Source organism: Lycium barbarum, chromosome 2 (assembly GCF_019175385.1).
Source record: "Lycium barbarum isolate Lr01 chromosome 2, ASM1917538v2, whole genome shotgun sequence".
Classification (NCBI taxonomy): Eukaryota; Viridiplantae; Streptophyta; class Magnoliopsida; order Solanales; family Solanaceae; genus Lycium; species Lycium barbarum.
The window spans coordinates 137,454,245-137,524,283 of record NC_083338.1 but is presented as its reverse complement, the minus strand read 5'-3'; the positions used below and the strand labels follow the sequence as shown (position 1 = coordinate 137,524,283).

The window sequence follows — 70,039 nt, the reverse complement described above, 5'->3', positions numbered from 1 at the left end:
TACCTGTATATATCAATTTCCCAGCTCTATGCTTCGGTTATGGCAGATTATTGTGCTTCTCTTTCTCGATTATTGCTTTACTTTGCTAACCCATACTGTGGTTCTCGAATTATGCCTTTTTGCTGTTCCATAACAAAAGCCGCGTAATCATTAGTTAGCTGATCTATAAACACGTAAATAGACCTATAAAAGTGAAGAAAGAAGATGGACCTAGAATACCATACTCATTACTTTGCTGGAGATACCAATGTCGAGGTCAACGTGCTTCAGCACCTTGAAGATGTAGATCATGTAAGTCTCAATCGACTTCTTCCGTCTTCTTCTTCTTATCACCGCCGGTTGCGTCCTTCGGGACTCTTCTATGCCAGAGTTTTCTCAGCGGCGAGAGTTTTCTCGGCGGATTTCCACTATGCCTTTGGTGCCATTTATGGAGAGAGAAAGGGAGAATAGGTTAACAAAGGAGAATACCAAGGACGCGCTGGTGCTTCACGACCAGGAAACGTTACTTCATTCTTTTAAAAGTCGAAAATGCCCTCAAGATTAATGTGAATGAGATATAGCAACCATGTCGATCCTAGAGGCCTTATTCACGCTTCTATTATAGTTTACCCTAAAAAGAAAATTTTATCATTGCCCCCTAGACAGATACAAATTTCAAGCTCGGATCCTCAAATCCGGCTCCGTAGTTAAAAGTATATATGTCATCTTATATTTACTATAACGATTTGAAGACAAACAAATTAAAAATCTTTACAATCTTCGTTTTATTTATCAACAGTACATAAATTATTCGGATTGTTAAGTAATCTTACTTTATTGGGGAAGCATCACTACAGCACCTTCAAGCCATGTAAATATGCAATATACTCCTTTCTGCTAACAATATAATCTATCAATCTGTCACAATTCGCAAACCAATGTTATATTCTTACATTCCTTTGTATTGCTGCTTTTAAGATGATTAGATAGTGATCAAGATTAATAGCTTTTATTCTTATGTCTTCATTATAAATCACAGAGCTTTAAGTCATTTTTGACACAAAATTGAACATCAAATACCTAAAATAATATTTGAAAAGGTAAAATGCGAAGATAAGAAGCATGATATATATCCTTAAGTTTAAAATGTGGAATTCAAACTTAAGGCATGTGTTTCCTGAAATTTGAATTGTTGAGTTAAAATCTTCAATTCTGTGTGTCCTGAAGTTTGAACTCTGGAATTCGAACTTCAAGCTCGTGTGCCCAAGATTGCAAGACTAAAAGCTTACATGAATTCCCAATCAGTGATTTAAGAAGTAGATGCCAAAGATATGCCATCTTTCACTTCTTAGTATTGAGTTCATAATGTCGTTTACTTTTGCTCCTCTTCTATCGGGAGGAAGATGTTATAATCAAGTAACCACTTCAACACTAATTAATTAAATTTAGAACATATCTTCCTCTCATACTCTTGCCACAGTTACAGCAAACTATTCACAAGCAGATCTTAAGAGAACATTAACAGTGTTGGAAGCTTTCATTAAAATACAAAAAGGAACCAAAGATATGCAATTTTTACTTCCATCTGAAAAAACGCACATTATCAAGCCAGATAGAGTTCCGATATGAATACACACAGATTGATGACCACTCTCCAATCAAGTGTTCGTCAGACCGATATGAGGGCAAAAGTAGCAAGAACAGCCTGCAACAAACAATAGTATTATTACATGAGGCATTAACCTATCAGCTAATAGACAGAATTCTATGGTTTGGTTTTCAATTCATAAAGATTCTGATAAAATTTATAACCAACCGGAATCATAGTTTTCCCAAATAATACACTGAGAGTTAATTTCCGTTTCCTAAATACACAACAGAGAAGATACATCATACATGTGCATAAGAAAGTCTCAAATTTAATACTAACACATTAGCTTCAAACATGTAGCCAAAAGATAATTTAAGCAAGTTAATACAACTGCCTAATTAAAAAAAAAAAAAAAGATGACTTACAGCAATAGTGCACACGATGTATCCTGCTTTCTCTGTGCACAAAGCAGGAGAAAAGCACCTAGATACCAAGGGATGCCAGCAAGAAGGAAACCGATAATGAACCTTCAAAAATGAAACAGACAGCTAAGTCTTGTCGCATGTGAGACCCCTCGAAATAAGTAAGGTCAACTTGCAGGATTTTAGTACCTTAATCAACTGATGATACCAGGAAGACAAACTTTCTAACGTCAATCTTTACCAATATTCACTAAACATCAACAGATCTAACCCCAAAAATTCAGATTAGATACCCAACCAAAATAACCCCTCTAATAATCAGAAGAAAGAGCACCGTAGAAACATAAGTAAAGAATTAAAAAGAAGATTTGGCATAAAAATTGAAAGATGGGCAGACCTGAATTGAGGCTTTGACATCTTTACCATGAGAACTGAAAGAACTCTTTGAGGCTTTTTTTTTTTTTTTTTTTTTTTTTTTTGAAGAAAGAAAGATAACCGATCAAGAAAAAATTGAAGAAATAGATAAACGATGGTAAATTTCTAGATCTATGCTGTCTATTTGGAGTAAATAAAAGCCACCTGGAGTGGATTGAGCCTGCAATTACCACATAAAGAACATCTATAGTAGCCGTATGATGGAATGCCTAAAATGCCCTTGATTGACGACGATCCTGATTCCGACGCTTCTAAGTTCTGCTACGTGCCTTATGCCTGCGCACAGGCCCAACACTTTGGATTATAGTATATCTATATATATATATATATATATATTATGTTCAAAACACGATTAATATAATATTGTAGTTTGTGCTTCGTATCTAAAATTTTATTATATTTGTGTTTGCTATGAATATAAAGTCGGCAAAAATTTATTAATACTTTTTAAAAGAGAAGACTTGTTTAAAAGGAAACTATTTTCCTTTCTTTGAGATAAGATAATAGCAATATTTAAGCATCAGTTCATACTTTCAATTTTAATTCGATTAATTTAAAGTGTAAAATACTTATTATTTTTTATCAAATTTTGATTTGGATAATTCTAATTCAAATTGTTAAATTAATTTTACATGTTTAAAACAAAACAAAGTAGAAATTGATTTTCTATTTAAACGAAGAAATACTATTTAGTTTAGTTCATTTTACTTGTCATGTTGTCTTTTGCATGGTTTTTTAAGGAAACGTGAATTAGAATTATAATTTGACTAATTTACCTTATTCATTATTTGATCTCCATTTGATATTAATCTCTTTTAACATTTATTTGAGTAAGAATAAAAATGAAAAAGTAATTAAATTATATCTTATTTTAAAATATAAATATTTTAAGTATATTTATTTTAGTAAACATAACAAATAAATGACATGGTGGAATAGCAAATACAGCAATTAAATATCTAGATTAGATATCAGGCTAATATAAGAAAAGAAAGGAAATTGCATATATTTGCCTACTTATCCTTTTGAAGAAAAGCAATAATATGGAGTCCATGTTTTTTACTGTGCAATAATTTTATTTGCTCCCACTAATGGGTTGATACGCATGTGGCAATGAATCCACTATTATTGACTTGATGGGGGATACTTTGGGAATTACATGAATATTATTTTTTTTTTATGAATATTGTTTGATTTTTTAACATATGGGGTGCACTTTTTTTTTTGACATTACTTGTTTTTTTTAATATGGGGTCTACTTTTTTTTCATGAGTTTGGAGAGGGTGAGGTCCACTTTTTTTTTAATATTGCTTGGAGTTTTTAGTATGGGGTCCACCTTATTTTTTTATTTTTATTTTAAGAGTGACTGACGACGAAGTATGGGTAAACCGATGCTTCTATATAGTACAAAAATAGAAATATAATAAAGTATTTCTATCTTCTTTTTAGAAGAGTTGGTAATATAAAGTACAAAATGTCATTTTTTGGCCCTTAAATAAAAAAGTGGGTGGGACCACAAAGGATTTTTTTGCCCTTAAATAAAAAAGTGGAACCAAAGGATGGACGACGATCTTGCTTATAAACTGGCTCTTCTATATAGTTGTAAAGTAATATACACACACACACACACACACACACACACACACACATATATATATATATATATATATATATATTATGTTCAAAACACGATTAACATAATGTTGTAGTTTGTGCTCCGTATCCAAGACTTTATTATATTAGTGTGTGCTACGATTACGAATACAAAGTTGGCAAAAATTTATTAATACTTTTTAAAAGAGAAGACTTATTTAAAAGGAGAAATTACATGAATATTGTTTGATTTTTTAATATGAGATGTATTATTTTTTTTTGACATTGTTTGTTTTTTTAATATGGGATTCACTTTTTTTTTTTTTTGGATATTGCTTGATTTTATTAATATGGAATCCACTTTTTTTTTCCGTGAGTTTGGAGATGGTGAGTTCCCTTTTTTTTTTTTTTTTTATATTGGTTGGTGTTTACTATGGGGCCCACACTTTTTTTTTAATTGGACGGACCACGAAAAAGTGAGCCAAACCGGCTCTTCTATATAGTTAGAATATAGTAGACTAGATGGCCATGTTTTTTGCTGTGCAATAATTTCATTTGATCCTACTAATGGGTTGATATGGATGTAGCAATGAATTCACTATTATTAACTTGATGGGGATACTTTAGGAATTACATAAATATTGTTTGATTTTTTAATTTATGGGGTGCACTTTTTTTTTTTTGACATTGAGTTTTTTTTTTTAATATAGGGTCCACTTTTTTTTTCCATGAGTTTGGAGAGGGTGGTGTCTACTTTTTTTTTTCATGAGTTTGGAGAGGTGGGGTCCACTTTTTTTCCTTTTTTTTTAATATTGCTTGGCATTTTTAGTATGGGGTCCACTTTTTTTTTTTTAAGATTGACTGATGACGAAGCATGGGTAAACCGATGCTTCTATATAGTAGAAAATAGAAATATAATAAAGTATTTCTATCTACTTTTTAGAAGCGTTGGTAATATAAAGTATAAAATGTCATTTTTTTGCCCTTAAATAAAAAAGTGGGACCAAAGGACGGACGGCGATCTTGCTTATAAACCGGCTCTTCTATATAGTAGTAAAGTATATATATATATATATATATATATATATATATTATGTTCAAAACACTATTAATATAACATTATAGTTTGTGTTCCGTATCCAAAACTTTATTATATTAGTGTTTGCTACGAATATAAAGTTGGCAAAAATTTATTAATACTTTTTAAAAGAGAAGACTTATTTAAAGGAAACTATTTTCCTCTTTTTGAGATAAAACAATAGCAATATTTAAGCATCAGTTGATACTTTGAATTTTAATTTGATTAATTTAAAGGTGTAAAATATTCTATTGTTAATGTATGTAGATTGGGCCTAAACAATACCAATTATTTTTTATCAAATTTTGATTGGATAATTCTAATTCAAATTATTATATTAATTTTACATGTTTAAAATGAAACAAAGTAGAAATTTGATTTTCTATTTAAATGAAGAACTACTATTTTTTAATTTTTGGTAAATATTTTTGGTTTAGCTAAATTATAATTTCACTAATTTACCTTATTAATTATTTGATCTTCATTTAATATTATTTTTTCTTTTATAACATTAATCTCTAAAACACAATTAATATAACATTATAGTTTGTGTTCCGTATCCAAAACTTTATTATATTAGTGTTTGCTATGAATACAAAGTTGGCAAAAATTTATTAATACTTTTTAAAAGAGAAGACTTATTTAAAATAAAACTATTTTCTTCTTTTTGAGATAATACAATAGCAATATTTAAGCATCAGTTGATACTTTGAATTTTAATTCGATTAATTTAAAGGTGTAAAATATTCTATTGTTAATATATATATATATATATATATATATATTGGGCCTAAACAATACCTATTATTTTTTTATCAAGTTTTGATTTGGATAATTGCAATTCAAATTATTATATTAATTTTACATGTTTAAAATGAAACAAAGTAGAAATTTGATTTTCTATTTAAATGAAGAACTACTATTTTTTAATTTTTGGTAAATATTTTTGGTTTAGCTCATTTTACTTGTCATGTTGTCTTTTGCACGGTTTTTTAAGGAAACGTCAATTAGAATTATGATTTCACTAATTTACCTTATTAATTTTTTGATCTCCATTTAATATTATTTTTTATTTTATGACATTAATCTCTTTTCACATTTATTAGAGTAAGGAAAAAAATAAAAAAGTAATTAAATTCTATCTTATTTTAAAATATAAGTATTTTAAGTATATTTATTTTAGTAAACATAACAAATAAATAACAGGGCGGAATAGCAAATACAACAATTCAATATCTAGATTATATCTCAGGCTAATATAAAAAAAGAAAGACAATTGTATGATTTGGCTACTTAACCTTTTGAAGAAAAGTAATAATATGAGGTTCATGTTTTTTGCTGTACAATAATTTCACTTGCTCCCACTAATGGGTTGATACACAAGTCGCAATGAATCCATCATTATTGATTTAATGAGATATTTTGGAAATTACATGAATATTGTTTGATTTTTTAATGGGATGCACTTTTTTTTTATATTGTTTGTTTTTTTAATATGTGATTTACTTTTTTTTTATATTGCTTGATTTTGTTAATATGGGGTCTACCTTTTTTTTCCGTCAGTTTGAATATAGTGGATTCCACTTTTTTTTTTTTTTTTTTTTTTTAACTATTGGTTGGTGTAATAGTATGGGGCTCACACTTTTTTTTTTAATGAAGGACGGACGACAAAGCATGGGTCTAAAGTCATGCTTCTATATATCTACTAGACGGCTTATGCCCGTGCTGCGCACGGGCTCAACACTTTAGATTATAATACATCTCTGTATGTGTAGTTGTGTTTAGATAGTGATTATATATATATATTCTATGTTCAAAACACGATAGTGTTTGCTACGAATACAAAATCGATAAAAATTTATTAATATTTTTTAAAAGAGAAGATTTGTTTAAAAGGAAACTATTTTCCTCTCTTTGAGATAAAACAATAGCAATATTTAAGCATCAGCTGATACTTTAAATTTTAATTCAATTAATTTAAAGATGTAAAATACTTATTATTATTTTATCAAATTTTGATTTGGATAATTCTAATTCAAATTATTAAATTAATTTTACATGTTTAAAACGAAACAAAGTAGAAATTGATTTTCTATTTAAACGAAGAAATACTATTTTTTAATTTTTGATAAATATTCTCGGTTTAGCTCATTTTACTTGTCATGTTGTCTTTTGCATGATTTTTTAAGAAAACGTCGATTAGAATTATAATTTGACCAATTTACCTTATTCATTATTTGATCTCCATTTGATATTTTTTTTTACGACGTGAATCTCTTTTCACATTTATTAGAGTAAGAATAAAAATGAAAAATTAATCAAATTCTATCTTATTTTAAAATATAAATATTTTAAGTATATTTATTTTAGTAAACATAACAAATAAAAAACCATACATTTTTTTTTATATTAGCCTGAGATCTAATCTAAATATTGAACTGTTGTATTTGCTCCCACTAATGGATTGATACGCATGTGACAATGAATCCATCATTATTGACTTAATGGGATACTTTGGAAATTACATGAATATTGTTTGATTTTTTACTATGGAGTGCACTTTTCATTTTGGACATTATTAATTTGCACTATTTTTATGCATATATATATATACAAAACTCGATTAATATAACATTGTAGTTTGTACTCCGTATCTAAACTTTAGTATATTAGTGTTTACTGTGAATACAAAGTCTGTTTTTTTTTTTTTTACATTTTTTTTTAATATGGGGTTCACTTTTTTTTTTATATTGTTTGATTTTGTTAATATGGGGTCTACTTTGTTTTACAGTGAGTTTGGAGATGGTGGGTTCCACTTTTTTTTTATATTTTTTTATATTGCTTGATGTTGTTTAGTATGAGGTCCACCCTTTATGGGGTGCACTTTTTTTTTTGGGACATTATTAGTTTGTACTATTTTTATGCATATAATATATATATATATATATATATATACTATGTTCAAAACACGATTAATATAACATTGTAGTTTATGCTCCGTATCTAAAACTTTATTATATTAGTGTTTGCTACGAATACAAAGCCAACACTTTTTTTTAACATTATATTTTTTTTAATATGGGGTTCACTTTTTTTTTTTTTTTTGATATTGCTTGATTTTTATAATATATGGTCCACTTTTTTTTCCCATGAGTTTGGAGAAGGTGAGTTTCACTTTTTTTTTTTTATTGCTCGGTGTTATTTAGTATGGGGCCCACCTTTTTTTTCAAGGGACAACGGACGACGAAGCATGGGTCTAAACCCATGCTTTATATAGTTTCTTCTTTTTTATTTTTTTTATTTTTTATATTGCTTGGTGTTGTTTAGTATGAGGCCCACCTTTTTGGACATTTTTAGTTTGCACTATTTTTATGCATATAATATATATATATACTATGTTCAAAACACGATTGATATAACATTGTAATTTGTGTTCCGTATCTAAAACTTTATTATATTAGTGTTTGCTACGAATACAAAGTCTGCACTTTTTTTTTACATTGTTTATTTTTTTAATATGGGATTCACTTTTTTTTTTTTATATATATTGCTTGATTTTGTCAATATGGGATACTATGTTCAAAACACGATTAATATAATATTGTAATTTGTGCTCCGTATTTAAAACTTTATTATATTAGTGTTTGCTACGAATATGCACGTGGCAATGAATCCATCATTATTGACTTAATGAGATACTTTGGAAATTACATGAATATTGTTTGATTTTTTAATACGGGGTGCACTTTTGTTTTTGGACATTATTAATTTGCACTATTTTTATGCATATATATATATATATATATATATATATATATATATATATATATATATATATATATATATATTTGAATTATGGGGCCCACAATTTTTTTTTTGCACTTTTTTTTGACATTATTTGTTTTTTTAATATGGGATTCACTTTTTTTTTATATATATATATATTGCTTGATTTTGTCAATATGGGATACTATGTTCAAAACACGATTAATATAACATTGTAATTTGTGCTTCGTATTTAAAACTTTATTATATTAGTGTTTGCTACGAATACGCACGTGACAATGAATCCATCATTATTGACTTAATGAGATACTTTGAAAATTACATGAATATTGTTTGATTTTTTAATATGGGGTGCACTTTTTTTTTGACATTATTAATTTGCACTATTTTTTTAATATTAGTTGTTATTTAATATATATGGGGCCCATAATTTTTTTTTTAATTAAATTGGAACGGATATATATATATATATTAGAATTATGGGGCCCATAATTTTTTCACAATTTTTTTTTATTAAATTGGAACGGATATATATATATATATATATATATATAAAATAAATTGAAAACGAACGACGATAAAGTGAGGCCCAACCGGCCTTTCTATAAAGTAGAAATATAGTTAAAAAAAAATCTATAATAAAAGATAATAAAATAGTAGAAATTTCCTTGATCTTTGTAATCTTCCAAAAGTTCATCTCTCTACATAACAGCGCATTACGTGGTACAACGAGGACCATCCCTGTAGATGTAATTCATTAACTTTGCCTTTAAAAATAATATCTCAGCCGTACATTTTCGAGTCTTGACAAATCATATATCAGAAAAAATGTCTAGTCTAACCGTTCCAGCAGATGTTCCTTCAGTTAATGAAGACTGTGAACAACTTCGATCTGCCTTCAAAGGTATATTTTTTAATCTCAAATAACTTGTTATTAATCTTGTTCAATGTTTTGTACAAAGTTGAGTTCTCGAAGTCAACTTATAGCATTAGATCTCTGACCAGTTGGCCTGATGTTTCACCTTTTAGATCTTTTAGTATATTCTATATAAAGATAATGATAAAAAACACATCTCATTTTTTTTTTTTTTTTAGTTTTATATTTAAATTATCATAAGGTTGAGAAAACTAGAGGTGGGCGTTCGGTTCTTCGGTTCGGTTTTATCGAACTTCGGTTCGGCTATTTCGGTTTCGGTTTTTTGAAGATGGACACCGAACACCAAACCGAACTAGTGAACACCGAACCAAACTAGTTCGGTTCGGTTCTTTCGGTTTCGGTTTTTTGAAGTTTGGTTCGGTTCGGTTCGGTTTCGGTTTTTTCAATTCGGTTTTTTTGATATGATATTAGAAGCGATTCCATTTACACTAATTCATATTCTCAAAAGCAACAAAACATAAAACTAACAAATTAAAATCAAAATCAAACAAACAGGATACACAAGAATAGAAAACCATAACAATAATATATGATTACTAGGTGTTATATACATACAGTAAGAATAATTAAGAAAACACATAAAGGACATACATTAATCCTAAAGACATATCCTAGTCACATTTCTTTGTTAAAGATATTTGATTTTCTCAATTGAAGTGAAAAATTAGGGATACAAAAGCAAAAGAGGACTTGTTACAATTGAGTTTTTTTTTTGCTTAAACTTAATGGGCGTGGACTATTTTAATTTTTTTGGGTAATGTATTAAATTTCGGTTCTTCGGTTCGGTTTCGTCAAAGTTCGGTTCGGCTATTTCGGTTTCGGTTTTTTGAAGGTGGACACCGAACACCGAACCAAACTAGTTCGGTTCGGTTTCGGTTTCTTGAAATTCGGTTCAATTCGGTTCGGTTTTTCGGTTTTCGGTATTTATGCCCAGCCCTAGAGAAAACTACCTAAACTATCACTATCTAATTTGCAAAACACACCTCAAATTATTCTTGAATGGCATGTGGTCTGCACTCTCCATTTTATATAAAAATGTTGTCAAGTGTTGTCCACGTGGATAAATAATGTACAATGGCACTTACATGGAATTTTTTTTAAAAAAATATTTGTTTTAAAAACAAACTGAAAAATAATAATTTTTGTAAAAAAATCAAAAATTATAGAAAATAAAAAAATAATTTAAAAAATGGAAAAGTTATTTTTTTTTAAAATAAGAAAAATAATTATTTAGTTTTCACAAAAATCAACTTTTCCATTTTTTAAATCATTTTTTTTCCTGATTTTCTAAATTTTTTGATAGTTTTTTACAAAAAAAATTTTTTAATCCAGATTTTTTTAAAAAAAAATAATGCAGTTTTTTTTTTAAAAAAATATACAGTTTTTTTATAAAAAAATATTATTTTTTAATTTTCATGTAGGTGGACAATATATGCCATGTGGACAATTTTTTTGAGAAAATTTCAACTTCACTAGCCTTTTGGAGAGTGAGTTCACACATTTAGTTCAATTGTGTTTTACAAATTGGATAGTAATAGTTTAGGTAGTTTTCTAAACCTTATGATAGTTTAAGTATGAGACTAAAAAAAAAGTGATAGTTAAGGTGTGTTTTTAACCCTTATCTCTTCTATATACTTTTGTTTTGATACTGTTTACTATCTTTTGATTATAAAGGATCTTGTTTTATTTTAATATTAAGGTTGATTGGTGATCTTATAAGGTGAGACTTCCAGAAGTAATTTTAATATAACAAATACTTTGACCAATGGTTTAAAATATATTTTTTCTGTTGCAACTTGTAATACTTTTAGTATAACTAGTTTTAACTTACGTGCGTTGCACGTGTCTTTCACGTCAATCAATAATAGATTGCATATCAGAAGATCGAATTATGTAAAATAATAGTTGACGTTAAAATAGATATAACATTCATTTAAATGAACAAAAATTAATGTTAGTACATAAATGTGACAGTTAAATAAAAAAATTAGTTGTCTTCATAGACGATTTTCTTGGTGTATGTTCCTTTTTGTCACTTCGATTACTTTATCATGGCGAAAGCTCTAGTTGAGGACATCAATATTCATCTCGAGGTTACAACATATAGTTAGCTATGCGAGAAAATATGTTGTAACAATTGTACAGTCCAACACTAAAAATTGTTTGAAGATGCATTTTACTTCAAAATCAACCTGAATACAAAACAAATTTATTTCTAAGTTGGTCAATTGATGAATTAGCATGAAGACACAAGATTAATATCTGACAACCACGCTTAAAACTAATTTTAATACCGCAAGGGCATTAGTACCTTTACTGTAGCCCCACAGTTCAAAAACCTTTTTTTGGGGGGGGAGGGGGGGGGGGGGGGGTTGCATCAACCACACCTTCCAACTAATACTCTTAAAGAGTTTATGATGAAAATGTGGAATGGTGGCTTCTTCTATAAAAGTGCTCAACTCCTCCTAGATGTATTTATTTTTTAAAATTTTAATCTCAAGAAATCCATCAACAAAAAGAATTAGATTACCATTTAAGTCTAAATGTCTTTTAATTCTAATATTTTTTCATGTTGACCTAGGTCTGATTTCATTAAATTCTAATCCCATTCAATCGGCATTAGTTGCCTTCTTAATGTATTTTCTTTTCTTTTCTAGTATATACCAACATAATAAAATTATTAAAAGTTTCAATTTGATGTGGAAAGAAAGTCTCTAAATCTTACACCTCCGTTAAGAATTGCAAATATTTTGGAGCTATAGTCCATAAGAGCTCAAATTAACTCACTAAGAATAATAAGAGTATACATAGAGCTAATATAATGACAAAAATAACGACCATCGAGTAATAAGAATATACAATCTTATCATAGTACCACCAAGCAAGCAGCTTGTAAAGTGAAACATAAAGCTTACATCTTCTACTTTGCGAACACAACATTCAATATCTACAATCTACATTCTTCCTTCTGCTCCGCTATAGAACTTGAAATCTAAAGCATTGCATCAACCAACTAACTATGTCCATATATAAGGAATAAGACTCCTAGTCCTAGAGCTGTAAAGTATGAAATCAAAAAAAAAAAAAAAATCTTGCTGATTCATAAAAAGATCTAAAAGGACTCCTTGTCCTACTCGGAATCCAATCGGTTTGTTTACTAAATATGCCCAGAAAATTCAGAAAAATTGCATTGTTAAAATAACAGGAGGAGAAGCAGCGGTAGACATTGAGAATTGAAATGCATAAATGGAATTAATCTTTGGATTTAAGAGAGAATTTATGTGATTAAGAAAAAGAATTACATATTCCGTGCATGTAACACTGTTGATTAAAAAACCTAAATACAATGTAATATGACAATTACTCAAAAGATATTACAGATAAATCAAGCATGCAACATGAAGACCAAAATCTCAATAAATTAGCCATTATTACACAAAAGCAGAAAAATCAATATGTTTTACAAAATACAATTTAAAAAATGTAATTTAAAATTTCCTTTTAGAACTCTGAAGCAAACATCAGTCTTTCACGATGCAAAAGATTAAGAGAAAATTTTCAAAGGCTGGCTGCAATTAGGATTAAATACTTTACATGACTTTATTAAAATAAAAAAGGAAGCAGAAATTGAGAATTGAGATGCATACATGGAATTAATCTTTGAATTTAAGAAAGAATTTATGTGATTAAGAAAAAAATTACCTTAAGCGGGATTGATATTACGTGCATGTAACAATAGTTGATTAGAAAAAACCTATGAACAAGCAATACGACAATTAATCGAAAGATATTACAATCGAATCAATCGTGCAACCTGACGATCGTTATTCCAGTGAATTAGCCTTGAGTAATCGATTTAGCATTAGCAGTATCTATATCCATTGTACGACAAAGCTATGCCAGATTTTCTCTGCAACATACCATTAAAAAAAAAAAAGAACAAATCAGAATAAGAACAAAAATTTAAAGATTTTAAAGTGAAAACAGTAAATCGTAAGTTAGACAATATGCAAGCATGGATTAACAAATATTTCTCATCAAACATGATTAAGAGACAAAAACCCAAAGAAATTAGGAGGCTGAGAGCATATTTATGAGGCATGATAGACAATTATTAGGGTTAAAGAAATAAACTCAATTTCAGAATACCGTGCAAAATTAATGTAAAAGGCATAGGATTTTATAGAAAATAAATCAATCTTGATTTAAAATCCTAAATCTTAGGACTTCTTATATAGTTCAAATAGCAAAGATTTAATATAATATTTTAGATTATTTAAAATTTTAAAGATTAGGAAAAATAGTAAATGATAATTTTGTCTATTGCAGAGTCTTTTAATGAAGGGCAAAAAGTTCAATCAACATTTCTAAGGACTTTCGTGCGCTTTTAATATAGTATAGATTCTTGAATATCTAAATCTTAATTATAAAATACTATCAAATAGATCTAATCCAATTTAGCTGATTCGTGAAACATAACAACTAATCTAGGAAAGAGGGAGTGTCACGCCCCTTTTTTGCGCCCCCGCGCTATAAACGCGCAGGTTTTATTATTAAAGGGTTTTTCCATTTGAAGTGACGGTTTTGAAAAGGGATTTATTTTATTTACAGAGTCGCCACTTGGAATTGAGTGTTGGTATTCCAAGCCACCTTATGAATCCCTAATCAAAAGGAAATGACTCTTTTATTATGGTCCGCGAAAACAGAAGACCGGGTAAGGAATTCTGTTGACCGGGGAGAAGGTGTTAGGCGTTCCCCGAGTCCCGTGGTTCTAGCGCGGTCGCTTTATTCGACTTATACTTAGCTTAGATTAATCTTTGAATATATTATGTATTTTTGAGCCTTGATTTGCTCGTACTTTTATTGTTGAACATTTATTGGTCTTAAACCGGATGCGCAACTGCATTCCGAATCTTTGAAGCGTCTCAAAGTAAGATGCATAACTGCATTCTTATTCGAAACAAAATTAATTATTAAAACGAGTTCGGCCAAGGTGCGTAACCGCATCCTTGAGTTTTACAAAAAAAAACGTCTCGAAATAAGATGCGTAACCGCATTCTTAATCGAAACAAACGTCTTGAAACGTGCCTAAAGCTCATCTAGCGTTAAAGACAATTATTTGTCTCTAAAATTCGAGACTTATTATTATTAATTCATATTTTTTAGTCATTTTTCACTCTTTAACAACGGGTTTGAATAAATTCGCAACCCATCTCGCTCCCTTACAATTTGGTTTTTCCGCTCTTTTCTTTTCCTTTGACAACGAGATTTGAAATAATTCATATCTCGTCTCGCTCATCTCACAATTAATTAATAAGTCCTTAAACGCTTGAATTGGCCCCCTCCCTCGGATTTTATTCTTAACCAAACGACCGCCACGTCTGAGCCAATACAATTCTCTCTTCCGGACATCGGCAGAATAGTTACGTTACTTGAATACTCAGAGTTTGTGAGCGATCATCAAAATTACAACGCAACAGTGAAAGGATTAAACATTATGCTATGAAAATGCACATATAGAGAAGAAACCACACTCACAATAAGATATTTTTTTATATATTTTTTCAAACTTAGTCAATTTTACTATAGAGAAACATGCTTAAAAGAACAAAACCTGATTAAATCACCAAAAGCTGCATTCTTACGTTTCAAAATCAGAAAATAGAATTAAGTGTAAGTTAATCAACATCAAACCAAACAAAGGCCACTTCTCATATTTGAGAACAAAGAAGAAATAAACAACCAAAAAAATATAATTGATATCCACGCAGGCTACTTAACTGATGCTATACATATGATTTTATATATTTAGTCTGCATGCAAATCACTGAAACAAGGCATTTAAAATGCATAAACATCTTCATCTCTCTAATCACATTAGTATTAAAATAGGATGATCAAGGGTCAACACATTAGCCATTTTAGTATGATCTTTTCATTTCTGTGGTATAACGAACCACAAAAAATCATTTTTAATATAAATCACAGAATCATTACACCACAAATACAAGACAAAGTTAAAAGGAAATATGATGGAAAGAGAGCCAAGGGACCAAAACTTAAACGAATTAAACCTTCGCAATATTGATAAGAAACATCCAACTTTGTGTACAAAAGCTGAAATGGACAGCAACTACATTCGAATAGAGAAAAAGCAAGAACCTTTGCCCGGAAAATTCGCCGACGACCGACCTCAATCGAACCAGAAGAAACCAACGAGAATGGCGGTGTTTAAGCGATGTTATGGTGGATACTTTTAGGCAGAGGAGAGGGTCGGTTTTGAAGGGTGGTCTACATGGTAAAGATGAGGTTCCAATGGTAGCTCTTAGGTGATGAGTGACGAGGAAGATGAGTATTTTCGTGGATGTTGCGGCTAATGGGTTTCTTTTCTCACGTGAAGGGGCTCAGGTGTGGCTGATTTTTTATTGTGTGTTTTCGTGGTCCCCACCTCTAACAATAATATTTCCCTAAAAACGTGAACCCCTTCCCTTTTCGTGATAAGGTTTGTTATAACTTTTGTTATTTTGTGTTGAGGTGGTATATTTTTATGGAAGAGTGGAGTGGTGAGCAAGAATTATTCTAGGCGAGGTGTCAAAATGGGAGTGGTATCATGTGTGAGTTGGTTAGGGAAAAAGACAAAAGTAATGAGATATTTCTTGAATTATCTAAAAGAAAACTTAAACTAAAATAAAATATACTAACTAATTTAATGAAATAAAATATCACCCAAAATATTGAAATGAAATCAAAATGACAAGAAAAATAATTCTCCCAACTAAACAACACTATTACAGTAGCTTAAAACTATTTTATAAAACTCAAAAGTTGTGAGAACTTTAGAAACTAAGAAAACATATTTTTTGGGAAATTTTCTTTCTTTTGTTGCAAATTAAAACATAACTTATATTCTAAAAATAGCAAATATTTTTTGTTCTTTTTGATTTTTGCAAATAAGCCTACTAAATAAAAATAGAATAAAACTAACACATTAAAATTAAAATTAAAATTTAAAAAAATATTTAAAAACTATAAGGTGAAACACACGGGGAGAGTCAAAATTACGTGTCTACTGGGAGTACTACAAGTGATGGATGTCTGTGATACTTTTACTGACATGGTTTTTTTCTTTTAACTTGTGGAAACTTCTGGAACTTTTGGAGTTGACTGTTGATGATTACTTGTTGCAGGATTGGGAACAAACGAGAAGTTGATTATACCAGTTTTGGGTCATAGAAGTGCTGCTCAACGTAAATTGATTAGAGAGACTTGTGCTGAGACTTTTGGAGAAGATCTCCTTAAAGAATTGGACAGAGAACTTACCAATGATTTTGAGGTCATGTTCCTACTCCTTGTGATAGTAACATCAATAAATTTAATAAAATCTTGAACTTGTTTGAATTCATTCTTAGTTGATCAATTGAGTTACTGTGATCAAAAGGCATCTAGATCCGTGAAGGGTGTTATGAGTTGGACAAAAACCATGCTTTCAGCTTGAATTATGTATACATATAAAATCGTACTTATCTGAACCCATTGACTCTAGATCCCGGATTCACCTTCGATTGTGATCATAGGCGGATCTATGACAGGTTTTGTGAGTTGGAGTGAGACCATGGTTTTGGCTTGAATTATGTATAAATATGTCAAAATATGAAAATATATACATATAGTAAAGTAATACTTGTTCTGAACACACTGACTCTAGATCCCTGATTTACCATTGACTGTGATCATAGGAGGACTTTGACAAGAAAGCTAACACTTGTGTTTACTTTTCCTTGACTATTTCTCTCAGAAATTGCTGGTAGTGTGGACACTAGATCCTGCAGAGCGCGATGCTCATTTGGCTAAGGAAGCTACTAAGAGATGGACAAAAAGCAACTTTGTTCTTGTGGAGATAGCTTGTACCAGATCTCCTAAAGAACTGGTTTTGGCAAGGGAAGCTTATCATGCTCGTTACAAGAAATCTCTTGAAGAGGATGTTGCTCATCACAGTACTGGGGATCACCGCAAGGTACTTCATTCAAATCATTGTACAATTGCAAGTGGTCTCATTTGTGGTTCCATATCCACTTAGCGTCCTTAACAATAATTCTTAATTTGTTGGTGTTGATGAAACAATTGCTCAGTCTTTTGGAGACTGAAAACAACATATCATCACCAATTTATAAACTTTTTAATCTATTCTTTTAGTAAAGTTAACTTTGTAACACATTATCAAGGCAAGAATGTCTTTGTCTATGGATTATGGAACTCCACTTTGCAATGTAGAGTGTCTAAGGTTCGCTAAATTTGGCGCTTGCTTGGAGGATCGGAATAGTTACAGTGAATGAACTTTGTGGAGTAACTCATTCATTTTTCCAATTTCTTTCAGCTTTTGGTACCTCTTGTGAGCTCCTACCGATATGGAGGAGACGAGGTGGACTTGCGCCTTGCTAAAGCAGAAGCTAAAGTTCTCCACGAGAAGATCTCCGATAAGGCTTAAAGTGATGATGAGGTCATTAGAATTTTGCCCACAATCTTAAATCTTTCACACAATGGCCTTTCTGGCCGCATTCCTGAAGAATTTGAAAGTTCGATGGGTTTGTGGGATGTCGTCTTGTCATACAATGAGTTGGACGGTGCAATACCAACTAATAAAGCTTTCATGAATGCCTCATTAGAAGGTAATAAAGGTCTTTGTGGCAATGTAACAGGATTCCAACCTTGCGAAAGGCTATTCTCTATGGTGAAGAAGCACTCAATGACGAAGGAACATAAACTCATCCTCATCACTGTACTTCCTATTCTGGGAGCACTAGCGCTTCTCTGTGGTTTTGTTGGTGCTCTCCTTATGCGTGACAAAAGAAGCAGAGTTAGAGACGTTGAAAGACGAGATTCCATTGACAAAGATGATGGTTTGCTTTCGATATCCATGGTACATGGAAGCTCGTTATACTGGGATATCTCAAAAGCCACAGAGGAGTTTGATGCAACATTTTGCATTGGGCAAGGAGGGTTCGGAAGTGTTTACAAGGTAAACCTTCCATCATTGGGGAATGTAGCTGTGAAGCGACTTCATTCCTCATTTGAGAGTAAGCATCGCAAAAGCTTCATGAATGGAGTAAGAGCGTTGACAGGGATTAAGCATCGGAGCATTGTGAGACTCTTTGGCTTTAGTTCGAATGCTCAACACTCGTTCTTGGTTTATGAGTACGTGGAGAGGGGGAGTTTGTCTAGTATTTTGAGCAACGAAGTAGAGTCCAAGAAATTGGATTGGCTTAAAAGGCTGAATATCATCAAAGGCGTTGCTTTTGCTTTATCCTCAAATTTAAACGCGTCTCTTCATAATTAACCTCATTAAATAATATATAGTGACTAAAATGTACTAGTTGTTAATTCCATATTATTAACTATATTATCTTTCTTTGGATTTAAAATATCAAATTTCAGACTGTTCGAAAGATGACCTATTAGTAAGTTGCTGATGGGGTCTAAATTCAAGATAGTCTAAACTAAGCCGCCTTACTATGTTTCAAAATAAGTTGATTCGCTATCAGAAAAACAATCATTATACCTAAATCTCAAGTTAGTTGAGGTCGGCTATATGAATCCTCAGTGTCCATATCCATCCATTTAGATCTGCAATCCAGCTTTCTAATAATTTGCATCCATCATATTGATATACATCTTCTTGAAGTTGATCAAACTAGAGTAGTGAAAGACCTATTTGTTGCAGAGAAGAAACTGTCACAGTTAGTTGATGAAGAATAACATGGAAAAGAGAATAAATCCTAACTTTGTTCGAAAAGCTTTCATCGATGAGACACCTCAAAATCTTGACCAAGAATCACTTCTAATTTACTTCTGCCAGTGTTATATAAGTGCTGGAACTTTTAAGAAAATTAGTGCTGGAACAAACTATACTGTATAGCTATTTGTTGGATGTTACTGATCCAAATAGTTCCTCCTGACTTTGACAGCATACTGGGAGTATTATCATAGTTGAAAAGTCATTATGCACTTTACTAATAGATAAAAGAATGTAAAAGAGGACCTTGTTTTTTGTACAGCTAGTTGTAGTATTTTTTGGGTAAAGGGTGGATAGTAACATCCTCTTTTGTTTCAGGGAAAACAAAGAAAGGAAGTTAGTACTGAAAATGGATATCAGACAAAAGAACATTTTAAAAGCATCTTGATATAAGTTGAATTTCGTGATCCAAAAAGAACTTGACACAAGCTGAGCATGAAATCATAAGAAAAATCAATTATCTTCAACCTATTGAACATCAATGAATACAAATAACACAACTAGGAGAGTGCTTTCTCATGTAGGTCACTGACATATCCTTTTCTTGCCTTCATTTGATCTCAGAGAAGAGAAGCCGAAGAAGTATCTAATTCAAATTTAGTACTGGTAGGATTCACCGGCTGTCAACCATATCTATATGCGAGATGGGGGATTGCATTTGGAGCTACTCATTAGGTTGCTTTCTCCTTGCGTTGCCGATATAGTGGATCTTAAATAGCGGCTTTCATTAAGTAAAGACTAGTGATAATGCTCTTGTGGAACTAGGCTCTCTTAAATCCTACGAAAGAGCTTTTTACCAAGAAGATTGGTATGATAGAAGAATTGTGTGAAATAAGTGAATTTATCTGGATGATGAATTCTTTAGCAATTGAAGTCAAAATGATTCCACAATGCAGCTTAACTCTATACACACTCTGGGAGTGGCCTTCTGAAGAAATTTTGACTAAGATAAGCCAGAGATTTTGCCATCCTTTACAATCTTATACATTAAAGGTTTGAGCAAAAAGACACCAGCATCATACAAAAGCGGATCAACCAAATTTTTGAACAATGTACAATAATATAAGATGCTGCTAATCACCTTAAGAGGCATAAAAAAAATCATATATAAGATAAGTCCACATCTAGTTCCCTAAATAGAGAAAGTAATAGTAAGTGCACAACTTTTTATTTAGAACAGTAATTTTTCAATAGTCGCCAATAAAAGAACTTATTGCAGTGTGGATTGGTATGTAGTAGAAGCATGTGAGGCCTCACAGTTTCAACCAACAAAGCACAAACCTGGTGGAATGGAAGTCTGTTATGGATAGGCCGCATGGGCGGAGCCACCTTAGGCGAAGGGTGGTCAGGTGTGTTAGGTTTTTGGGTTTTCCCTTCCTACGTGGAATTGGATTAATAAAACCCAATCCAATCTTGCCCAAAATTTCCTCTATATATAGGATCAATTTAGGTTTTATTTTGAGAACACAAGAGTGAATTCATAGCAGCCATATAGAGAAAAACGTGAGAGAGAAAGCAGATTTTCGTCCAGAAATTTTCTGCTACAGAAGTCCGCTTTAAACTGCGTTTCCTGATTCGTTAACCGTTGGATAGTGCTGAAATTTTAACTGAGGGTTCTCAACATCTGTTTATTCGATTACAACGGTGGAGATCGGATTTTGTGGTCTGTAGCTCCAGTTTTCGAGTACGAACAGTAGCTCATTTTTAGGGGTGATTTCTCTCTTTTCTTCGCTACTTTTGGTGCTATCTTTTATGTATTGTTGATCCGTGCTTGGCTTTGTTGTTGTAGCCATTTGGAGAACATTGTTGTAACTCTTGTTGTTTATAGTGGAGCTTTTGTGGGCCGGAGGTTCCGTGGATGTTTTCTCTTCACCTTGAAGGGGTTTTACCACGTAAATTTGGTGTCTCTTCCATTCGATTTATTTTTGCTTGCTTTGCTATTTTATTGTTGGTATAGCTGCTGCCCAGATTTCCATTTGTGCTATGTTTATTGTCTTCTCTTGGTTCAAATAGTGTGGGAAGTTTTGACTTGGGTATTTCTTCCGCTGTTACCTCGTCGTGCAATTTGGTTATTACTTGTTTCTTCCCAACAAGGTGCACACCCTTCGCCGGAAAATTACGCGGTGTACATAGGTTAAATGTTAACGATTATGAGTATAATTTTAATTTTGCACACCCTTAACTTAAGTGAGAAGAAAATTTGCACATCCTTCCCCAAATTTCTGGCTCCGCCACAAGTTTACAAGCACTAGAGGTAAAATCTTTATTAAGTGGCAAGAAACAGCTTTTCTTTTCACTTTTCTTTCAACTGGAAGGGAGAGTAAGGCTCAAAGAGATAGCTATTTTGACATTATCCAGAAAATACGACTCACTAGCTCATCAGAAATCTATCTTACCTCATGTTTTATCACGAGATATTTATGTACATGCTTTAAAAAATTACTCAAATGACAATTGACCAGCAGTCTAGCACATAATGTTGGAACAGAACCTAAGAAATGATCACATTTAGCCAGGTCCAAGATTTGTTTAGCGAATGCAGAAAGGAAACAGGAATATTTAACAAGGAATCCTGTTGTTGGGGCAGCGTGTAGAGAAAGAAAATATTTCTCATTAAAGAAAACATATCGGTCGTGAAAACTTAGGAAATTTGTCATACCATTATATGAAAAGTCATAGTCTGAATCGGACAACATAATTCATATAGCATGAGTTAAGAAACAAAGTTTCAGCACGTAAAGAAGCAGAACCTAAATGCTGCTGTAAGGAAAAGATATACAAAGACAGAACAAATCATTTTCTTGAAGTAATTAGGGATTTTAATAAGCAAATAGATATTAAGTGTAGGCATAATTACGACCATCAAAGACGATAAAGAGGGAAAAGTTGCACTTGATGATTGATTCAGAGAAGTGAAACAATCAACAACTCACATTCCTTAAGCAAATAATATCTAGTAATCGAATACCTGGCAACATGAGAAGCAATGTGTGTATAAGATCAAATGAATTTAGCTGGTTCATATGTTCTGTTTAAAAGTTGTTCTCAATTAAGATGGAAGTACTAATCTTCTTTGGACTTCTGCAACAGAGGACATTTAACATTGTCAATCAATACATGTTCCTAAAAGTTGAAAGCACAAAGTGTATTAAAAATTGCCCGAAAAGTTTAACAAGCAGACACAAGAAGAACAGCAGAAGCAGACAACTATCTACAATCAGAAAGAAACAATTACTACTACTACTACTGTCTACTACAATATAAGGTTCCTTTTCATTAACTTCAAAAGAAAAAGAAATTCCGCTGAGTTAGTTAAATGAATTTGATTTTTAGGTCTGTGAAAGTTGAATACAACTGTTAACATTTATGAATTAATTCCATTGTTGAAATTTATTTTAGAAAATTTAATTTATGAAATTAGAATAAAAATTCTACGGTCAAGTATGCAGATCTGCAGTGCAAGTGAGCGTGTGACTTTTATTCTTGAGAAAAACTTGCAATAATTCCACCCCATATGGTCCACGAAGAAAATGAAACTTTTGACAGACATGTCCATTAGTTTTTCAAGGCTAACGACTTTTGAATAGTTCTGGAGAAAATCTTCCAATATTTCCACAACTTTAAAGGCTGGCCAATTGAAATGTATTCACAATAGACATTTTCGTTGGACTTTATTCCATGCATAATGAGATATTGACTCGAAGTCCTTCTTACCCGTATTTAACAAGCTGAGACTCAGAAAGACTTGTAATGATTCATTACAATATAAATTAAAGCTCTACCTTGCACAAGTTCATCACAAACCAAAACAATCAATTGAAATCCTTTTAGCCGGCAACGATGATGGTTCCCAGAATATTTTATTTTCTTGCATTTTTTACTCTCTTGTATCTCTTCACAGTTTCTTTTGCTTCCACTGAAGAAGCAACTGCTCTCCTAAAATGGAAAACAACTTTCCGAAACCAGAATAATTCCTTACAGGCTTCATGGACACTAAGTCCTGCTGATGCCAAGAATTCTTCCAGCCTCAGAGCGGAAACTTCTGATGCATGCAGAGATTGGTATGGAGTTATATGCGTTAATGGTCGGGTAAACAAGTTGAATATTACAAATTCTAGTGTTAATGGTACACTCTATGATTTTCCATTTTCATCTCTCCCTTTTCTTGAATATGTTGATCTTAGCATGAATCAGCTCTCTAGTACCATCCCACCTGAAATAGGTAAGCTAACTAATCTTGTCTATCTTGACTTGTCCAAAAATAAGATTTCGGGCACAATCCCACCCCAAATCGGCTCACTAACAAAGCTTGAGACCCTCCACATCTTTGACAACCAATTAAATGATTCCATTCCTGAAGAAATAGGTCATCTAAGGTCCTTATCTGAGATAGCTCTGAATACTAACTTTCTTGATGGCTCTATTCCTGCTTCATTGGGGAATTTGAACAACTTGTCTTATTTGTATCTTTATCATAATAATCTTTCTGGCTCCATTCCTGCAGAAATAGGGAAACTTGTCAATCTTGTTGAAGCTTATCTTGACACTAACCACTTAACATGTCATATTCCTCTAGAAATAGGTAACTTAGTCAATGCAAAATTGTTCTATGCTTTCTCCAATGAATTGTCTATGAAAAATTATTCTATGCTTTCTCCAATGAATTGTCTGGTCCCATTCCTACTGAAATAGGGAAGATGAAGTCACTTCAGGATTTGAGCTTCCAGAAAAACAATCTCTCTGGTCCAATTCCCAAAACAATAGGTGACTTAACTGAGCTCAAACTCTTGCACCTTTATACCAACCAACTTTCTGGTCCCATTCTTAGTGAGTTAGGGAATTTGAAAAACCTGAGTGATCTGCAATTATCCACTAATCAACTTACTGGTCCAGTTCCTCCTTCCTTTGGCAATTTGAGAAACTTGCAAATTCTGCATCTCCGCCACAACAAACTTTCTGGTTCTATTCCAAAAGAACTTGCCTATTTGGATAACTTAGTTATGATGGAAATGGATGAAAATCAGTTTTCAGGCCATTTACCGGAGCATCTTTGCCAAGGTGGGAAACTTGAGAGCTTCAAGGTGAATAGTAACAACCTGATAGGGCCAATACCAAGAAGCTTTAGCAAGTGCTCGAGTTTAAAAAGGGTTCGTTTTGATAACAACAGCTTCACTGGGAATTTATCTGAAGCTCTTGGTATCTATCCAGAGCTTCAGTTCATTAATTTGAGCGACAATGATTTCCATGGTGAACTTAGTAGCAACTGGGGAAAATGTAAGAATTTGACTAATCTGCAGGTGGCTAGAAATAACATTAGTGGTAGCATACCACGAGATATTTGAAAAGTTAACAGGCTTGAACGACTTGATCTTTCGTCAAATAATTTGATTGGACAGATTCCCAAGGAATTCAGAAAATTGACCTCTTTAGGTAAACTTTCTGTACAAAACAACCACATTTATGGCGATATTCCTGTAGAACTTGGGTCACTGACAAAGTTAGAGTCCCTTGATCTGTCAAATAATAGAGTGAATGGATCGCTCCCAACATTTATAGGAGATTACATGAACATGTTTCTCTTGAACCTGAGCAACAACAAGTTTAGTCAGAAAATTCCAAAGGAGATAGGGAGGATAACTCATCTTAGTGTACTTGATTTGAGCCATAATCTTCTTGACGGAGAAATACCTGCTCAGCTAGCCAATTTTCTAGACTTGTCAAACTTGAATCTTTCCCACAACAGCCTCTCTGGCTGCATTCCTGAAGAATTTGAAAGTTTGACTGGTTTGCAAGATGTTTTCTTGTCATACAATGAGTTGGAAGGTCCAATACCAAATAATAAAGCTTTCACGAGTGCCTCATTAGAAGGTAATAAAGGTATGTGCGGCAATTTAACAGGATTCTTGCCATGTGAAATGCCATCTCCAATGGTGAAGAAGCACTCAATGACGAAGGGCCGTAAACTCATCCTCATCATAGTACTTCCTATTCTGGGAGCACTAGTACTTCTATGTGCTTTCATTGGTGTTCTCTTTATCCGTGATAAAGTAAATAGAGTTGGAGATACTGATAGACAGGATTCCAGTAATGGTGTTGATGTTGATGAAGATGATGGTTTGCTTTCCATATCCACGTTAACTGGAAGTACATTATACCTGGATATCCTAAAAGCACTAAGGAGTTTGATGCATTGTATTGCATCGGGAAAGGAGGGTCTAGAAGCGTTTACAAGGAAAAGCTTCCATCTCGCTTGTGAATGTAGCTGTGAAGAGACTTCATTCTTCCTTTGAGGTTATAAATAAAAAAAGTTTCATGAATGAGGTAAGGGCATTGACAAGGATTAAGCATCGAAACATTGTGAAACTCTATGGCTTTTGTTCGAATGCACAACACTCGTTCTTAGTTTATGAGTACATGGAGAAAAGGAGTTTGTCTAATATCTTGAGCAATGAACTAGAGTCCAAGAAATTGGATTGGCTTAAAAGGGTGAATATTATCAAAGGTGTTGCTTTTGCTTTATCTTACATGCACCAGGATTGCTCACCACCGATTGTTCATCGAGACATATCAAGCAGTAATGTTTTGCTTGATTCCGAGTTTGAAGCTTGTATTTCAGATTTTGGAATAGCTAAGCTTCTCAAGCCAGACTCATCCAACTGTACTGCACTTGCAGGCACATACGGCTATGTTGCACCAGGTAAGATTTTCCTCATTTATCTTTTTTTCTTTTTTCAATTCATAAACTCAAGGGCAAGTTGGTGCTCATTCTACTCTCATTTACATGTTTAGATAGTTATACCTATTCGAAATTATATTATTGCAGAGCTTGCATACACAATGAAGGTTACACAAATGTGTGATGTCTATAGTTTTGTAGTATTGGCATTGGAGGTAATCAAAGGAAAGCATCTTGGGGAACATATTACTTTGCTAGCGAATTCACCAACTAGAGATGTGCAGCTTAGCGATTTGCTAGATGAACGCCTTCCATATCCTGAAGATGAAGTAAAAGAGGTTTTGTTTTTTATCATCAAGTTAGCAATCTCTTGTTTACTTGAAACTCCAAAATCAAGGCCAACAATGCACTTCATCTCCCATATGTTGTCAATGGATCCACCTGTTTCTCAACTAACCTCCATGAAGTCTAAAAGCTTCCCCCAGATGTAAGGTGTCTGTGTATGGAAAAAGAGCAAGTTTTTACACCACTGGTTGTGAAGTAAGAATAAGAGTCTCATGACAAAAATATTACTTGGACTAGTATTGTGTATTATATTGTTAGTTGTACTTATCTAGTTTAGTGTTTCAACCAGGATTCTGAGCCCTTGTACTAGAGTGGATACAATATCAAGTAGAAGGTAATATTTTTATACCAATAAGTGCTAATAAAAGTCTGTTTCGTGTTTATTAAAGATGAACATGTTAAAGATATATTACATTTGTTATACACTACAATGCATGTCAAAGAATGATATGGTAAAGATGAAAGTAGAAATGATTGTGTATCAAACTAAGATCTAAATAAACATGCATTGCATAAATGCCTCTTTTAAGACAGACTCTGTAGTTATAAAATACTGGAAAAATTTCACTTGAGTTACTAGAGAAACAAATTTCTTTGTTATTCTAAGCATAGCTTCCACATAAACTACCTCACATGGAAATCTCAGGGGCCTTAGTCATCTTGATTTTAGTTTTAACCAAATCAATGGAAATATTGCTCCAGACTTTGTCATATATCTGAACTTGCTCTTCATGGATCCTATAGTAAATTCTATGGACAACCCTTTATGAATTGGGAAACAACTGCAACTTTTTGCTTGTAGAAAACAACTTTTCAGCTAGTACATCACCAGAATTTGGAATTATTGATATTTCTTTCTAATTTGTTGGCTAGGGTAATTCAAAATAGAATAGGGAATTTCACTTTGATGTAAAATTTATATTTGAAAGATAACAATCTTCTAGCAGGACACTTGAGGAGCTGGGATAAGAGAATTACTATTTCTTGATTTATCTGACAACAGATTGACTGATTCAATTAATCTCAAAGATGTAGGAGATTGGAAGCATTTAATTTCCTGAAGTCTGTAAACAACAATAATTTGAGCTTACACATTCCAATTGAGATGGGTAATTTATTTCAGATGTTCATGCTGAATTTAATTCGCAATTAACTCAATGGAAGCATTCGAATTTTCAACTACAATGGTCCCTTAAGTTTGGTTCATTCATACCTTTGTGTTAGCAAATCTTCTTGTATTTGTTCTTGCCATTAATATGGTGCCCCTTGTTACACTTTTGGTACATTCATAACTTTATCGTAAGCAAATCATCTTGTATTTGCTCTTGCCATTAATATGGTTCCCCTTGTTACACTTTTGGTCCATTCATGCTTTTGTCGTTAGCAAATCGTCTTGTATTTGCTCTTGCCCTTACTATGGTGTCTTTTGTTACACTTTTGGTCCATTCATGCCTTTGTCGTTGGCAATCATCTTGTATTTGCTCTTGCCACCAATGAAGCTCTAGCATAAAATAGGTGGATTATACATTTCCAAATTTATCGAGAAAAAAGATCCAAATGTACTCATCAACTTTTGATTATGGTTTAAAATATTAGGGAGAAAGTCACACAGATACAACTTTTTGAAATGGTAATTAAAAAGATTACAACTACTTTCTAAAAATTACATAAATACAACTTATTCAAATTTTAACCTTTTAATTACAAAAATACAACTTTTTACATTTCTAAAATATCAATAATTCTTAATTTTAGGAGTTACTATCATTGATGCATATCCACTTTTTACTTTCACTTCCCCACCACCCTCCCTCCCCGCCACATAATCTATGACAAGGGCATGAGACAGAATATAATTTTCCAAATAAACCAAAAAAATCAACTTCAAATCTCATACTCCATATACCATTTTTTTTTAAAAAAAAAAAATCTTTCGTTTCCTCCTCTTTATTCTTCTTTTTTTATTTGCACTTGATGACTAATGCAATTATTTTTCTGTGACTAAAAGAAATTATTTGAATATATTAATATTAAGAAAAGTACATGAAAAGATATGGTATAAGAAAAGTACATGAAAATATACCTAAAAAAGGTATATGGTCTATTCAAATTGGCTAATTTAACTGAAAAGATGATAACAAAATATCTGTGGATATAATAGTAGAAATTAGTATATTATATATAGTATATAATATAATGATACCTTTTGTGTATATAGTATATAATATTACAATGTACCTAATATATGAATATATTGCTATACATGCCAACCAATTCTACTCTACAATAATCTATATATAATATAAAGCTAGGCATAAACAATGTGATGTGCCACCTCTCTATGACCTCCATTGACATTTATCTTTTTTCTCCTTTTTTGATTTTTTCCTCCTCCATTCTATTAGTTTAGCTAATATATATACTAAAAGGCCTAAAAATCTCTGTTAATGCTCTAAACGTTAAGATTCTCCTGTCTTCCCTTTAATTAATTTGCATTAATGTATTGACAGGACATTAAAAGATAGGAATGTAACTAAGCCATATGTTAGCAGCTATATCATCAATCCATTTTAGCTTCAACAGTTGTAACCCAAGAAAATAATTCTTCAACATTCCATTCGGGAAATTCTTCATCAAAAGTTAAATTGTATTTTTAGATTCTTTTTTTTTTTTTTAACTACTTTGCATAGTCACGATTTATATTATGAGATTTATGTGTTAATGCATATTTTGTATCTTGATTGAACTTATTTGTGTGTGTCGTTTCCCCTGCATATTCAGATGGATCAAATTCTTTACACGTAGAGCCATAAAGGTATATGGTAAGTTTTGGTTGAAAAGTCAATTCTTTTGAATCCAATTATTACTTCTTACTCATATTTGCTGAATTTTGATAATTTGGGTCATGCCATAATCTACATAATAAATGCAGGACACTCGCAATCAAATCTTATTGGGTAAAGGTATATACTAATGTTTTGGTTGAAAATTTTACTCTTTTGACTCTATTAATTATTTCCTACTCAGTATTTGCTGAAAAGCCTGGACACTCTGTGATATCTATCTCGATATTGAATGTATTTCTTCCAAGGTAATTATATTCACTCTCTAAATTCATGAATGTTTAAATTTGGTTAGGTTGCTTCTGTTCTTTTTTTTTTTTTTTTTTTGCTTAAATGATTTTTAGAAGTTAAAACTAATTGCAATCTTAGAAATTTAGGAATATGCATAATAATTAAAAGAACCAAAAACATCTGGTAAAACAAAAATTGAAAAAGAAAGAAATGGCTACCAGTACGAACCATGCTCCATATATTAGGATTTTAAGCAATAATTTAAATATTTAATGATCAAAAATAAAAATATTAAATAAATGTATTACTATAGCTATTGGTTCTTTCCGTACTCATAATAAATTTGTTCTCCAATTGAATTGTTTGTTCTTTCATGTTCCTAACTATATTGGTACTTTTCGTATTCTCAAATTAAATTATAATTAATGTGTAATAATATCTATGCTTCTTCATATCTTATAGTAATATGTTTTTATGTATTATTTTCTTAATATATTTTTTTAATATATTTTAAGTTGAGGTATCAATTTTTTTTATTACTTATCTTTGTTATTAGGAAGTTAAAGTAAAAAGAAAAAAAGGTTTGACATTTAAAAAAAAAATGATTGCATAGGCAAGTAAGAAAGGAAAAAAAAACGTTAAAGATAAGAGGGGGAAAAGAGAAGGAAATAATGTAAAAATAATAGAAGAGATTCGTTCAATTAGATACTTATATACATATATTAAATGTATAAAGATACAACCATACTGCAATTATACAGGGTTTACAACTGGTTTAGGAGAATAATTTGAGGCCTATTGAGACCAACATCGATTCAACAGAGGTAATATATATGCTAAAAGATGAACACATTCCCTATAACTCTATTATTTCTGAATGCATGTTTTTGGTGAGCGAGCTGGGACATCCAGTGGTAACGCAAGTCTATCGTGAGCAGAATAAGGTGGCAGATTTGCTCGCAAAAGAAGGAGCAGGAAGAAGCTTTTTGACAACGCGAAGATCATTGTATTTCCTTTGGTGTTTGTAAACAACGCTTTTTGGGCAAGCATTTTAGAAACTACTTATGAACGTGAAATTAGTTTTTGTAATGATCAATCTTTTAGAATGTCCCCTGATTATTTAATAGGCATAAGAGACCTAGATCCTATGTAATTTTATGCATATAATATATATGGCAGTAGTGTATTCTACCCCCTCAAAAAAAAAAAGAATAATATAATTGGCGAAACTTAAAATATTTGAATTTTAAAATTAAAAAGAAAATTTTAACAAAATTAATGTTCCGATGTCTAATCCACGCGAAATGCGGATAGATTCACTAGTATATAGTATACAATCATATCAATCAATCAATATTATATTATTATATTATATTAAAAGTATGAACTCCAAAACTTAAGAGTTAAATTGCTAAATATCCTTTTAACTAAGTTACATTCCCTGCTCATTAAAAACAAAAATAAAATACTGATGCCGTTTTATTCTCAACAAGAATGGACATGACAGTTCTAATTAAATTTTGTCATTGTATTGACGCATCCATTGGGCAGCACATACGCTAAGAGAGATATCTGCACAAGGAAAGAGATGAACACCCAGCAGTTTGAGATTTTCTTTCACACTATGCCCACTTATTGGTATGGTACAGTAACGTTGTTATATTATGTGATATTAATCACTTGATTAGTAATCGACAAGACTTTGATACTTTAATTTCTAACTAACAGTTCATTTTTTTCAAATAAGAAAATTATATAAAATTACCAGTTTGTTTGAAGAGATATTAGAACTGCACACTATGGTACTACAATTATCCATGATCAATCATCAATGCTGAAGGCCGAAGATTGTTTCAGTGATTAACTGAGGTTAGTTTAATACTCCATCCGAATAAAAAAAGAGTCCGCTTATCCATTTGTACACCCCTTAAGAAAATACAAACTCATAGACAAAAATAGGTAATTTGACTAAACTACCCCTAATTAAATAGACATTAAAATTTGATTATATAACACTTAATAGGGGCAAATATGAAAAAATAAGATTAATTCTTTCTTGATTTGGTAAGTCTTTTTTTTATCCAAAAAAAAAGGCTAAATGTAATCTTTTTTATCGGGAGGGAGTACTACTTATCACATAGTACAAAAATACTTTCGAACCTATTAAAGCCGTTGTTATTATCACTTTGTTTGCTTTAGAATATAATCCAAGTAAAGAAGAGGATTTATTTCCATATTTCATGTTATTGGGCCAATTTTCAATATTTTGACACTATGTAATAGAGAATATTTGAGACGTATTTGTGTTGAAAATGTAGTATTAATAATTGCACTACAAAAGGACAATATATGAATATTACTCCTTCCGGATAAAAAAAAAGTGTTCACTTAGACTTTTTTTCTTGGGTAAAAAAAAGTTGTCCCCTTATTAAATCAAGAAACAATTAACCTTATCTTTCCCGATTTGTCCATATTAAGTGTTATGTGATCAAATCCCAATACTATTTAATTAGGGGCAGTTTAATCAATTTATATTTTTTTTCTTGGAGTGAGTAGTTTCTTAAGGGGTGTGCAAATAGCTAAGTGAACTCTTTCTTTTATCCGGAGAGAGTATAAAATTTTGTCATTTAAATGATGTATTGTTACAAGAAAATCAAAATAATGAAGTATAATATCTCAAACCATAAGGGAGGTTAGTTTTTATAAAAGCAAATTTGAAAGGATTTCTCTGAAATTATCTCTAAAACTTATCGTGCACACATACAAGAAACAAGGAACAAAAGGAATGGCGTGATTAATATAGAAGCGACTAACTATATCATTGATTACTATTAATATATGGAGTATTACTCCCTGCGTTCACTTTTACTTGTCCACTATTTAAAAAATAGATTTTCACCTTTACTTGTCCACTTTCACATATCAAGAGAAAAATTATTTGTTTTTCCTGTTTTGCCCTTTCCATTAACTACTCATTCCAAATTCATATAATTAGGGGTGTTCATGGTCCGGTTTGACTTGGTTTTGGTTAAAACCAAACCAAACCAATTAAGTCGGTTTTTTCTAATATTCAAACCAAACCAAACCATCATAGTATAAATTTTATCGGTTTCGGTTTTATCAGTTTGGTTCAGTTTTTGCGGTTTTTTTTCGGATTTTAAGAATGTATTAATACAAAGAACCTTTAAATCAAATGGTAACTAAATACGGCTTTGACCGTGATCCATTCAAATCTAAGAATCTTCTTAATTAATTTATTAACTTTATTTATGTATAGGCCTATGGCTTGGGTATAAGAATTACAGAAACATAACATCTACGTTTCATGATTCTAGTTACCTCCCTACATATAGCCTTTTGATATTATGCAGCCCTTCAGGAATTTTTGTTATCTAGACTCATCGTGTTTATGAAGTATTGAGAAGAAAGCACAAAAGTTAAAACGGAAAATGATAAACAGAAAGACAAAGTCATCTACTAAATCTTTTTAAATTCCAATTGCCGTTTTCTTCCCCTTAATTTGTTACAGATAAAATGCTAGCTTATCAGTAGTAATTCAAATGGCATGTAAATGAAGGAACCGTAAAACTGAATAAGGCGAAAATTCTATTTTACCTTTAGCAAATTTCTTTTTATTTTACCTTAAACTTAAATGGGCTACACTTTTCTTTCTAATTATTTGAATTTGTATTGGACTTGGAATGAGGCAAATTATATATATATATATATATATATATAGAAATATAATATTTTAAATATGTATGTATCTATCGGTTTGGTTCGGTTTTTTTTGGTTTAACATCAAACCAAACCAAATGTTATCGGTTTTTTAAAATTTAAAACCAAATCAAGTCAAACCAAGCTGGTTTCCAGTTTATTAAGTTGGTTTGACTCGGTTTACCAGTTCGGATCGGTTTTTCGGTCTCATTTGAACACCCCTACATATAATTATACACCAATTAATATAGGTAATATGATAAAATATGCACTTTATTTATTATTTCGTAAGAAGTGAAAAATTCATAGTAGACAAATAAAAGTGAATAGAGGGACTAGATATGAGCAGTAGAAGCTTTCAGCTAATTAGCTGCAGTGTTCAATACTCAAGGTTTGATTTAATTATAGGATTTTTATTTCACTTTTATAATATGTGGATCTAAAAGAAGATTTTGTATATTATCAACACTTATGTGTGAAAAATATAACAAGCTTCCACTGTGGAAAGTAAAAATACAATTAAAATATCAAAATTAGACATATTATGCTTACCTGCATAAATATGCGCTTATTTCATGTTTACTTAAGAATATATTCATAATATATGATGGTGGTTCGTGTATACTGTTAATCGTCATTAATAGCGTTTATGAAACTTGAAATATTAAAAGTTACGACATAGACATACCAAAAACAAAAATAAAAGGAATAGCGAGAGATGAAACAAGCTAACCATAGAGTTGCTTACTATTAATATGGAGTGTTAGTACCTCCCAAGGTAAGGGTTAGGTCTGCGCACAGCCTATCCTCTTCAGACTTCACTTGTGAAAATACACTGGGTATATCCAATATCATATGAAATTGTGTTTAAATAATATAAATTGGAGAGTGAATTAATGCCTTTAATGTCAAAAGTCAAAACTAAAAAACTTCAACTTGCCTGGAATTGAAATATAGTTATCATTGTTATTATAACGTCAAAAGAAAAAAGAAGACACTGTCAAAATAATTTCAGGAAGACTTTTTAATCTTGTGTTCTAAAACAAACCAAAGAATTTTTTGTGGCTAGAAATTATTTTATTAGGGGTAAATGAGAATTTTGGATTAAGTTGTTGCTAAATATAGAAAGGTATCATTTTTTTTTTGGGAGTGACTAAAAATGAAAGAATGTTATATTAGATGCTGGAAATTCTTTAAGAAAGTGACTGAAGAAGTAAGGAAACTGCTACTGGTAATAGATTGTGCAGGGATTTTAAACACAATTTACAATCATGAAATCTATCCATGTGGAGTGGAGAAAACACCCAGAATATTTAGACATATATTCGAGAATCTTAATAACGAGCTTGACAAGGATTATTTACCCGTCCACCACAACTTTTTGGTAAATGTATACGAATAATCCAAAGACCTATATATGGAGTATGGACGGTGGGCCGAGTTTGAGAAGCAAATGTCTATATATAGTAGTAATATGATATTTGTTACTGGAATTGTTTTAGCATGAAGGAAACCCAAATGGGAAATTGTAATGGAGCATTTCGGGTTCTAATGCTATGTAACCTTTCGTTTCTGTAGTTTAATTATTTATACTATTATTTTACAAAATATACTACATAACGCGACATACACGTGGCGAGAAATTAGGCATCATATATTATTAAAAGTGGAAAGCTCTTTAGTGAAAAGTTAAATTACTAAAATACCCATCAAATGTTAAATGACCATTTACCCTTTACTTAAACACTACTCTTATAATCTTTTTGTACTAAAAGAGTAATTTTACTTACCTTTCAGTAAATAAAAAGTAGATGGTAAATAACAAAACGGTATAATTAATTTGGTCCATTAGTAAGTAGTCATTAGGAATTGGAATATAGACGTTACTTCAATTATTGGTATTGAAGACCTCATTGGTGATGCACACTCATAGTAATGTATTCTGCCAAAAACGTCCAAAACTCACATTAATTACCCCTCAAACAATAACTAAAACTTCACGTACACATAAACAAAAACCCCCCAAATTCTTGGCAGCATTAGTATGTTAAATGACTAACTTATTTCATGTTATCAAATTTAATGGTAATTTTACACGCTCTCCAAAATCGTGCTAAACTATACACATTTCCGGATGATTATATTTATAGGTAATTTAAAGATTAATAGTGGCTATGTGATTTAATGAAATCTATTAAGTGCTAAATAACTTCTATAGAAAATAATTAGTATGAAATAACTTACAGCAAGTTATGGCTTTGTATACGTTGCCAAACTTTTTGTTTTCCTTCATTTATCAATTAGCACTAATGATGAGTTTATTTTAAAAAATTTGATCAATAAGTATCTTATATAAATGGACATCAAGAATGTGCCTAACCCTCACCATTGGCTCATCTTTACCTTCGGCTTCTACTTTCATTTTGGTGCTCATTATTTTCACAAACCAGTAAGTAGAACGGTGAAGCTTTTACATACTCTCTGTAAATTTTATGACATCACATATTCCTGTTTGTTATGCAAAAGGAAAATCTGCTTTGCGTCTTCAAGTTGTAGCGATGATACCAAACAGATACAAGATTGTGCTTCAAGTTCGTAGTTGAATCAATCAAATCCTTTCTGTTTTGTGTAGGAAAATTTCAGGAGATATGCATGAGGACTTACATGTGCCTTCCTGGCATAAATACTAAATTCTGCTTTGGTTTTTATCATTGAAGATGAGAAAAAAAATAAACTTTCATCAGAATGTAGAAATGTGAACAATACTTGAGCCACGAACCTCTCTCCATTTAGTCTATGCCAGTGGTGCATTTTGAGTTTGTATTTGTCTTTTAAGTTAAAGTATTACGCCGGTAAAGTCGAATCAATGTAACGTTTATAAGATTTTCTAACTTCAAATAAATAGCTAATTACTTTTTGTATGTTCTGATGTCTATTTTAATAACTCAAAAAAGTTCTTAAATATGCGTACGGTTAAAATTTTATCTTTTAATAATACAAAATTTGTGCTAAATCTTTTGAGATAAACGTGCAACACACGTTCTCAGAGGCTAGTTATATTAAAAGTGTGAAACCCTACGTGAAAAGTTGAAATACTAAAATGCCCTTATATAATAGTTGAATGACAGTTTTCTCCTTCAGTCAAAAACAAATGTAAATAATCCTAATAAAAAAATTAGAAAAAAATAAATTTGGAACATTAAATGATCAGCTTGAGGGAGGCTTTTGGTTTTCCCGATAACAGTCTAGCTTTAAAGCAAATTATTTCTTGAGTAATAGATAATGACGGTCAGGCTTTATTACATTCAGAATTATAACCTTACATATTGTTTAATTAGAGCATTTATTATTCAAACTAAACGATAATCATGTACAATTTTTTGATTTTTTCTTCTCATTTTAATACAATAGCACTCTATTATTAATTAAATTCAAAACTTGAGATTTAATTACAAAACTTTAATAAATAATGAAAGAAGAAAAGCATCGTTTCAAATTTCTCGGCTGTTTTGATCCAACAGCTTCGCGTTTACCATTGTGTGTGCTTTGTGTCTTATGAATTGAATGAAATATATTGATTCAACAATTTAAGTATGATTTTAAAAGCTTGTTTTGTAATCTGAATGTTATTAGAGGGCTTGTATGTGTTTTGTATCATTATTTGAATGAAATTTTGTTCATTCGGGAATTTAAAACGATATGGTTTTAATAGTTGATTATGAAATTCAATATTTCTTTAGAAATAGAGGCGAAACCTAACCCTTTAAAAATATATTACGCCTTTGCATAACATTTTGTTTTAACATAGAATTCGTTTGGACAGTGGTAATCTTCACTCCTATATTTCTTCAGAGTTTTAATGAAAGTTCTTTTGCCTTTGTGCTACTCTATGATTGGTCATGTATGGTGACAAGTAATTGGTGAGTATTATATAAATGTTTGTATTCCACTTCCCTAGATCCACGTTAATTTCATACAGAGATCTTATTTTAGTTACTTTTTAGTCTCTTTTATAAATTGTCTCCAATGCTTTACCGGTTTCCTGTTGAATCAAGAGGTCGTCAGAAGAAGCTTCATTAAGTATCGACCTGATGTAACTGCTAACTTCCTCTTCTTTTCCACATTCTCTTGCTATGTACAATGCTTTCGGTTTAGACACCAGATTACATTCATTTTGATCATATATCTAATTATAGTCTGTATACTAAAATGTTTATTAATTTGTATACAGTTTGACTTTCAATTCATTTTTGTTGGGCCTTTTTTGTGTATATGATTATGAGTGTTACAATGGTGACTGGTGTCACTATACAAGCACAAGGTTGATTTTTTTTTTTTTTCCTATTTGTCAGATTTCATATTGGCATATTGTGAGCACAACTTTCAAATCGCTAACAAAGTATCACATTTAAGAAACTTTTACTTTATTAATCATTACTCAAAACTATCTTTTAATAATTTAATGTAATTATGCAAACTTTTATTCTAAAAAGTTAGAGAGATTTCACGTGTTCAGAAACTAGTATACTAAATAGAGATGGGATAATATATATATACACCCGTGCTCAAGATATAAAAATAGTGCCAGTATTTTGTTTTTAGTAATTATTAAGTTTTAACTTCATTGATAAATTTCATGTAACAAAAGTTTATATTAGTTAAATGTGGTGACTTAAGCTTAGTTTTAAACAAAATTAAGGGAAAAAACTAAATTCATTAATTGAACCTCAAGAATCAATTTAATTCTTTATATATGTTTATGCTTAAAAATACTAATTCAAAGTTAAATTTTCTTTACAGTACTTTTTGTATTTTTAATATCTAAACTTCAATTTTAAAAAAAATTCTAATTCAATTTAGCTTTAAAATTTAGTCAAATTGACTCTGGAAAAACGAAAAGTGTCACATAAATTAAAATGGGAGCAAGAGTAATTAGTAAGATTCTAATAAATGCTTCAGTTGGAAAAGATAATGTGGCTCCATAGTTGCCTAAATTTTGCTAGTATATAATTAAAAATGATGTAAATGGTAATCTAATAGTCCTTTCGGTTCATATTATCTTGTGTTTTTAGCTTGAACACACTCTTTAAAAAATCACTTATCCCTAGAAAGTAAGAAACGGTTCATTAAATTACCTTAATTAAATAGTACCAACTTAATATAATTTTTTGGTTATGTAAATAATAGTTTATCTAAATAATCATAAATTTGGTAGAAAAAAACTATTAACACCTCCTTGATTATATAAAGAAATATTTATTTGAACTAAATATAAGAGCAAAAAATACAAAAATAATATGAATAAAGGGAAATAAGGGCAAGAAAAGATTAACAGGCAAGAAAAGATTAACAAAATATTACTACAATTCAACAGATACACCAATTACATAGGTCCACATAGAAATGGACTTAAGGAAAAAAATGAACCCAAATAATGAAAATAGGCAAGAAAAAGGCAGACAAAGCAAAGCCAAGTGTAACAACACCATAGGATCAAAATTCTTGTGAGAACTACAAAAAGTTTTCATTCTCCCTTATATATAGTAGTAATACAACAGCTACAGTAATATATTGTTCATGAATTAATTTATTATTTTTTTTGGTTAAAATTCATGAATTAGCTTGCTAGTATATTGTGCTGGAGCTGTTTCAGGTAAGCAATCATTGTGTTTTAATATGCGTTTAATTATGTTATCACTAATGATAGAACCTATGAGTTTACCCTTTTAGAGTTTATCGCCTTAAAGTTCACCAAAACAGTCTAAGGGACCAGATCCTTAACCTTTTTTCACAGATAGAAATAGAAAGCAAATAAGACAAGATATTTACGTGAAAAACTCCTTGCTCAAGAGATTAAAAAGCATGACCTACCCCAGTAGGATTTTCAACTTCACTAAACTGAGCAACTTCAGATTACAACCTAGGAATTAAACTCTTGATCCCCAACCCTTACAATACACCTATTGTACGCACCTTTAGAATAACTCTATTGCAAAGCTCCAAGTCTTGACTACCTCTAGTCAATGACCCAACTAATACTCAGCTAACTCTAGCAAAAAAAAACAAAGTTACAAAGATTGAAATCTGTCCTACTATGGTGCTTCTTGACAAACAGTGTAGGAATACAAATTGAGAGCATAAAACAAGGCTTAACTATCCTAGGACTTCAGATGTCTTCAGTGGTAGGAACTGGTCCCTTGGATTGTTGAGATCTTGTTCTTGTGGGCACCTTGTGGAAGGTAGCCTCCACACTTGAGAGAAATAAATCTTTTTAGATTTGCAAGTCTTAGGTCAAACTAATCCGAACATGTTGTATATATATGAGACCAAAGTAGAGAGCATGTGAGAAACATGTGACCATGAATAGTGACTTCTCAAGGGCTTTTAGTTTCCATCATACATACAGCTGTGCTGCTACAGTTCTGCTGCAACCGCGCAGTACTCTCATGGGACCTGATGTAGGACCTGGTCTTTGGATCTTTTGCCAATCATCAAAGCTTATGAACTATTGTAACTCATCAATTTCCCTTTTTTGACGATGACAAACTTGTAATTGATGTTCCCCCCTGAGGACGTGACTAATAACATCAGGTACAGTATAAAAAGATGGATTATCAATATCAATACTGTATAGTATTAACATTGATGATTGTCCCATTACCCCTAAAGACCAGGCTTCTTTTTCATCGCAAGCTTAGTATCATTCTTCCAGACCCATAATAATAGAAAACTCTTTTCATAGCAAGTTGCATAAGATGGATTTCTTAATTGTAGAAATACAACACTTATTATGAGCATTAGCTTGAACCAATTCTCGCCACAACACTATACACACACAACACCCTCCCTCCCCCCCCCCCCCCCCCCACACAAAAACCCACAATCCAATATCAATTTGATTGTCTCCCATTCCCCCTTTTGGCATTATCGAAAAGAGGGATTAGCACAGACACAAAGAAGTTCAGTGATATTGACTCATAGTCACTCGGGCAACACAATAGGAGTAATAATGGTAATAGCATAGCCAAAGAAAAATAAGCATTGCACAGTCAGAATAAATCCCCACAAAAAGAGTCACATTAAAGAGTAAGAGTCACATTAAAGAGTAGCAGTCTGAAAGCACAAGATATGATAGTTTTAAAGAGTCAAAATAAGCAATGTCAAAAACCAAGACAGTTATCAACAAAAATAGAAAAATAAGATAGGGGCAGGACTGGAGTTGGAGAGGATTTAACGAGAGAAGGATTTGAGGGCTATTATTTGGTCCTGGATCATCTGGTCGCGAAACTCATCCAGCTTGTTCCTCAGTTCTTCATTCTCAGTTCTCAGCTTAGAATTTGCAGCAGTCAGTTCTATGATGGGACCAGGTTCCTGAGGTCTAGCAGCCAGTTGTGTCTTCAGAACGACAATCTCAGCTTAAAGCCTTTCAATCTCTGGAACGGCCTGCTTCTGTGCTTCTATCAAACTGGTGATGGTTGAGTTGTTCCCAAAACCCTTTTTTATTTCCAAGGACTCACAATCTTCCAAGGTCCCTAAGGTGACCATTTGTTTTCTAGTCCCCATAGTTGCCTTCCCAGTCTTAAAATTTGAAATGCTCGAACACTTTAGTTAAGAAAAACCCATATGGAAGACCATGCTTTCCCTCTCTAGCATTAACCACTTTTATCATATGTTCAATCATTATAGCAGGCAGACTTACACACTGAAAATTTGCTAGTGCTTCAACAAGGACTAGGTACACTACTGAGGCAATACATCGCCTTTCCGCCATTGGAAGTAGTGCTTTGTAGTTGTTTCTTATAAAGCCTCTTTCCAATTGCAGACACTCCCCTTTTTACAATCAGATCCTTGAAAGTTTGTAATATCTCCCCTCGTACCGATTTTAATCCATCAGTTGGTACATCAATAATTTTTCCCAACTCTGCTTCATCCATTTTGAAATCCGTCCCATTCACTGTCATAACTAAGGTAGAATTATCAGTATATACCAACGAAGTACACAACTTACTTACTTCATCTTCAAAGACACTTAGAGCAGGAGAGGCAAACAGATGCTCCCACTTCTGAAAATCCAAAATCTCCAGTAGCTCTCTCATTCCATTTTTCTCTGCGATATCAGGATCAACAACCCTTCCAAGTAACACCTTTTGATTTTTCAAAATTTCCTTCCTAAGTACTTCCAACTCTTTGATTTTTTGCCTCTTCTTTGCCGAACCGAAATTCTCATGTGAATCACTTTTTTTTATCTTAGAGGAGACAGACAAAGTCTTCTCCTCTTCCACATCCTCAGGATCATGAATGTCGGACTCATCCACCACAACATTCTTTCCTTTATCTTTTGTGTTTTTCTTGGAATTTCTCCTTGCCAATGGGGAGGATTCCTCTTCACATTCATTATTAGACGCAGTTACTATAGTTTCGACATCTTTCAACCAATGCTTTACTAGTCTCTTCCCTTTCTTACCTGTACTATTTTCTTTACTTTCTTTAAGAGCAGCCTCACGTTGAGCCTTGCTCCTTTGTCTAGTGGTAGGTGGCTTAGCAGAGATATGCTTTCTTGCATTTTCACTAAGTTGCTTCACACGACTCGATGACCTTTTGAAGATGGTCCTCAAGCTTACATTGTCATCTGAATGGAATTCCAGAGAAGGATTTAGAGGACCAGGTTCCTTCTCGGGAGAAGGATCGCCTAAAGGTACAACTATAGTAGACAAGGTGTTTTCAATTTCTCCAGAATCCAATTTTTCTGTCAAGAGAACATGTCCCTTATTTGCATCCCCTGTTTCTTGAACATAATCATTCTCCCCCTCCCCCCCCCCCCCCCCCCTCCCCAGAATCTTTGTACTAACCTCCTTAGAATGAGACATATCAATAGAACCAGTTACAAAATCCACTAGATTTTCTAGACTATTAGAACCTGATCGTATTTCAGACACATTCCCATCAAGAGCTATAGCTGAATATGAACTTACTTTATCACTAGCAGGAGGAACGATATTACCTGGGTTTGAAGGATTTTCTTCAGAATCTCCTTTATGAAAGCCACTTTCTTTTTTCTTGTCATCATCAATACTGATAAACTCATGCACGACCATGGAATTGGACTTTTCTATATCCTTAATTAGGTCCTTGATCTCCATATATTCGGTGGCCTCAATTTGGCTTGACACTTCGACTTCGTCATCTTTCTCCTTAAGCTCCTCAGTACTTAGAAGGACATTCAAGATACTTGGAGTTTTACCACTTTCTTCTGAGTTGTCCCTTTCATTTGGAGTAGGAACCGTTGAGGGAAAGACGAACTTCTTTGGGGTTTGACTCTTGTGCGTCTTAGAGGGACTTTGAAACCATAGGCTTTGGTGGAGAAGCAGATGATCCTTGGTCAGTGGAGATTGGTGCTTCTAAGGGCGATTCTAGCATTTTTGGGTCTGATGAAGTTGAGTTATCTGAGAATGGGAGAGAAGAGTGCATATTTGGTGTGGAGGAAGAGATGGAATCATCTGGAGACATGGTCAAGGTTTTAACACAGGACGAAACAGAAAAAGAGTGCTACACAGAGATAGAAGATGAAAAGTTTCAAGAGGTGAAGAGACATAGACTTTTGACTGAAGAGAAATATGAAAAGACGATTCTGGTAGGTGAATTTACTTAAAAAATGGATCAGCTCAAAGAAGATGTATCGATTGGGCTCCAAGAAGGAATTTTCGAAAAGTGAATTTTAACGACATTGCATTTTTTGACAATTTTAAAAAAACATATAAGTACTAAAAAGACTACTAACCTGAGTCACAGGGATCAGGTTCCTGGACATCTCTTTTAAAAAGTAGGCAAAGATTCTGATAGATGCTATGTCACCAACGCTTATGTTGTACCAAAGAATCCCTGGGTGTATACCTGTAACGGTATAGAAGTGAGTTAGACATCACCAGAAAAACACTTTAAGTAGTGTGACTGTCCTTTTATCATAGCCAATCAATGAGGAAATTTTGAGGAAGAGCAGCCAGTTGAGCTTGATCAATCCCAACTCTAAAGGATTTCTTTCAAAAAGCTCTCTGCTTGGTGAAGATATCTGCCTACTTGGTCCTCCGTCATTGATATGCTTGATCCTTTTGTGATGCATTAAATTTTGTCATGTTAAGTACAATTGCATTTGACACACAACAAGGTCACACACCCAGTAAGCACACCAAGAACCTCAAGCCATTGTTTGATCCATAGCAATTGAGAACCATGAGAAATAGCAACCATATTCTCAGTTTCAACAATGAAAAGAGCCACTGAATTTGTACCCTAAAGGACCAAACATAATTCCAGAATATATGTCATTCCAGATGCGCTCTTTCTATCTACCAAGTATCCAGCATAATCAACATCAGTATATCCAACCAAGTCAAAATTATCCTCAGAAGGATAGGAGAGTACCAGGTCTTGCGACACCTTAAGATACCCTAATATCCTTTCAGCAGCTTTCAGATGCAACTCCTTATGACTTGATTAGAACCCTTGTTTCTTGTGGAGTTTTCAATATCATCAAGCTTGTCGTGAGGCGCTCACTTAGTCTCAATCACTGATCCAGGGACCCGGTGCTTCCACATTTGATCAATCATTTGCATTTACAGACCTATAATCTCTTCTTCTTTACTTTGCCCCATGAGTGCTTGACACATCGTCAGCTACTCCGTCTTCAGATCCACCACTTTTAGCATCTGACTTTCCCAACTCCTCCTTAACATGGTTGAGAATAAAACATTTGTGTCCGAATGCCTTTAGGAAGGTTAGCTAGGGTTTCTTTCCATTCAGCAATTTCTCGGAAATCTTCTCAAGCAGGAAAATAATCATGCACCTGCTCCTCTCTTATGCAAGCATCACATACCTTGTGATCTTTGAATTTTATATTTGGTAGCACACGGACTAGGTTCTCGCAACAAGCTTGTTCAAACAGAGAGAAGCTTGCATTGTCCCAGTCACCTTTTTACTTACAGGTTCTTTGAGATAGGTGACAATGCAAGAACAGGAGAAGAACTTCACTCCAATACCTTTATCACAGATTGGGAATGGAGTAGGTAACTTATTTCAAGCCATTCACATAGTACACATTGACAATTGTACGAGAGAGTGTTTTGCCAATTCCAAGAATAACATCTTGTCTATTACGCCCCATTTTGAACAGGTCCAAGATAGTTTGCAACTTCCCGGTTCTTCAAAATGGTTTAAAAAGAGTTAGAGTCATCACCTTATTTTAAGGAAAAACAGGAAACCTATATGTATTTGTGTGTCTACTCCATTTTTAGTCCACGAAACCTATGAGATTCTAGATAAGGATTTTATTTACCCCGAGGGGAAGGTATTAAGTATCCCTCAGAGCCCGTTCGAAGACAGTCCTTAAACTTAGTTTAATTGAACACTAGAAGGGGATTATCTATCTATTTATCATTATTATTACATGTTTTCAATATGTTGTGATTTCATGAAAAGCTACACCGAATGATGATATTCTAAGTATATATAGTGTATAAAAATGTACGCATATCAAGTATAAAGTATTTATAAGGAATGTATATCGTAGGAATTTACAAAGGGAGTGTAAAGAAAACATGTCTCTTTCGTAGAGTAATGTTTTTGTTAGTAAAATGAGTGTATATCTATTGGCACAAAAGGTATAGTGTAAAGAATGTATACAACCATATGAAAAATGTATAAAATATATAAGAGTATGTAAAATAGGTATATCAAGTATATAAAGAATGTGTGTCTATGTATATTAAAAGCGTGTATGTATATTAAACATATAAAGAACATATTTCAAGTATAAAAGAGTATATATCAAACATAAAATGTCTAAAGAATTGTATAACTAGGTATATTAGTGCATAAAGAATGTAAAAAATTTCTACGAATATTCATTGGCGTAAAGAGTTTATATAACAAAATTATTACGAAAAGTGAAGTTGATTTAACTTGTTTGTACTGTTTAGTTAAAAAGAGTGTTCATTTAATGAATATCCTATCAAAAGAATAAGGAAAAAAAGGATAGTAAAACATTTTGGTAAAAATAAGTATAAGGAATTATGTATTAAAAAAAAATGAGTGAAAAAGATATAATACCTTTAAAGAATGAAAGATTTGTAAATGGACGGCCTAGTATTTACCTAGCGTCAAATGTGGATTTAACTTAACTAAAATATGCATTAGTGCATACGAAACAATATAAAATGTGTGTTGAATTAAAAGTGTATAAAGAATATAAAATAAAGGATGGACAGGTATTTTTGCCTAAATGCCAAAAGTGTGAATTTAATTAGCAAACTACTTATATCGAGTCAATCTAATCAATTTATGAAATTGTAGACTGCCTAAATCTTACATAAAGCGAATAACAAACTTTAAATTAAACATATAAACGACAAGTAATTAAATATCCCCGCCCAACATTAAAGTGAAGTTTTCACTACTCTGAGTTTATGTTTTGTACAATTTTAAATAACGCGCGAAAGTAAATATAAACAAGGATTCGATGAAGTCTTCGGGTTCCTTCCGAGTGTCGTCTTCAGAATGTGTCTCCGGGTACCTGTATAAACACTTAGTAAAAGTGTTAGTAACAGAATAAATAACTATCGAATGAATTAAATAAATAATGAATAAACTTAAAATAAAAACCCATCTTTTGTACATGGGAGGCCTTGGAAATCGACGGAAATTTCTTCATCGGCCATTTGGATTTAGTATTCGCCCAAATTAGTTTAACAAAAGAGACTAAAAATGGTAACAATGTCAACAACAAACACTGATAGCGAGATCGTAGCGAGTCAGTCGAGAAAGTTTAAACACAATACCATTGGCCGTCGGAATATTAATTTTTTAGGCACAAAACCAATATTTATTTAGCAAGCGCATGTAAGATAGCCCGAAACGAGCAACACAGTAGCAATAGTAACAGGTGAATCTGTTGATAGCAAATCATCGCAACAAACAACCCAACAATAACGAATATTAATAGAAGCATAAGTATTAGCCACAAATGGAGCAAAAATGCAGCAAATAGTAGTAACACCTGGAGAGCGGCTAACAAGATGTACCGGAGACGAGCTCAGGCGGTGTCAAAAATTAGCATAAGGATCGCGAAAAGAACAATATTGAACTAGAGGGTCACCTGAAAACACAAAAATCAGTCGAAAAGTAGCACAACAAACAAACCCAATTATACATATATGATAATGTACAAAACACAGATCAAATGGAGGTAGTCGGCTGCTGCTCTGTCATCGGAGCTACTGTTATGCGTCGGAGAATTTTGGAAAATAAAAATACAAGAAGAAAGTGAGGAGAAGAAGAGGATTAAACAGAGGGGCAGGGTGTCGTTGGTGGTGGCTGTTTCGTGACTGTTCCGGTTTACCGAAGCTGGGGCTCCTCGCCGGAGTAGTGGAGGGAGGAGAATGAAGGGAGAGAAGGGCAAATTGTTTTGGCAGGTTGCTCAAGTCGTTTGTAAGGGCGCTGGGTCTGTAACGAGGTAGAGAGAAGCAAGGCTTCTATGTGGAGAAAAACAAAGGGAGAGGAGCGTTGTGGGTTGGTTGTTCGTTGTTGTCGACGCTGGCAGTGGAGGGGGTGTAACGGAGGGAGTAGAGAGCTGGTGGTTTGCGTCGTAGTTCACCAAAGCTCGAAGCTCCAGCGTGGAGGGGCGGCGGCTGTTTTTGTGAAGAGGAAGAAGGAAAGAGAAATAATATATTATTAGGTTTAGAAGAGGAAAATCTGAAAATGTTTGTGTTGTGTGTGTAGAAAAAGATGATGAAAATAAAATTGAACCCTTCAACTTCTTTTATAAAACAAAATGACCCATCTTATGGTCCAAGGAATAATGGTCTTCCCCCTCTTGTCCCCTTTACCCCTTTTAACCCATGTGTAAAATATATATTAACTAATGGATTAAGAACTCAACCCATCACCTCAAATGTCAACTTTTTAAAAGGTGACGAGACCTTGACTTGATCGAATTTTTGTTCTGCGTTTAAAAATTAATTGCTCCGATTTTCTCTGCACTGACAGACTGTACTAAAATATAGTTAATTAAGACATGTATAAATAATAATGTAAGTATAAAATATAAATATTAATGTATAAGATATAAAAATGTACTGCTATAATATAAAGAAACAATTATTAATTGCACAAAATGGTAGTATTACGTTGTACATGTGCAAAAATAATGATTCTTGAAAAATGACAATAAATTGATAAAACTCCTAAAATGAGGACAATTATCAATAAATCATCAAAAATGTAAAAAAAAAAAGTGTAAAAAGCTATTCCCTGCTCTTTAACGAATCAGGACTACTTGAAACGTTAATTTTAAGCACGTCGAGCCAAAATTAGGTATCAATATTGTCATCAGAAGATATACTCCCAACTGAGAGGACCTTGAGTGAGAGGAAATCATCCATTCTTCCAGTCATAGACTTAGAACAACCACTATTTGTATACTTATTTTAGCCGCCTCCTCTTACTCCAGCCTACCATCTAAGTCATTCATTAGATTTAGGAATCCAAATCAGCTTGGGTCCTTAAAAAGATAGAACAAGTGAATTAGGCTTCTTTCATTCCATGTAAATAGAACAGATTTTCTCTTTTGAGGATCAGGTTCTTTTGTTCTAAATTCCTTACTTTTCTGAACAACTTGAATTTTGGCTTTGCATCCATCTTTATAAAGACAAGTTTGATCCTAGTAAGTGCATCGCCAAATTTTAGAGTTGGTACATGCTTGCTATGTGAGTTGTAGGGGATTTCTGCCTTATGAAAGCTAATCACCTCCGTGTCACCGACATCCTTGTATATAGAAGCAATATCATTAGTGGACTAGGTACAACAAGGTGACTTATTAGGATCTACTTTAACCTTCATACTATCCTCCAGTAGTTGTCTACCTTATCTAGCTCAGAGGTGAGTGACGAGGCCAAAGTGTATAGGAAAATTTGCTCGTACTGTTGACACCTAATTTTGGCTCGACGTGCTTAAAATTAACGTTTTAGGGGGCCCTGATTCGTTAAAGAGCACGAAATACATTTTTTTACACATTTTTCAACAATTTATTGATGATTATCATTATTTTAGGAATTTTCTCAAATTTATTGTCATTTTTCAAGAATCATTATTTTGCACATGTACAACGTAATACTACCATTTTTATATAGTGAAACATGTGCAATTAATAATTGTTTGTTTAAACTGGGACAGAATTTTTGAGGGGGCCCTCAAAAATTCCACCAATGGCACATTTTGAGAGAAAAGGCACGGGCTCATCCGGCCCCACAGTAGGACACTGTATTGGCTCGTCCAGCCCCACAACAGGACATCGAGGGCGTCATAGTCTAAAGACATCATTCTCATCGCCTAAAGGCACCATTTCATGGCCCAAGGACCTTACCTTCTGCACTTCATTCGCGCCGAAGCAAAGGCGTTACCCTCCACACCAGTATTGCTTTATTATTTTCAAATGCCTCTGCGTATGCTCGCAGCCGCATTGCATTGCACCTGCATTGCTCACCGCCTTTTATTACTGCCTGGGCCATGCACCGCCCTTTTAAATTTCTGCATAAGGTTGTGCACCGCCTTTCATGTTGCATGGGCTGCGCACCGCCCATTTAAATTTCTGCATAAGGTTGCTCACCGCCTTTCATATGTTACATGGGCCATGCACCGCCCTTTGTAATTTCTGCATAAGGCTGAGCACCGCCTTTCATGTTGCATGAGCTGCGCACCGCCCATTTAAATTTCTGCATAAGGCTGAGCACCGCCTTTCATATGTTACATGGGCCATGCACCGCCCTTTGTAATTTCTGCATAAGGCTGAGCACCGCCTTTCATGTTGCATGGGCTGCGCACCGCCCATTTAAATTTCTGCATAAGGCTGAGCACCGCCTTTCATATGTTACATGGGCCATGCACCGCCCTTTGTAATTTCTGCATAAGGCTGAGCACCGCCTTTCATATGTTACATGGGCCATGCACCGCCCTTTGTAATTTCTGCATAAGGCTGAGCACCGCCTTTCATGTTGCATGGGCTGCGCACCGCCCATTTAAATTTCTGTATAAGGCTGAGCACCGCCTTTCATATGTTACATGGGCCATGCACCTCCCTTTGTAATTTCTGCATAAGGCTGAGCACCGCCTTTCATGTTGCATGGGCTGCGCACCGCCCATTTAAATTTCTGCATAAGGCTGAGCACCGCCTTTCATATGTTACATGGGCCATGCACCGCCCTTTTGTAATTTTTGCATGGGCTGCGCACCGCCCTTTCAATTTTCTGCATAAGGCTGCGCACCGCCCTTTTGTAATTTCTGCATAAGGCTGAGCACCGCCTTTTATATGTTGCACGGGCCGCGCACCGCCCTTTGAAAATTTCTGCATAAGACATTGCACCGCATCTGCCTTGTTTTATTATTATTTTCTTAATGCCCTGCGTATGCTCGCAGCCACATTGCACTGCACCTGCATTGTTTTATTGTTTTCAAATGCCCCTGCGTATGCTCGCAGACGCATTGCACCGTACCTGCATTTGTTTGTTTTAAATGCCCTGCGTATGCTCGCAGATGCACTGCACATACATTGCATCATTACTTTGCGAATGCTCGCAAATGCACTGCACATACATTGCATCATTACTTTGCGAATGTTCGCAAATGCACTGCACATACATTGGATCATTACTTTGTGAATGCTCGCAAATGCACTGCACATACATTGCATCATTACTTTGCGAATGCTCGCAAACACACTACACATGCATTGCATTATCACTTTCAGATACCCTTCAAACGCATTGCATCAACGTCCATTAGTTATCACCTTTCGAACTACATAGACCTGATTCTCGTGATTGACGAGATATATAGGAAGCTCTATGCAGAGTTCGGTCACATCGGGACGAGAATCATTCTTTCCACAGCAAGTATACAATCTTGCACCCCCTAGCATCTCGTAGCTCGATACTAGGGCAATTTTGGAAGCGACGACGTGGGTATGCGAACGTTTTTTCGGCCCTGAACAATCCTTCTTTTTTTATCATTTTTTCTTTTTATCACAATCCGGCCGACGGACTGAGAGTATTGTCAAAGCTCTACCAACGTCTGGCCTCTTTCTCCGTACATATCCTTTTAGCAATTCATTGTCGAGCCAAAATAGGTTACATGTCAACGTCTTCGTCCGAAAACTCTTTCATCGTATCCGGTCGAAGAGGGACAAGTTGTTGACAACTAATTTTGGCTCGACGTGCTTAAAATTAACGTTTTGGGGGGCCTTGATTCGTTAAAGAGCACGAAATACATTTTTTACACATTTTTCAACAATTTATTGATGATTATCATTATTTTAGGAATTTTCTCAAATTTATTGTCATTTTTCAAGAATCATTATTTTGCACATGTACAGCGTAATACTACCATTTTTTGTGCAATTAATAATTGTTTCTTAATTTTATAGCAATACATTTTCATATCATAGACATTAATGTTTATATTTTATACTTGCGTTATTATTTATACATGTATTAATTAATTATATTTTAGTACAGCACAACAGTGCAATTATATCTTAGTAAATCATTTTTTATTTCTTTACAGCACATTACAAAAATCAATCACATTTTTTATTCACATTTTTTTTAATTTTATATTAATACTCTCATTTTTATATGTATATTAGTTATATTTTAATACTGTCGATCAATACATAAAAATCGGAAGAGTTTATCACAAATAAAGCTAATTCAGCTATGTTTAATTTATCTTGTGCAAATTATCATGATTATACCACATTACTCCCCAAAATGGGGAGACATGTTCCTAAATTTTGGCCCCCTTTTAAATTACTTTTAACTAAATTTTTTTGTTTTTCGTAAAATTCTTTGTTTTTCTCTCTGTACACACACGTGAAGTCCAAATAGTTTGGCATCATTTTTTCTTTTCTGCGGGGTCCACATGTTTTTAACTTTTCCCCAAATCTCACATGATTTTCTTTAAAATTTGAGCAGATTAAAAAATGCTCACTTCTCTCCTTCTTTTTCCACCTTTTCCCTTCCGTGTCTCTTTCTTATTTTTTTATAAAAGGGCCGATCCCCCCTCTTTTTTTTTCCAGATTTTTATTCCTTGCCCGCGGGCCCCACATATTTTCTTCTTTTTGATTTTCACCACTTTTTGTCCACGGTTTCAGCATATTTTCTACTTTTGACCTTTTCTTATTTTCCCTCAATTCATGAGATTTTATTTCTTATTTTATACACTTTTGAATCTCTACTTGACATTTTTTTATTCACTTTATTGTTCTTATTAATTTACTCTTAGACATATTTTTGAATTGTGAAAACACCTGCATGTATGCATATAATGGAGGTAAGGGACCTCACACCTTTTTCTCTCCTTCCTCCCTCACACACGCTATCACACACAGACACACTTATTTTTCAGATTTTTGGCTTCTCCCTCTCCTCCCACAAACAGCCCCCCATCTCCACCTCCTTATTTCTCGAACCGGACAGCCCCCACAACCCCCCATTTCATCTCCCTCTCTCCCAAACATTGCTCCATCTCCACAACACCATTAACCAAACGACCCCCCCCCCCCCAAACAACCCCTTTTTTTATTTTTCTTGTTCACTGCTCCGGCGAGGAGCTTTATGCTCCGGTGAACCAGAGCAGCCAGCCGCGAACAACCACCACGAAACACTCAACTCCGCCTGCTTCTTGCTTCGGATCTGATCGGAAAATGCCATTAAAACCAATATATTGGGCTTTGTTTTTCTATCATTTTAATTCTTGTTTTACTCTAAATATTTTGATTATTTCTCCCGCATATTATTTTCGAGACAGATTTGTTATGCTTTTTTTTTATTAATTTTTTTTGGCTTTGTTGTGTTGCTTTTAAAATTACTCTTGAATTGTTAGGTTGATTCTACTTCTACTGTTGTTTTATTGTTGTCTCTATTTTGGTGATACTCCATTGCTGGTTTCGTTAATCTTGTCGTTGTTATTACCTTAGTTCATTTTTTTTTTTGGCCAGCTATGCTTGTTGTGTCCTTTTTTTGTTTTGCTGTTGTTTGACTTTTGTTTTACTCCTTGGATTGATTTTCCTTCCTTTGGCTACTGCACGTTGTTACTATCAGTATTCGGACTGATTTTACATATATTTTTTTTAAAATAGATATTGGCTTTATGCCCGAAAAAAAAGAAAAAAAGACTTTTAGCGGCCAATGCTACTGTTATCTTTTTATCGCATTTAGTTAAATTCATTTGGGCGAATACTAAACCCAAATGGCCGATGAAGAAATTTCCGTCGATTTCCAAGGCCTTCCATGTACAAAGACGGGTTTTTATTTTAAGTTTATTCATTATTTCTTTAATTCATCCGATAGTTATTTATTTTCTTACTAACATTTTTATTAAGTCTCATGCAGGTATCCGGAGTTACTTTTTGAAGATGACACTCAAAAGAAGTTCAAATAGCTTTCTTAAATTCTCTGTTTATATTTTTTTTTTACATTCTTAAATTATACAAGCATAAAATATAGTGAAACTTTACTTTTTAGGGTGCAGGTTGGTGGTATTTATTTATGATCTGCTTAGGTGATTTAAATTTTATGTGTTTTAGACAAATCAATATTAGGCAGTTCTTATTTTCGTAGCTAATATTCTTATAGTTATCATGTTTCGCTAGAGTTTTAATTCAATAGATTAGCACACTTAAGTAAATAAATAGAGTGATTTGCCTCAATATTTAGGCTTTAGAATGCACTCTCATAATTGATTGATTAGGCGTACATACTTAGCTAGTTAAATTAGTTAACTCACCTTGAGTAATTTCATGTCCATTCTTTATACCCTTTTCACATACCCAAGCTTCTAAGTTGCACATAACTTTTTTTTTTAAATAATTATTATATCACATATGTATAAAATATGTATTGCATGATTATTTATGTGAATAGTCATATTAGTTATTCTTTAGTCTAAATTCTATTTTTTTTTTGTAAATAATAATCAAGTCTTTTTACACATCCCTCGTATAGTTAAATTGGTCCAGTCGGGAACCACATTTGTGGATTCTGAAGGATGCCTAACACCTTCCCTTCGGAATAATTTGAACCCTTACCTAGAATCTCACTTATTTTCGTAGACCATGTTAAGCTGCATATATTAATAATTTATAGGTACCCTAGTATACCTTAAATGCTAGGTGGCGACTCTGTACATAATTAATTATTTCAGAGCTCCATAAGTTGTGCTTTGTTTAGCCTTTGGTAAAAATGAGGTGCAACAACATGGCGACTCTGCTGGGGACACTTAGGTTCTAACCATATGGACTCAATTTGTTATTCGAGGTATGTTGTCTTTATTTTACTTGCCTGTATTTATTCGTCATGTATATCCTTTCCCTTGTTCCCTTATTTGTTTACGTACATATCTGCTTTTAATTTCATACACTGTATTATTGCCTTTTTTACTAGCAAGTTTTATTTACCATACTCATTTTTTACTTTATTGTAAATTATGCATCTTGCTTTTACTGTTTCTCTTTGATTGCTATCTTTTGGTGGTTTTATATTAATATTCATATGTGTTATCGGTTTATATAAAATGGCATGCCGTTCATATTTCCTCCACTTCTGGAAAACTCACACTATCACACGTACACGCGAGGTGTGTTTTGCGCACCCGCAAATTTTTTTCGTAGAATCCAAATTTTAGGAGAGGTGGCGTATGCGCGGGGTGCCCGAGTAACGGGGACCGCGTAGCCTTCTCACTCGAGTAGTCCGCTCGGGAGCCTTGTGTCATAGGAAAACCAACTCTTAGAATTCCTAGGTTACTGTACATCCCATTTTGCAGTTATTTTTAACTAGGTTGAATTTTATCTTTTATTTCGAACATTTTTTTCATTTTTCACATACTCTTTATTTGTTACATGTTTTGTTTTTAAATAAATATTGTTGTTATTTGCTTTGCACTACCTTAGCACTTTATCTAACTATTTTTTAGTTGACTTGCGTTGAACCCTGCATTTTGTAAAATGTTTTTTCTTCAATCATGCATTTTATACCCTATCTGTAAGAACTACGCACACCTGATTCTCTTCTTTGATGAGATACGTAGGCAGCTCTTTTGGGTTCGGTATTCATTATTCATTGTTCATAAAAAAAAATCCTTTATTTTGAAAAAAAAATCACAAAAATATTTTATTTCTTTCTATCCTTTCTGCAAGAACTACGCACACCTGATTCTCTTCTTTGATGAGATACGTAGGCAACCCTTTTGGGTTCGGTATTCATTATTCAAAAAATCACAAAAAAAAAAAACCTTTATTTTGAAAAATCACAAAAATATTTTATTTCTTTCTATCCTATCTGAACGAACTACGCGCACCTGATTCTCATCAAAGATGAGATACGTAGGCAACCCTTTTCGGGTTCGGTACCCCTATTCAAAAAATACAAAAATATTTTTTAGATTCATATCTTTGACTTGGTTGGTACCAACATAGTTAGAGTTGTGCATATGAAAGAAACAAGTGATAATCAATATAATGGAGAGGACTGACTTCGTGGCAAAACTATAGATTCTTTTGGTACCTCTCATTCACACTTTAAGGGACACTTGAAAAATTCTCTTGCATGCTTGTAAGACAAGAACAAAACCAGCCTCATTGTTTCATGTGCATTGTGTGGTGAGCTTTATATAACGTTCAATTGCATTGCATTGTGATCTAGAACTTGGCCTGAATGTCTGTTGAGGCGAAATTATGAGTAACACTCAGCATAGAAAAGGATCGTAGGCCTTCTTTGACCCGTTTGAGCCTTTCTAGCCTACCAAATGACGTTATCCCTAGCATTCCCCCTTTGAGCCTAAAGCCTTTTCTTTGACAACCACATCATAAGCCTATACCGTTTCTGAGTGCTTACATGCACTATCTCTCTCTTGGCCCAACCTCCCTGAGCGCACTAAAAACGTGCAACCGTGGATAGAGATCTGAGCTGAAGCTTCAAAAAAAAAAAAAAATGGGATTCGACCGTCCCAGAAAAACAAAGGCTAAGAACGACCTCCAAAGCAAGAAAGAGCCCACAAAAAAAAAAAAAAAAAAAAAAAACTTAGTCATTCAGAATCTCGGACATACAACCCGTTATTTCTTTTTATTTTTTTTCACACTCAGGCATACAACCTGGAATTACTATCAAGACCTCGGGCATGCAACCCAGGTCAATTCCCTTAATCCCCACAGAGTTTCGGGCATGCAACCCTAAACTAAAAAAAAAAAAAAAAAAAACGAAAAAAGGGCTTTAACTTGCAAAAGAGGTCGCACAAGTACAAAAGAAAGGGACAATAAAACAAAGTGTCAGAGCACACAAATACTGAGCACAGACATAGTGCAATGCTTAGGGAAGGATTAGTCACTGCTTACCCAAATAATATCCTACCCTTTTCCCAAGCCTACATTACAACACCATAACAAGCCCTACGTGATTCTATGCTAAGGTTTCTCTCATTAGTGGATACTTACATGACGGCCAAGCTTATGGTATTACAATTGCAAGCATTGAACATCTTTCTGAGTTTGAGTGTACTTCTCTAGATGTCTCAAAGTTCAAAAATACTGAATATGTGTGAAAAGGGACTTTCTTTCTGGTGAGGGCACTTGAAACATGAGGATAGGTATAGTTCATAATCCTTGTTTGAAGCAAAATGAACCAATCTTGTCGATCTTTAGGTATGTCTGAGGTACCACTTGAAGCTATAGGAATTACCAATAAGTCGATCTTGGTTTGTTGGACGATAAATAATGGTGAATTCTTATGCACAATACTAATTGTTGGTACCAACTGAAGTCGGGGCATGTTATATCAATTATTGTTATTATTAAAAAAAAAACAATTTTGCTGGATTTTGCTTTCGTGATTTTGTTATTTTTTTTTTTCTTAATTTTGTTTTTTATCGTTTCACAGTAAATATAGTTCAATATTGTTGTGTTGTTACTAACTCTACGAGGTATCGACATCTGATCTTACCATGAAAGATCCTCGTAATTCTCCGCTGAAGCATGAAATTGGGAGAACATTTTTGAGTAGCTTAAAAAAAAAAAAAAAAAAAAAAGCAAGTGCACATCACTTTCCGCTGGAAGTATGCGAATTTTTGTTTGTTTAAACTGGGACAGAATTTTTGAGGGGGCCCTCAAAAATTCCACCAATGGCACATTTTGAGAGAAAAGGCACGGGCTCATCCGGCCCCACAGTAGGACACTGCATTGGCTCGTCCAGCCCCACAACAGGACATCGAGGGCGTCATAGTCTAAAGACATCATTCTCATCGCCTAAAGGCACCATTTCATGGCCCAAGGACCTTACCTTCTGCACTTCATTCGCGCCGAAGCAAAGGCGTTACCCTCCACACCAGCATTGCTTTATTATTTTCAAATGCCTCTGCGTATGCTCGCAGCCGCATTGCATTGCACCTGCATTGCTCACCGCCTTTTATTACTGCCTGGGCCATGCACCGCCCTTTTAAATTTCTGCATAAGGTTGTGCACCGCCTTTCATGTTGCATGGGCTGCGCACCGCCCATTTAAATTTCTGCATAAGGTTGCTCACCGCCTTTCATATGTTACATGGGCCATGCACCGCCCTTTGTAATTTCTGCATAAGGCTGAGCACCGCCTTTCATGTTGCATGGGCTGCGCACCGCCCATTTAAATTTCTGCATAAGGCTGAGCACCGCCTTTCATATGTTACATGGGCCATGCACCGCCCTTTGTAATTTCTGCATAAGGCTGAGCACCGCCTTTCATGTTGCATGGGCTGCGCACCGCCCATTTAAATTTCTGCATAAGGCTGAGCACCGCCTTTCATATGTTACATGGGCCATGCACCGCCCTTTGTAATTTCTGCATAAGGCTGAGCACCGCCTTTCATGTTGCATGGGCTGCGCACCGCCCATTAAATTTCTGTATAAGGCTGAGCACCGCCTTTCATATGTTACATGGGCCATGCACCTCCCTTTGTAATTTCTGCATAAGGCTGAGCACCGCCTTTCATGTTGCATGGGCTGCGCACCGCCCATTTAAATTCTGCATAAGGCTGAGCACCGCTTTTCATATGTTACATGGGCCATGCACCGCCCTTTTGTAATTTTTGCATGGGCTGCGCACCGCCCTTTCAATTTTCTGCATAAGGCTGCGCACCGCCCTTTTGTAATTTCTGCATAAGGCTGAGGACCGCCTTTTATATGTTGCACGGGCCGCGCACCGCCCTTTGAAAATTTCTGCATAAGACATCGCACCGTATCTGCCTTGTTTTATTATTATTTTCTTAATGCCCTGCGTATGCTCGCAGCCACATTGCACTGCACCTGCATTGTTTTATTGTTTTCAAATGCCCCTGCGTATGCTCGCAGACGCATTGCACCGTACCTGCATTTGTTTGTTTTAAATGCCCTGCGTATGCTCGCAGATGCACTGCACATACATTGCATCATTACTTTGCGAATGCTCGCAAATGCACTGCACATACATTGCATCATTACTTTGCGAATGCTCGCAAATGCATTGCACATACATTAGATCATTACTTTGTGAATGCTCGCAAATGCACTGCACATACATTGCATCATTACTTTGCGAATGCTCGCAAACACACTGCACATGCATTGCATTATCACTTTCAGATACCCTTCAAACGCATTGCATCAACGTCCATTAGTTATCACCTTTCGAACTACATAGACCTGATTCTCGTGATTGACGAGATATATAGGAAGCTCTATGCAGAGTTCGGTCACATCGGGACGAGAATCATTTTTTCCACAGCAAGTATACAATTTTGCACCCCCTAGCATTTCGTAGCTCGATACTAGGGCAATTTTGGAAGCGACGACGTGGGTATGCGAACGTTTTTTCGGCCCTGAACAATCCTTCTTTTTTTATCATTTTTTCTTTTTATCACAATCCGGCCGACGGACTGAGAGTATTGTCAAAGCTCTACCAACGTCTGGCCTCTTTCTCCGTACATATCCTTTTAGCAATTCATTGTCGAGCCAAAATAGGTTACATGTCAACGTCTTCGTCCGAAAACTCTTTCATCGTATCCGGTCGAAGAGGGACAAGTTGTTGACACCTAATTTTGGCTCAACGTGCTTAAAATTAACGTTTTGGGGGGCCCTGATTCGTTAAAGAGCACGAAATACATTTTTTACACATTTTTCAACAATTTATTGATGATTATCATTATTTTAGGAATTTTCTCAAATTTATTGTCATTTTTCAAGAATCATTATTTTGCACATGTACAGCGTAATACTACCATTTTTTGTGCAATTAATAATTGTTTCTTAATTTTATAGCAATACATTTTCATATCATAGACATTAATGTTTATATTTTATACTTGCGTTATTATTTATACATGTATTAATTAATTATATTTTAGTACAGCACAACAGTGCAATTATATCTTAGTAAATCATTTTTTATTTCTTTACAGCACATTACAAAAATCAATCACATTTTTTATTCACATTTTTTTTAATTTTATATTAATACTCTCATTTTTATATGTATATTAGTTATATTTTAATACTGTCGATCAATACATAAAAATCGGAAGAGTTTATCACAAATAAAGCTAATTCAGCTATGTTTAATTTATCTTGTGCAAATTATCATGATTATACCACATTACTCCCCAAAATGGGGAGACATGTTCCTAAATTTTGGCCCCCTTTTAAATTACTTTTAACTAAATTTTTTTGTTTTTCCTAAAATTCTTTGTTTTTCTCTCTGTACACACACGTGAAGTCCAAATAGTTTGGCATCATTTTTTCTTTTCTGCGGGGTCCACATGTTTTTAACTTTTCCCCAAATCTCACATGATTTTCTTTAAAATTTGAGCAGATTAAAAAATGCTCACTTCTCTCCTTCTTTTTCCACCTTTTCCCTTCCGTGTCTCTTTCTTATTTTTTTATAAAAGGGCCGATCCCCCCTCTTTTTTTTTTTTCAGATTTTTATTCCTTGCCTGCGGGCCCCACATATTTTCTTCTTTTTGATTTTCACCACTTTTTGTCCACGGTTTCAGCATATTTTCTACTTTTGACCTTTTCTTATTTTCCCTCAATTCATGAGATTTTATTTCTTATTTTATACACTTTTGAATCTCTACTTGACATTTTTTTATTCACTTTATTGTTCTTATTAATTTACTCTTAGACATATTTTTGAATTGTGAAAACACCTGCATGTATGCATATAATGGAGGTAAGGGACCTCACACCTTTTTCTCTCCTTCCTCCCTCACACACGCTATCACACACAGACACACTTATTTTTCAGATTTTTGGCTTCTCCCTCTCCTCCCACAAACAGCCCCCCATCTCCACCTCCTTATTTCTCGAACCGGACAGCCCCCACAACCCCCCATTTCATCTCCCTCTCTCCCAAACATTGCTCCATCTCCACAACACCATTAACCAAACGACCCCCCCCCCCCCCAAACAACCCCTTTTTTTATTTTTCTTGTTCACTGCTCCGGCGAGGAGCTTTATGCTCCGGTGAACCAGAGCAGCCAGCCGCGAACAACCACCACGAAACACTCAACTCCGCCTGCTTCTTGCTTCGGATCTGATCGGAAAATGCCATTAAAACCAATATATTGGGCTTTGTTTTTCTATCATTTTAATTCTTGTTTTACTCTAAATATTTTGATTATTTCTCCCGCATATTATTTTCGAGACAGATTTGTTATGCTTTTTTTTTATTAATTTTTTTTGGCTTTGTTGTGTTGCTTTTAAAATTACTCTTGAATTGTTAGGTTGATTCTACTTCTACTGTTGTTTTATTGTTGTCTCTATTTTGGTGATACTCCATTGCTGGTTTCGTTAATCTTGTCGTTGTTATTACCTTAGTTCATTTTTTTTTTTGGCCAGCTATGCTTGTTGTGTCCTTTTTTTGTTTTGCTGTTGTTTGACTTTTGTTTTACTCCTTGGATTGATTTTCCTTCCTTTGGCTACTGCACGTTGTTACTATCAGTATTCGGACTGATTTTACATATATTTTTTTTAAAATAGATATTGGCTTTATGCCCGAAAAAAAAGAAAAAAAGACTTTTAGCGGCCAATGCTACTGTTATCTTTTTATCGCATTTAGTTAAATTCATTTGGGCGAATACTAAACCCAAATGGCCGATGAAGAAATTTCCGTCGATTTCCAAGGCCTTCCATGTACAAAGACGGGTTTTTATTTTAAGTTTATTCATTATTTCTTTAATTCATCCGATAGTTATTTATTTTCTTACTAACATTTTTATTAAGTCTCATGCAGGTATCCGGAGTTACTTTTTGAAGATGACACTCAAAAGAAGTTCAAATAGCTTTCTTAAATTCTCTGTTTATATTTTTTTTACATTCTTAAATTATACAAGCATAAAATATAGTGAAACTTTACTTTTTAGGGTGCAGGTTGGTGGTATTTATTTATGATCTGCTTAGGTGATTTAAATTTTATGTGTTTTAGACAAATCAATATTAGGCAGTTATTATTTTCGTAGCTAATATTCTTATAGTTATCATGTTTCGCTAGAGTTTTAATTCAATAGATTAGCACACTTAAGTAAATAAATAGAGTGATTTGCCTCAATATTTAGGCTTTAGAATGCACTCTCATAATTGATTGATTAGGCGTACATACTTAGCTAGTTAAATTAGTTAACTCACCTTGAGTAATTTCATGTCCATTCTTTATACCCTTTTCACATACCCAAGCTTCTAAGTTGCACATAACTTTTTTTTTAAAATAATTATTATATCACATATGTATAAAATATGTATTGCATGATTATTTATGTGAATAGTCATATTAGTTATTCTTTAGTCTAAATTCTATTTTTTTTTTGTAAATAATAATCAAGTCTTTTTACACATCCCTCGTATAGTTAAATTGGTCCAGTCGGGAACCACATTTGTGGATTCTGAAGGATGCCTAACACCTTCCCTTCGGAATAATTTGAACCCTTACCTAGAATCTCACTTATTTTCGTAGACCATGTTAAGCTGCATATATTAATAATTTATAGGTACCCTAGTATACCTTAAATGCTAGGTGGCGACTCTGTACATAATTAATTATTTCAGAGCTCCATAAGTTGTGCTTTGTTTAGCCTTTGGTAAAAATGAGGTGCAACACGTACTCTGTCAGTCAAATTCTAATATAGTTTAAGATATCTTCCCACAGAGATTGAAACCACCTAGGCTACAAATGTGTATTATCTTGGGTACTATTTGAGAGAATCAAATTGATGAAAAGAGAAGTTTTGAAATTATAAATTACTTAAAATAAAATAAATAACTTATTAGAAAATTTAAAAAGAAAAGATTTGGGAGTCGTTGAATCCACTTGGTACAATTATAATAAAATCTCATTGTATTAAATTCCACAAAAGAATAGAAAAACTTATATGACTTTATTTGTGTTATGAGGAATAAAGACCTCTTGCGATTAGCCCTTAAAATCACTAAACTTATTTGAGTCAGTCCCTCCGCGAGAATTAGAACTGAAAGAAATAAGATAGAGACCCCTCAAATCATTAAAATTATTTGAGTCAATCCCTCCGTGAGAATTAGGACCGAAAGAAATAAGATAACAATTTTAAATCAATAAAATTATTTGAGTTAATCCCTCCGTGAGAATTAGGACTAAAAGAAATAATATTGAGATTTTTGAATCGATAAACTAGCTTGAATTAATCCCTCTGTGAGAATTAGGACTAAAAGAAGCAAGATCAAAGATTTGAATATCAAGACATGAAAAAATTAAAGTAAAGACAATATTATAACATCATACCAAGCTTCTTCAACTATCCCAACAAAAAGAAACTACTCCATTAAGGAGTATGTAATAAAGAAATAAAAATAAAATACTACTCCTACAAATATAAAATAAAAAGAAGAGAAATAGAGCAAAGACTATGTCTTGTATCTTGCTAAAAATTGGATGCCCTTTGTCTTTAGAGTATCTTGCTACTTATAGAAATGGATGCCTGACTTTTTCTCCATAGACGCATCTGTGGATGTCATAGATGCGACTGTGGTGACGGACGCGTCTGTGGATGCCATAGATGCGACTGTGGTGACGGACGCGTCTGTGGATGCCATAGATACGACTGTGGTGACGGACGCGTCTGTGGATGCCATAGATGCGACTGTGGTGACGAACGCGTCTGTGGATGCCATAGATACGACTGTGGTGACGGACGCGTCTGTGGATGCCATAGATGCCACTGTGGTGACGAACGCGTCTGTGGATGCCATAGATACGACTGTGGTGACGGACGCGTCTGTGGATGCCATAGATGCCACTGTGGTGACGAACGCGTCTGTGGATGTCATAGATGCGATTGTAAATTTTCACGGATGTTTCTACGGAATTGTAGATGCATAAGTGGTTCTCTTTTCTTTGGCAATTTGTTCTTTCCCTTTATTTCTCTTGTATTCTTTTTCCTGCAAGATTTGTTAGAAGATATGCGGGAATATGATAGTATTATTCATGTTTTATTTATAAATCTTATTTTTTATATACAAAATTACATGAATAATTTATATCTATCAAATTCCCCCACACTTGAATTTTTACTCGTCCACGATGAAAAGAGTTTATATATATATATAGACACACACACACATGAATATTTTTAGAAATTATTATTACTCCTGTAAAATAAAAATTTAATCAAATAGAATTTATCATACTTTCAAACTTTATAATATTTCTATACTTATACAATCTTTACCTTGTTTCTGCTTTTATTTTTATTCAACAAGAGCTGCATCTTCTTACTTTTTGGAGCTTATCCGAAATTGATAATTTTATGAACATTTGTACTGATTATTCTTCATATTTTGTCCATAGGCTTGCCCTTATGTCTATCTCCACTAATGTAAACTAAACACTAATTTTTAAAATCTTTTAGGTCTTTTTCTGGCTGGTAATGTTGGCTTCAGGCTGGTAGGATAAAGGTTATATTTATAGTGACTTGCCTTTTCTAGCTTTGGAGTACAATATTTCTAAGATCAACCTTTTCAGATAGATTTGTTTTTCTTTATCTTTCATCTTTTCCCTCTTTTTTCTTTATTTTCGAGGTACTTTTCTAATGTTTGTACATAAAATTGCCTCTTTTTTTTTTTTTTTTTTAATAATTCTGATTCTTTTTCAAAATGAGCTCAAAACTTATTTTCTGAAAAGGGACTTTTCAAATTATAAGGATGAATTTGTGTATTTAAATTTGGGCAATGTGGAGGTTTTCAAAGAAAAAAAATAGGTTATAGTCTTCAAAATGGGTGCTAAGGGATTTTTTTTTTTTTTTGCAATATTTATAAAAGGTTGAGGTAAACAAAGAAAGCCTAATTTCATTTTTCAAAAATTAGTGTTGTCTAGAATTTCGCCTTGAAAGACATTCAGGGTAAGTTCTAGCATAAAGATTGTGAATTCTCCTTGCTTTTGACCATAATGCTTCTCAATCTCAGGATGTCCTACTAAATGTTGAAGATACTTGTTCTTGCCTTCACAAAAATAAACTCACAAACAAGAAAGTTATGTGGTAACTATAGAGAATATATATTTGACATAGGACGATAAAAATTATTTTATTTTGGTAAATTACCAATTTACAAAAGGTATAATTATAATAGGGATTTTTTTATCCTTATATATATAAGGAAAAATCAAAATCTTTTTGGATTTCAAATATACAACTGCAGAAGAAAGCTTGAAAGAAACTGCAACCACACACCTTTCGTGCGCAATAAGTTCATTTGTTAACTCTGTTAACTTTCAGAGCCTAGCTTGAATATAAGCTAGAAAATTACCCGTGCCAATAATATTTTTTTGTTTAAAAAAAATGCAGTTGATTAACAGTCATTCAGGCATGCCAATCACTATGGAGTTACTCCTGTATAATTGACATTGTTTTTGCAGAGGCCATCATTTTGTATTCTGGTTGGACATTGATTTGGATATTGACCAACTCAATTAATCAAGTGCACTTTCACTCCTCCTTACTGGACTTATAAGGTTCCATTGCTTCACCCTCAATGGCTACGGGAAGATAAAAGAAAAGTTGAAGGAAAAACAATTGCCAAAACATCAAAAAATAAAAAAATCAAATCATAAAAATCAAATATATAACTAGAAAAAAGATTTAAAGAAAGAAAAAAAAATGCATATATAAAAATATGTTCTTCTGCCCCCACACTTAAATTGTGTCATGTCATCATGACACATACTTTAAAAATAAGAGGGTTAAAGAATCTCCCTTAAATATTTCTTTTTCTCCGAGAACTTGTGTACTCCACTCCTAATTGTGAATCAATTTTTCTTTTTTGCCTTTTCTGGTTCCTCATGGAGATCATTTGGCTAAGAACATCATAAAACATTTTTATTTTTTTCAAATCTCGTTTTTTCTTGGCCATACCTTGAGGGGAAAATCTCTCATACATGGTGATCCCAAATTTAATTTTGCATTCTTTTATCAAATCATTCCATGTATTTTCCTGAAAATTCCCAATAACAAAATCCACAAAGTCACAATAATCTAAACAATTTGAAAAATAATGGTCAAAGAAATATTCATTATTGTCATTTGTGCTTATGTCCTCTTCATTTTCATTTTCTTTCAAACTATTCAATTTGCACCGATAGAAAAAATTAGGCATGCACTTATCACCTGATAATTCAAGCTCAACCAAACCTTCATTGTAAGTCATCTCAATTGGATCTGACCCTTCTTCTTGTGTGATTGCCTCTTTCTCATAAAGCTCATCTTCTTGATTTGATCCATCCTCACATGATGTTGTTTCATTTAAGCGCTCATCATCACAACTTAAGGAGATTGCCAATCTTACCAATTGATTTAATTGCGCTGTTAGGTCAGAAATCATTGTATAATTATGTGCGTATTTTTCTTCTATATTTTTCATATAATTATGCAAAGTCGTCTCTTCAAAGCTCTTGTTATCTCTGGAAGTGGTTGACTCATGTTGCTTTGATACGACACAAAATTTAGGTATTGATAGCTTGCCGAATTGCAATTATACCCATAAAAATCATTGCATCTGTAAGAACTTGAAACATCATGAGATTGTTCGTAAAATGAATCAAAAAATATAGGAATACTTGATTGACATTTATGACTAAGGTGACTTCCACCACAATATTCACAAATAATAGACCTTTGATTGATTAATTCTTCAATGTCTTTTAGTTTTTGAGAAATATCGTATGAGATTGTGCAACCTGTTTGGCATTCAAAGCTTTGGTGGTTGCCTCTACAAAAATCACATGTGACTGAATTCTGACTTATTTTATCAACTAATTCTTTAACTGAGGTGATTTTCACCACAATAACCACAAATAACTGACCTTTGGTTGATTCTAATCAGTAATTTTTCAATGTCTTTTGATTTCTCGGAATCACCATATGAAAACTCATCAAAGAGTTAGCAATCATCTTCATATTCATAAATAACTGATGGGCAATTCAATGTTCGATTGTTCCCACCACAAAGGTTACAAGTGATAATCGCTTGACAATGACTTCCTACAAGATTTCTATGTGGTTGATTAAGATTCATTTTGAAGGTGCATGAAATGAGTTCTCTTCAGGATTTTTTTTTTTCCAAGTCTTTCTCCGTAACACTTGTTATGTGCTGGAAAAAAAATGAAGATAGTTAAATAATGATAATATATAGAGTAATAATATAAAAACATATAAAAATATATAATATAAACTAATAATAATATAATATAATATAACATAATAGTATTATAATAATAATATGATATTAATAATCATATAATAATAATAATAATAATAATAATAATAATAATAATAATAATAATAATAATAATAATAATAGCTTCAAATTTTAGTCCCCTAGCATTTGTCAGGTACTAGGAAATAAATACTTGAATATATAGTAAAAAAAAAATCTCAAAGTAGTAGTAAAATAATTAATCTGAAGTAGATGTTTACCAATCCCCGGCAACGGCGCCAAAAATTTGACGAGGCCAAATTGCATAGGAAAATTCGCTCGTACTCTGTCTGTCAAATTCTAATATAGTTTAATATATCGTCCCACAGAGATTGGAACCACCTAGGCTACAAATGTGTATTATCTTGGGTACTATTTGAGAGAATCAAATTGATGAAAAGAGAAGTTTTGAAATTATAAATTACTTAAAATAAAATAAACAACTTATTAGAAAATTTAAAAAGAAAGAGTTGGGAGTCGTTGAATCCACTTGGTACAATTATAATAAAATCTCATTGTATTAAATTCCACAAAAGAATAGAAAAACCTATTTGACTTGATTTGTGTTATGAGGAATAAAGACCTCTTGCGATTAGCCCTTAAAATCACTAAACTTATTTGAGTCAGTCCCTCCTCAAGAATTAGAACTGAAAGAAATAAGATACAGACCCCTCAAATCATTAAACTTATTTGAGTCAATCCCTCTGTGAGAATTAGGACCGAAAGAAATAAGATACCAATTTTAAACCAATAAAATTATTTGAGTTAATCCCCCCGTGAGAATTAGGACTAAAAGAAATAATATTGAGATTTTTTGAATCGATAAACTAGCTTGAATTAATCGACTAAAAGAAGCAAGATCAAAGATTTGAATATCAAGACATGAAAAAATGAAAGTAAAGACAATATTATAACATCATTCCAAGCTTCTTCAACTATCCCAACAAAAAGAAACTACTCCATCAAGGAGTATGTAACAAAAAAATAAAAATAAAATACTACTCCTACAAATATAAGATAAAAAGAAGAGAAATAGAGCAAAGACTATTTCTTGTATCTTGCTAAAAATTGGATGCCCTTTGTCTTCAGAGTAGCTTGCTACTTATAGAAATGGGTGCCTGACTTTTTCTCCATAGACACATCTGTGGATGCCATAGATGTGATTGTGGTGACGGACGCGTCTGTGGATGCCATAGATGCGACTGTGGTGACAGTCGCGTCTGTGGATGCCATAGATGCGATTGTAAATTTTCACGGATGTGTCTACGGAGTTGTAGATGCATGAGTGGTTCTCTTTTCTTTGGAAATTTGTTCCTTCCCTTTATTTCTCTTGTATTCTTTTTCCTGCAAGATTTGTTAGAAGATATGCGGGAATATGATAGTATTATTCATGTTTTATTTATAAATCTTATTTTTTATATACAAAATTACATGAATAATTCATCAGTGAGACTCACTTTGATCTTCTTAAGCTCCTTTTCATGCTTAAGTTTGAGTTTCACAAATCTCCTTTTCTTTCTTTGGAGTAATCACCTTTTTCTTTATTTGAATCTTTAACAAAGATGTCTCTCTTGTTACTTCAACAGCTTGTTCATTTAGATCTACAATGAAGACGGCCAAGTTATCCTTTTCATGTTCAGAAACACAAATTTTTTCAATTAAACCAATCTCAACATCTTCATTATCGTTGATAGCAACAGATCTGACTATGAGTGCAAAGGTTGACTCATATTCTGAAGGTTTATTGACAACAATAATCATAAATGTGTCTCCTTGGTCATCTACATCTTGAGATTCACGGGAGAAGTCTTCCCAGCCAACCACAGCTTGTTTATCCAAGTTGTCAACACCATTACTTCTGATGAGTTTATCATTAGGGACCTGGTTCCTCTTAGCCATTTTTTCAATAATGTTTTTGCAATAGTCAAGCTTAGAAGAAGGACATTTTTTAATGAAGTGTCCATACTTCTCACACTTGCGACAACAATAATTTTCTTTTAAGCTCCTGCTAGGACTTCCTTTCTTTATGACCTCACTATTCCTTCGAACTATCTTTTGAAATCTTCGAGTGAGATACACCATACGTAGTCGTCACTGTTTGAGTTACTTTCAGCAGTTTTGAGAACTAGGTGCTCCTCTTTCTTTGGCTTCCTTCTTTATAAAACACCTTGCACTCTTGCCTTCCACCGCTTATGATATTCTCCATTGAATCTTAGTGGTCTTGTGCTAGATTCTTTCTTTTCAAGGTTTGGTGAACCAATCATAACAATGATCCTTTCTAGGTGTTAACTTTTTAGAAAGTACCCGCTTTGATACCAATTGGCAGAACCTATGAGTTCACCTTTTTAGAGTTCATCACCTTAAAGTTCACCAAAACAGTCCAAGGGACCAGATCCTTAACCGTTTTTCACAGATAGAAATAGAAAGCAAATAAGACAAGATATTTACGTGGAAAACTCCTTACTCAAGGGATTAAAAACCACGACCTACCCAGGATTTCCAACTTTACTAAACTGAGCAACTTCATATTACAACCTAGGAATTAAACTCTTAATCCCCAACCCTTACAATACACCTATTGTAAGCACCTTTACAATAACTCTATTGCAAAGCTCCAAATCTTGACTACCTCTAGCCAACGACCCAACTGATACTCAGCTAACTCTAGCCAAGAAAACAAAGTTACAAAGATTGAAATATGTCCTACTATGGAGATTCTTGACAAGCAGTGTAGGAATACAAATTAAGAGCATAAAACAAGACTCAACTATCCTAGGACTTCAGATGTCTTCAGTGGTAGGAACTGGTCTCTTGGATTGTTGAGATCTTATTCTTGTGGGCACCTTGTGGAAGGTAGTCGCCACACTTGAGAGAAATATATCTTTTTAGATTTGCAAGTCTTAGGTCAAACTAATCCCAACATGTTATATATATATATATATATATATATATATATATATATATATATATATATATATATATATATATATATATATATATGAGACCAAAGTAGAGAGCATGTGAGAAACATGTGACCATGAATAGTGACTTCTCAAGGGATTTTAGTTTCCATCATACATACAACTGTGCTGCTGCAGTTCTGCCTGAACAGCGCAGCAGCTTTACAGCTGTTAAGTACCGCGTAGTACTTTCATGGGATCTGATGGAGGACCTGATCCTTGAATCTTTTGTCAATCATCAAAACTTATGAACTATTGTAACTCATCAACTAATATAGGGTATCTCATTATTTTTAGCTTTTTATTCATAACAATAATCTCCTTGTTTTAAGCTTTAAGTTGCATAATTTGTAATATCTAAATTAGTTGTATATTACATAATTAACTCTTATATATCTTGTATTATGAAAGTTCCCCTTAAAATGAAACACAGACTGGAGCTTCATTAGGGTCAACTGCAAAAAATAAGAACTTTTCCTAACGAAGTGATTAATATTAGACCAAAAGTTTAATGGAGGGCTAAATTCCTCAATTTCGAATAGTACATGAACTTATTTGCCCTTTTCACGTTGTAAAATGATACGAGTATAATTTTATGCCTTATTAGCATTACAAATCCGCTGCTAATAGTGACCATTTTTTTTCTCTTTACATATTAATAGGGTGAGGAAAATCTACTTGCATCTTGGACTAATTGGACCATCTACATTCTACACCAGGCTCTATGACAAATTCAATTCACTTCGGCATAAGTCGGCATCTTCATCCGCATAAGCTAATGACCACAAATGTCATATCTAACGTCATTTGTCTACTTAAAGATCTTTTTGCATTAGTAT

At 33.2% G+C, this 70,039-nt stretch overlaps 4 protein-coding genes across 4 annotated transcripts; all 4 read left to right on the top strand.

Annotated features, from left to right (window-relative positions):
- Window positions 1-9,654: 9,654 nt before the first annotated feature.
- On the top strand, window positions 9,655-18,358 carry LOC132627500 (annexin Gh1-like). Its single transcript, XM_060342878.1, has 4 exons — window positions 9,655-9,788; window positions 17,009-17,154; window positions 17,617-17,835; window positions 18,196-18,358. Exons 1-4 carry the CDS (start codon window positions 9,713-9,715, stop codon window positions 18,304-18,306), a joined length of 552 nt encoding a protein of 183 aa, XP_060198861.1. The 5' UTR covers window positions 9,655-9,712; the 3' UTR covers window positions 18,307-18,358.
- Window positions 18,359-18,380: 22 nt separating this feature from the next.
- Window positions 18,381-19,155, top strand: LOC132628993 (MDIS1-interacting receptor like kinase 2-like). The gene has a single exon (XM_060344744.1). The coding sequence runs from the start codon at window positions 18,400-18,402 to the stop codon at window positions 19,153-19,155; it is 756 nt and encodes a 251-aa protein (XP_060200727.1). The 5' UTR covers window positions 18,381-18,399.
- A 4,278-nt stretch (window positions 19,156-23,433) lies between these two features.
- On the top strand, window positions 23,434-24,968 carry LOC132627499 (MDIS1-interacting receptor like kinase 2-like). Its single transcript, XM_060342876.1, has 2 exons — window positions 23,434-24,209; window positions 24,248-24,968. Exons 1-2 carry the CDS (start codon window positions 23,452-23,454, stop codon window positions 24,951-24,953), a joined length of 1,464 nt encoding a protein of 487 aa, XP_060198859.1. The 5' UTR covers window positions 23,434-23,451; the 3' UTR covers window positions 24,954-24,968.
- A 1,057-nt stretch (window positions 24,969-26,025) lies between these two features.
- LOC132628992 (MDIS1-interacting receptor like kinase 2-like) lies at window positions 26,026-26,778 on the top strand. Its single transcript, XM_060344742.1, has 2 exons — window positions 26,026-26,308; window positions 26,435-26,778. Exons 1-2 carry the CDS (start codon window positions 26,026-26,028, stop codon window positions 26,776-26,778), a joined length of 627 nt encoding a protein of 208 aa, XP_060200725.1.
- Window positions 26,779-70,039: the final 43,261 nt, after the last annotated feature.

Bases quoted from the DNA above. Each gene is read 5' to 3' on its own strand.
- LOC132628992 (XM_060344742.1), top strand. From the start codon at position 26,026: ATGGAGAAAAGGAGTTTGTCTAATATCTTGAGCAATGAACTAGAGTCC. The intron at 26,309-26,434 runs GTAAGATTTTCC...ATATTATTGCAG, and splicing joins ATACGGCTATGTTGCACCAG to AGCTTGCATACACAATGAAG.
- LOC132628993 (XM_060344744.1), top strand. From the start codon at position 18,400: ATGGGTTTGTGGGATGTCGTCTTGTCATACAATGAGTTGGACGGTGCA.
- LOC132627500 (XM_060342878.1), top strand. From the start codon at position 9,713: ATGTCTAGTCTAACCGTTCCAGCAGATGTTCCTTCAGTTAATGAAGAC. The intron at 17,155-17,616 runs GTCATGTTCCTA...TATTTCTCTCAG, and splicing joins AACTTACCAATGATTTTGAG to AAATTGCTGGTAGTGTGGAC. The intron at 17,836-18,195 runs GTACTTCATTCA...AATTTCTTTCAG, and splicing joins GTACTGGGGATCACCGCAAG to CTTTTGGTACCTCTTGTGAG.
- LOC132627499 (XM_060342876.1), top strand. From the start codon at position 23,452: ATGATGGTTCCCAGAATATTTTATTTTCTTGCATTTTTTACTCTCTTG. The intron at 24,210-24,247 runs AAAATTGTTCTA...AATTGTCTATGA, and splicing joins ATAGGTAACTTAGTCAATGC to AAAATTATTCTATGCTTTCT.